Genomic DNA, 56,281 nt, shown 5'->3' with positions numbered 1-56,281 from the left:
TGCCATGCTCATTTGGGGGAAAAAAATTAGAAAAGTAATGATGCTGCTGCTCTCTTTTTGCCTGTCCATCTCTTCTGCTGCCCCCGTCACCCCTGATGGCACCTTCTCACCGTAGCCCTTGGGGTCCCTCGAGTTTCGGCACCTGCTCGGGACTGGTCGTTGTACTGTAACAAACTGATGTGTTTAACCTCAGTGTCCTGCCACGTTCCACATGGCAGTGCAAAGGGGGCCTTCTAGCTGTTAATGCCTTTCCAGTTACTTTATCAAAAGGAGAAAAAAAAAAAAAGAAAAAAGAAAACTGTAAATGTAGCAAGCTGTGTTTGCAATGCTTATTGTCTCCTGTCTCCTCTGAGGCTGGTTATGTCACTTGTCACTGTTTGAAATGAATGCTGGGTTCTTCTTGAGAGGGTTGCTACACTTGATGTTAAATGCCTCACTGACTTTTTAAAGTTTCCAATACAGGTAACAGATAAAAGATTTTCTTTCATTTTGTTTTTCTAAGCAAATGTTCATCTCGGTGGCGTGGAGCGGGTGGCTGGAGGGCAGCATTTCCAGGAGTAGTTTACAGTTTCACTTTCTGCAGACACTTGAACATAGGACCGATGTATCTGTGACAAGCACATCCCTTTGGTGGGAAGCACCAGAGGAGCAGGGAGTGCCCTGGGTGCCAGCTGGCCCCTGTGGAGCGTGCTGGGTTCCCTCCAGCTCCCCAGCTGTCCTCCTGCTCTCTCCCCAGGTGTCAGCCCTGCACCGGGGTGGCTCTACCAGTGGTGCCCCTCGTGGGAGGGGGTGCTTGGCACCACTTGGTCCCTCAAGCCCCCCTGGTGCAGCCCTGCTGCCCATCTTTCCCCCCAGCCTGTCCTGGTCCCACTGGGGTTGGAAACCTTTGGATCTGTGGCTCTGAGACACCCACTGAGCTGCACCCAGCGAGTGCAGCCTTCTGCTTACTCGCCTGGAGCTAAAGGGGTGATGGTTCGATGTGCTGGCCCTTCTCAAACCCTGTGTCCAACCTCAGCCTTCTGTTTCCCAAAACTAGAGAGTGTGTGCAACCTTCTTCAGCTGCATTTATAGTAGAGACAAACTTAAAATGACTCATCACAGACCATGTATCCACTTGGGAGGAAAATCTTGTTAATACGGCCCGCTGTACATGATCCATCTCTGTTGATAGTACATAATCTTTGACCCATGTGCTAGGATCATCATCACGTATAAAAGGAAAAGAGAAAAATGTAAAATACTTGAATGAAAGCTTGTATTATAACATTAATATTATTCAGAGTATCTGCTTTCTAGGCTGATGTGATTCATTATTCTAGTAATGCTTTAGTCCTTTGTAATTTGTGGTAATTATGCTTTTTCCTTTTTAATACAAAAAAAATGTATAAAAATAAAAAGTTCAAAAGACAGTGGTGCCTGGGTTTTCTGTTCTGCTGACTTGCCCTCCCCAGGGAACTGTGGGTGGGTGACTGGGCTGGGTTTGTCCTGGTGCAGCTGTGGGGACCAGAGAGGAGCAGAGGAAGTGACCTTGGTTCCACAGGTAGAGCTGGGCTGACCAGTGGTCAGTGCAGCACAGCTCAAACCTGTGTGCCTGTTCCTCGAGGGGCTGCTCTACTGGGGAGAAATGAGGTGGTTTTGTTCCAGGCCCCCAGCCAGGACTGAGACTTGGGAAGATCCTTGAGAGGATTCACAGTACGTCTTGGATGGTCTGTGGGTACTTGGGAATGTGCACATTGTTCTGGGGGCTGCTTGCTTGGGTCCTTTCTTAGAGGGGTTCCTTAATCTCAGCACGGCTCAGGACAGCAGGGACTCTGCTTTCCTTGGAAAATCTCTGTAATTTATCAGAATTTTGGTTGTCTCGCAGCAAGGGGAGGCTCAGCAGGAGGTGATGCCATGAAGCACATCAGCTCCCAGCTCTGCTTTCCTGTCCCACAAGGGGAAACTCCCCTTGTCTGCAGCTGTCTGTGGAGCAGTGCTGAGGCTGTGGCAGCCCCAGTTCAGCACTGTACCCCCCTCCTGTGCGTAACAACTGCAACTGAACAAGAACTCAGGCCCTTGTTGCATGTGCAGGGGAGTGTTTCTAAAGCTGTGGCCCCAGTGATGTTCCACAGGGTTGCAGCCTGTGTCCCAGGTGCTCTGCACACATAGATGGAGTGACTGATGTTTCTTTAGAGTGAGTGCTGACAAGAGAGGCCAAATCCTCACCTGCAGAGTCTGGTGCTAAAACCTTAATAGTGAGAACCCTGAGTCGTGTGGCCCAGAATACACCTGGCTCATACACAGGCAACTGGAACCAAGGGACAGTGCAGGTAACAGAGAAATAAACCATTGAATCTTAAAAATAGACTTCTAGAGCAGTTTTTTTGTGAGTGTCTTAGATAGAAAACAGTGGCAGCAAAAGTGCAGTCATTTCAAGCAGCATATTTAACTTCAGTTTTATGTTTTATGTGTGCACAAGAACTTGTTTCCTGATTAAAATACTATTTGGCATAAATCATTGTCTCTGTCTGCTCATCAGCAGGCTGGGCAAGAGGTGCTGGGCTGGTTCACTCAACTTTCTTGGGTGGCTCAGGGATGCTTTCAGAGAGCGGCGTGAGGCCGAGTAGGATCTTGTGTCTCTCAAAGGCTTTGGTTTGTCTGAATATTTTGTCTGTGCCATGCAGAAAATCCAGCACTCCCAGCACTCCATAGCACTGGTTGAACCTGCGAACCAAACAGAGATAAACGTCACTGGAAGTTACTGAGGTTACCTTGCTCTTCCTCTTTCCATTCCTTTCTGAGCCCTGATAATCTGTCCATGGGATTTCTGCCCCTGCACCAGTCTCCTTGGCAGCTCTGTTGAAGCCTGGGTGAACCTTGTGCAACTTCTCTGTGGTGCCATCATTGCCCAGAAATGGTGGCACTGAGCAGCAGCTGTTCCTCCTGGGCAGCTCAGAGCTGTGGGAGCACTGGACACCCGCATTACCGTGCCCCGTGTGCTCTCAAGACCTGGCTGTCCTGGGATGTGGAGCAGATGTGCTTCCAGCTGGCACAGCTTTCCACCCAGAGTGTCCTGGCATGTGGTGACTGAACTGTCCCCTGGGCTGGTTCTGTAGCAGGGGCAGACATTTCTGGGGTGTATGTCTGAATGTAGTGCCCACTGGGAGATGGGAATGTTTCTCCAGTGCTTGGGTCTGTATCCTTGAACAGTCTGCTGCAGCTCTCCAGCACAGGAGGCTGAGAATCTCTGTCAGGAAGGGTTAATGCTGATTGTCTGGGCAAAGTGTAATCTGATCAGTGTTACTAATCCTAGTGTGTGGGAGAGGGACAGACAGGCAGGCTCACTTATTTCACCTGTGTGATTTGCCCTTGCTCTGTCTAGATCACACGAAGAGTATTCTGAACTTCTAGGAAGAACCTTGCAGAGGGCTGGAATGCCTTGAAATCCCTGTTTAACTGCTCTAAGAACTGGCAGCACTCAGCCTGCTCTCAGGTGAACTGGAGAGCTGCTCTGCTGGTGCATGAGTTAGGCAAACACACTTGACCCTCAGAAAGGAGCTTTCCCTGTCAGTAATACCAGGGCACAGGCAGGAGAGGCAGGAGAATGGGAAGCTGAGCAGTGCCCAGACATACTTGAGGTGGTGGAAGTCGTGGAACTCTGGAGATGGCAGGAGGGGCAGGTGGTAGCCACAGTGAGAAATGCTTGTTGTTACAAGAGCAATGGAAAACCATGCTGAAACGGAAACAATATGAGATCCCATGATCATCGGGCCAGTCATGACAGGCAGAGTGTTGGAGACCTGGAAATGAGAAGAAACCACCTCATTAATGGGTCCACAATTCCTCTAGGAGCTGAATTGTCACCTGGTGATCCATCACACTGGTCTGTTTTGTGTAAACAGTGTAAAGGGAAGATCCCTCTGCAAACACCTTACTAAAGTGTAAGTGCATAATCATCCAAAAAGTAATAACAGAGATAAGAGAGTTCTACTACTGTACAACATTGCCATAGCCCAAGCTCCCTTAGCCTGCAGTAGAAGTTAGACATGACATCAAACCATGGGTGAGGACAGCATGATTCCAGTAAATTACCCTGGAGTCCGAGGTGTGAATTTCAGCTTCACCTTGGAATAATGCTGAAGCTGCTCCTGGGAAACCTCGCTGTCAAAGGGCATGGCCTGCAGACACACACAGCAGTGTGACAAACCCAGCTGCACTTCAGTGTGTCCTGCCTGTGGCACAAATGGCTCTGGCTCCCCAGACCCAGCTGCATGCACCAGCACAGCTCAGCTGGGCTCCTCAATCATTGTGCTGTCCAGAGTGTCAGCTGGGGACAGCCTCAGAGCTGGTGCTGCAGCCCAGGACTATTGGTAACAGGAGACAGAATTTTTAAGTGGAAGCTTTTGAAGGTGGGATGTGTTTTCCTGAGAAGTCTCAGCTAGAGGAGTACTGGGATACACTCCTTGCAAACACTGATCCCAGCAACCACCACAAAAATCCTGACAGATTCCCAAGTCCACACAATCACTCAGGCTGTGTGTCACATCTCTTGCTGAAAGCACTATCTGTGTTCCCAGTCCTCTTGGGGCTCATAGGAAGCCCTGTCCAGTCAGTTCCTTATCTACTGGAGGATCTGTGCTCTGAAAGCTACTGGAGTCCAGTATAAACAATTACTGCAACTCCCCTAGAGCCCAGCTTCTTGGCAACACAGCTCAGCTTCCTCTTCCTAAGAAAGAAGCCTCTAAGGACATATTTGCTTCTCTTTTCTTACCATTCCACCTCATCCCATTGAAATCACACTCCACACAGCAACTGGAGAGTGACCATGGGAGAATCCACTTACTATGTGTTCTATTGGGTGAGCATAAATGGAGACCAAACCGATGGGGGCTGTCCACTCGTGGTGCTTCTTGTGAATGTGCTTATACAGCACTGGGTGGTGACCAAGCCTAGGGAGAGTAAACAGAGAAAGGCAGGTTTTGAGCTCTGCAAAAAAGGAGTAACAACACAGAATTTCTGCAGGGGACTTGCTTGTGTCTCCTCTAACATAAAGATTTCAGAGCAGCTGGCAGCAAGAGTGTAGGACTCCTTGCTTCCTTTGCTCTCTTTGTATTGAACCCTTATTCAATTAATGTGTCTGCTGGCTGATGTTACTCATTCCAGATAAATCCCATAAATCAAAGTCACTGAATTACTTATTTACTCAAATCTAGGAGTACTACTTAGGGGAAGACTCTACCTTTTCACTGTTTTGGCTTTTTCTACCGGCAACTATCAAAGAATCAGAATTTTCAATTTTGTGAGTCCTTTGTAAAAAATGGCTTTTACATTTTTTTTGTGCATTTGTCCTAAAGGGAATCCTATAGATTTCTGAAAGTACTGTGCTTGCTTCTGCTTCTTTTGTTTTCCTTGCTTTATTTCTGTCCTTTAATGTTGGTGTCAGTGCTTGGAAATCCTGCAGTGTTGGGTGTCAGGCCCTAATTTGTAGGTGCTGCACAAGGGAACAGACATCAGTCACTGACTCTTGAGATTTCTGTCTTTCAGAATAATCAGTCTTCTTTTTTCAAAGAATGCTGGGTTACAATTTCTGTGCAAAACTGCCTGTTTTGTTTCCTCCTTAGCTTTTAAGCTGGTCCACCTTTAAAATTCTACCCATTTTTGTTTCCTACAGTTACTGGCAGCACCAAGGCCTCATGTTGTGAGGGTGGATTTCAGGACCTGTAAAATTTTCCATATAAATACAAGACTGGTGGAACAGAGGGACAAGGATTATTGCTGTTGTAGGATATGAGTATAAGCTTAAAGGAAGAAAATCAAGAGTCCTGTTCTTATGCTCAGCTCACCTGTGTGTATAATAGAAGAGAATTTCCTCTACTACAGTAAAAATGCTTAGCTCCACAAGAAACCACTGGAAGGTTGGTAACTCCTTGCTGAAGGTGTTGTCCCACCATTTCATGACGTAGAACATGGGCACAAGCATGGGAAAGGAGATAAAGAACTGATTACCCAGCACTGTGTAGATGGCTTTGAACAGTTTCTTTGTGTCCACCTGCAAAAGAGAAGTCAGGACTTGAGGCTATGAAAGAAGCAAGGCAGTTTTAGTTGGAAGGATGAAAAGCTGTAAGATTTCTTGTCAGTTAGTTTCAGGATCAGCTCTTAAACAATGCAGATCTGATCAGTAGCCTCATAACAGGATCTGCCTTCCTCCCTACAGTGGGTATACAAGATTTGGCTTGATCCTCCTGGAATCCTACCTGGTTGCAAGAGAAAAGCAAAACAGGTTCTTCTCCCTATTCCTGGCCTAAGAGACTGCAGGAAGTGTTTAGCCAGCAGAAAAGGCAGAGTGAGAAGTACTTACAGGATCATTCTTGCCCAGCTGAATGCGATAGCGAGTAATAAAAGTTGGCTTTCCTGTTATATCAGCCACCAGAAGGATTCCATTGAAGCCCCAGAAAGCAAGTGCAGGCACCAATGCAGCCCCTGTGGCATGAGGAAAGGGCAGAGATGTGTGAATGAATTGGGAACTATGGCTAAATCAGAAACAAAATACACTGGCATAGTATCCAGAGGACCTTGCTGGGATCCAGATGTGTCAAGTGTCCTCTGCCCCAAGATGCTTTAAAATGGAATATGGGTAAGTTCTGACATCCAGATAAGACTGAAGAATGAAAAGGAGGTTAGAGCAGACAAATGTCTCAGAGGTTGAAACTTGACATAACTGAAGCTAAGAGAAAGCTTTTCTAGGTGGCTGGGAGGTGTCTGCTGTTTTTAAATCAAAGTAGGATAAGGCTGAGTTGATCTCTAGAACCTTGCAAGGTCCCTACTAGTTCTGTTCACCAGCTGCTAATCACAGAAAAGTTTTTTAAGTACTATAGCAAGAGCAGAATTCACTAAATTTACTTACATTTTTAGTAATTAGTTCTACTGAGTCATTCAGTTCACACAGGAGCAAAGTGTCTTCACAGGGAAGCCACTTTGGTAGCAGCAAAAAGATCAGATTTTTAATCTGTACAGGGTTCTGATGGTAACCCCATCCAAAAGCAGAACAGCTGCACCACATCAGTTGTGGGTACCTTCCAAGCCAGTGCTTGTCAGTAGGAGGATTAATGAGTTTGGGAAGCTTGTCCATGTCTCCCTTTTATTTGTAATACACAGATGGTTTCTCCTGAAGAGCATTGTTAGAACTCACCAATGAGGAAGATTGTCCACTCATCTCCCTCCATATAGTCGTAGAACTCCAACCATACTGTTTGCCAGAAATTGCCTAAATTTATATTCTGCATAAACCTGTGGGAATAACAGTGCTTGGTTGCCCATCTATTCATCCACTTTCCCCCCTTTCCACAGAAAAGTTTCTCCTCAAGCTGCTTTGCTTGAACATTCTTACCAAGAGCAAGAGTTCACTAAGGCAGTGAACATGAGCAGGCCTGTACTGAAGACGTAGGCACTGATCCTCAAGGCATCTGAGAGCTTCTTTCCCTGTGAGAAGCAACAAGAGTAAGCACGTGCTGCTGTGTGCTGCCCTGGCATTTTTGGTATTTGAAATGATGAAGGCAGTCCTGTGATGGCCTGTTTTGCTTCACACACACTCTGAAGAACATAATAACAAAGCTGTTGTGGGATATTGTGTGTAATCATCCATCTGTCATGCTTACACAGACCTGGTGCATGACTGATGTGGAATTTCTTTGGAATAACCAAAGAGAGAGAAAGGACCACTGATTTTTTTCCCTCTTTGTTTTCATTTGGCATGCTGCTCAGTACCTGGAGGGCTATAACTCCAGGGGCTCCTGGATAACTCAGAGCAGTAGGAAAGGAACACTGGGCAATAAGGAATGGTGCTTCATCTCTGCACCTCCCTCCCTCAGTATTTTCTCCCTCCCACGATGCAGTGTTTTCTCCCCACAGCAGTCAAAAACTGCTGTGCTCAGATGACCTGGTTAACAGGAATAAGTATATTCAAAAAGCAGTATTCAATACATTTGAATATCCAAAACAAAGTTGTTTAGCAAATATATAACAAATTTATAATTAATGATCTGTCTTTTAGAGTAGTCCAAGTTGGAATTGGTTCTGGAGTGCAATTAATTTGGTTTTCGTGAGTGAATACGAATTATATCTATCTGCAATGTAAATGTTTTTTAAAAAATCAATGCAATAGTATAATAACCAGCTACTGTCTTCTTCATTCCCCTGTCCTTCCTGTTTTTTAAGTGTGATGTTGTGCTGCACAAACAGACTGGAGTGAAAACAATGTGATTCATAGCTGCTTACCTCCCGTCAGAGAGGACAAACAAGAGAGACAGCTCTGAGAAATGCCAAATGCAGGTGCTTCAGGGTAATGCAATATAAAGGAATCCTCTTTACATGGCTTTTAGATTCTGTAAGAGCTACAGAACATTAAATGTGGCCCAGGACTTATAAGCAATATTTATTTGTCCCAGGAAAGAACTTTGCTCATTAGCATTGAACCATTCACTATTAAAACAAACACCAAACCATTTCCTCCTATCACCTCCTTTTTTTTTTTTTTTTAATTGAAAAAGCAGATAGGGAGGAAGAAACTGACAGGACTCTTGCCCTACAGTTTGATATTTGTGAACCCTATGGGTTTATGTGAGAGCAGTGCAATCAGCTGCCACTGTTATCACTGGGGGTACCGAAGGGCAAATGCCAGGCTGGCAAAAGCCTCTCCTCCAGCATCAGATAGTGCCTGCTGGATCCTGGACCAGAGATTTGCTCTCTTAGCAGTTTCATACTTCCAGCTGTATCCATCTTATGGCCAATGTATGCTGATGTAAGACTTTCTTAATCTTTAGACCTTGGACCATCACTTACATATTCTTTAGAAAAAAAAGGTTACAGAAGCTATAGGAAGCTTTAAGCTTTTTAACAGACTCGTATCCTAAAAATCCTTTTTCTCCTGGGATGAAGAGCATACCAAACAAAAATTCTGTCTTACAAGTGTCAGAATTTCCAGTTAGCCCAAATAAGGTTTCAGTTGCTTTAATATCCTCCAGCTCAAGAATTTCAAACCTTAGTAACTCCCAATATTCACAGACACTGTGCATGTCCTGCTTTGAGACAGGAAAGAGAGGAGCTAAAGTTCAGCACTTCAGCTATTTTAACAGCCCTCTGGCTAGAAACTGTCTTGTTTTGAGGCTGTGTTTTTATTGCATATGATGAAGTGATTACATGAATCCCACACAATATAATTACATGAGATGTAGAAGTAAAGAAGTTTACATAGAAAAAAAAAATCTTGCTCATCGAGTGCAAGTGCTTAATACCCTGTTTCTCCTCATGCCAACAGCTACAGCACAGTAGTTTCCAAACTAATTAATGGATTGCTTGAGTTCTTGCTCTTAAAGTGCTTGTAGAAGCTGGCAAACTCTTTTAAGTGCAGCAACAGTTGTTGCTGGCCAGGTAAAGAGACTGGGGCATATCAGCTGGCAATAAGAGTTTAGCAGGACCACTCTGAGGACCCGGCCCAGTGAGGTGGCACAGCCTCTGCTTATGGGGGACTGTGGTGGGTTCTTGCCATGCAAGCAAAGATAACAGCTCCTTCCCCACTTGCTGCTGTAGCTGCAGTCCACTGGAAGGGAAAAATGCTGGGGAAGTGTTGCTTTAGTGATAAGAGATGAGCTCCTAATTATGCTAAAATGTTTGGAATGAGGATGTGTCTGTCACTTCTCTTAGAAGGTGATTCAACACGTTCAGCCTTCCAAAGCACCTGCATGAGGCTTCCTTTAAATGATGAGCTTGAGCCTTTACCTGCTTCTGCAGCTCAGCAGTGGAGGAATATCCAGAATCTGTTTCCATCTGAAATAAAAGGTGATCTAAGTAAGTGAATCTTGTCCAGCTGGAGAGTGGCAGAATATAGTGCTCACAACAGCAAATCCCCTCCACTTGCAGTTCGATAGTAAAAGTGTAAAATATTTACTCTCTGTGCCATGTCCTGCTCCATCCTTCATGTGTTGGCCATCGAGCAAAGCTGAGCTCTTGAGAAGGAAAATGCCCTTATTTCCTGAGGAGTTAGTAGTGTCCCAGATTAACAGGGATGCAAGGATAACGAAGAAAAATAGGAGAAGAGCCAAAACCAAAGCTTTTGATTGTGTCACTGGTGTGTTGTGGTAAGACTTCCACCCTTGATCCAGCCCAGGAATACATTGCAGCACCCAGTACCTACCCCAGCCCTTCCCAGGCTGTAAGTAAATGATAATGTGAGATATATGTTCTTCCATAATGACAACATGCAATTAAACAAACAGGGATAAAAACAAAGTGAGTTTGTGCCATGGAGAATTAACACAATAAAGCCCCTCTCTCAAACTTCACTCAAACTCTGATTTACAGCTTAAGAACATGGTAAGTAAGAAAATCATCTTTGCTTCAAGTCCTGCTATGGTCACTTAGAGGGTTAAAGTTCTAAACGGGCACGTGGTCATCTCATAATAAATCTCTCTGTGTTTAGCTCTGGCTTGACCATTTGTTGATGGTTTTGTTAAAAGAAATTTAAAAAGTAAATCCAACCCAAGGTTTGAGTAGCTGCTGGGGTATCATGGCTGGCCATGGCCATGAAGGGTTCTGTATTTTAGGCTATGTTCTGGCTGTCCTAGGGATTATTGCTTAGCTGTTTTTATATTTCTGCAGTCTTATCATAAAATATGATTAGCAAAAGTTAACAAAATATTTCTTAATGTTTTCTTGGTTTCACATGGTCTTTAAGAACAAACACACAACTTCTAATAATACGACAGTCAGATTACTGAGGATTGCAGAATTTAATCCATTTTGCCTTTCCTACTCAGCAGAATATTCAAGCACAGGCAAACTGCTACCTCAAGTACAAAGGCAAGCACAGAGAAGGTTCAAAGGTCCCTGTTTAGGGTAGAAACAGTTGGAAAATTACTTATTAGGAAGATGATATTCTATTACCTTGATGACAGAGGGAAGCCTCTTGGGAGTACTCTTCTTGCAGCGTTTCAGAAAGGTGGAATAAACTGTCAGAAAGAAACCCTGTATTAGTCAGGAGGTTTAGATTTGAAATTATAGCCTTCTGGGTATGTTCTTACAAATACAACTGTGTTTATTTGCAGGTGTTCCCAGCTCTGTTACATTACATATTAGTATGCAGGTGAAAGGGCATGACACAGAAAAATTAGACACCTTCTTCCTGCTTACAGACACAAAAGAGCAAGGTCAGCCCACCACACCACACACTTTAGTGGAAGAAACTGATGTTAGACAGTTCTGAGAAGGAAAAAAGAAAAATAAGGCAAAAAGGGATTTGAAACTTTAAACCCTGATGCCAACTCCCAAGCCCATATTTTAACACTAGGGTTTGACATACTCCTATGGGAAATGCTAAGTTTTGGTAGCAGTCTTAAAAAAGAAACCAAATCCAAGTTCACTTTGTCTCCCTTGGCCAAAGAAGGTAGAGTGAGGTGCCCTAGGGTGCTAGTGCTTAAAATGAGAATGTGTTGGGGAACCTGCAGTGTCCCAGGGATTCTTGTCCTTCCCCAGACACAGAGCTCCTCACTACTGCACTTGGTGAGCTACTACAGCCAGTCTGTGGGACTTTCTTTTCCTCTCGTACATTGTTTGCCAACCACATCTTAATTGATAAAATACAGTTGAACTCTTAATATAGCCGATGAAGAATACCCATAAGAAACAACCAAAAATAACCTGCTAGCCTGAAGAGAACAGCATAAATAACATGCCACAGGCCAAATTTAAATGGATCTTGTCTTAATTTTTAAAAGATCTCCTAATTACATGCATTACATAACATCCACTATGTGCACATCTTGTCACACAGGTTCTCTCAGGGCAGGTGTGCCCACTGCCTCCAAGAAAACACTACTAAAGCTTGAAATATGTCAGGCTTGAATAATCCATTCCTTTGAGGCTTTGCTCCATTCCAGCTTTCTTAACAGGTTGTTCAGAGGCTTGAACAGTTGAGTGTCTGCACAGAGAGAGATTTCACAGCTTCTCTGGGAAATCAGTTCCGGTTTGACAGCCTTCACTGTAATTTTCTGCCACTTGGATTTTTTTTGGTTATAACTCCTATTATTTGCTTTTAGGCTGTGTACATCCCTATCTGCACAGCCACCTAGTAGGGAGCTGAAAAGACCAATATCCAATTATTCTGCTGGGACAGTAAAGTAAATAGTGCTGGCCATAGTTTTCTGTGGTTAAAGAGATTATTCTGCTCTCATGACTTGGTAGCAGACAACATTAGGAGAGGCAGGTGTGAAAGGAGAATCTCACTGAGCTGGAAGGCTGATGCTCCAGAGGTTCCTCCATCCTGCAGTGCTGACTCAAACCTGCTGAACCTTTGCATGTGAAGAGCTCCAGAGAGAGCACTGTAGAAAATGTGACTCTGCTTTGAGTTTTTAGAAAGAGGAAGATCTATTACTTGACTGAGTCACATATTCTGTACATTTAGGAAAGAGTTAAAATTACAATCACATGTCTAGTATTCTTAAAATAATCAATTTATGACAGAAGGCTGGCTTGGGCAAAAATTTCTAGTTCAAAGCAGAGCTGCTACATCTGCTTACCCTCTGTTTCAGAGCACTACCTTTATTAAGCCACTTTTCAGGATAAAATTTTACTTTATTTACATTAAACCCAGAAAAACTTGGATAGAGTAGGTTTTCCCCAACATCTCACTACCTACTCTTTTTTTATTGTGTAATGTCTCTCCTGGTTCAGAATACACCAAATACATGAAAAAAACATTCATGTAACCATTGCTGTTTCAGCAAACAAAAAAGCCATTCAGCTGCTTGGCACTGCTCTCATGTTGGTGTATTTTACAGCCTCAAATCAACCACTGAAGCTCTCAGCTGCCTGCAGTTATTTCCAAATATCAGGAAGAACTAGTAGTGCTTAAAAAAAAAAAGTTCCTTTCCAATTATTTGGAATTAGTTAACACAAAATTTGATCCAAAGCAAATTCTCAACCCTAGAGTAAAAGTAATTGCTTTTCCAATCAGTCTCGACATTAAAGGGAAAACATACACTAGTCAAACAAGAATTTTAATACATTTTTATATTATTATTTCCATGTATAACTTCATTTGCCCAACAACTGTTCATTAACTGTTCATTCTTATTTTCAATAAATTTTCCTAAAAAAGCTAGTTTGTCTAAGTCATGTTTTAAAACGCTCAATATAATCTGAGTATAATCTGCAAAAAAACCTGCTGTATGTTTTATGTTTTTTTGTGAATTATTATTTATGTTCCATGCCTGTTGTATTTCTGGTGCCCAAACAGTCCCAAGCTGAGGCAGCACAGGTGCCCTTTCCCTGTACTGCACCCACTGCACTGCATCCTTCTGCCAGCAGCCACAGACCTGCATGGTGCAGCTCAGAACAGCTCCATCTGCTGTGATGGACTGGCTGCCCACCCCAGCTCCTTGGGATTCCTTGTGCCTTCCTGCCTGAAGCTTCTGCTTCTCCTCCTTATAAAGGTTGAAATCAACCTTTATATGGGACAGACAGCGGAAAACCGCTCCTGGGAGAACAAAGGCTGTGACTACCCATGAAAATACAGAACATACAGAACAGAAAACCACAGGACCACTTACCTGGTCACCTGAACAGCTGCATATCAGCCACTCTCCATGTGAACAGACACAGGACCAGACGTGGTGTTTGATGTCCTACCAAGCACTGCACAGTTTCAGGGGAAGCCCTGTTCCTAGAAAAGCTGACAGTGGACTTCACACAGACACAATATTGCCTTTTAAAGATTTCCTCAAAGTCTCTATCGTATCTTTTCAAGCTACTACACCCTTGAACTCTGGCTGCCCGTTCTTTGCTCACCTCCTGCTGATGGTAGCTTAGGAGAGGTCCTTTGTGTCTATTCAGAGCCCAGAGTTCAACTCCTCACTTTTCACTACTGCTGTTGAAACTTTATGAGGGTTTAGGCCGGGCAACAGGGGTGTTTCCAAGCAGGAGCTGCCTGTCCCCTCCCAGACAAGTCATGTGAAGCCAGTGCCATGTCACTGTTAGTGCTGGCAGTGTTCCCCATGTGAATGTGCATGCTGTTACTCAGTTAAGCACGTGGAATACATCTCTGCAGGTAAGTTTTTTCATTGCTGTACCTGAGAACAGAAAAGCCACCAACACCCTAAAGATAAGTAGTTTTTATAATTCACTAACTCATAGTTGGAGCACAAACTAGCTACTGCCAGTGCAACTGAATGGGTCAAAGGTGTATTTGTTAAAAGCAATAAGGGTTACTGTGGAATTTGGCAAAAAAACAGCAGTCCAGTTTCCATGCTGTTGTACTAAGTCTAAAAATGACTCCAACTGTTGCTACACAGTGCCCTCAACCAGTTACAGGCTTTGCTTCCATGGGTAAGGTGAAGATACACATAGGTTAGCATGTGCTTGGACTCAGTTGTCTTTAAACATGATGTTTACAGACCATAAAGTGTGTAATTATGGTATTGCAGAGAGCAAGATGTAATTTACAGCAGCACCGGTCTTTCTTATGCAAATGTGGCCCCAATCTGTTACTTAGCCCATAAATAGTGCCCTATTACGAACTAAGCTCTGAGAAATGAGGGTATTCCTATCATAACCTTCCAGATCTATTTTTCCACAGGAGGAGAAACAGGGAATATCATCTCTGCCTCACAGCCTTGTTTGCCCTTCACAGGTGAAGCAACACACACTCTTCCTCAGCAACACCTCATGCCAGCAGAGCTGGAACTGCAGAGAGCTCTGCAATGATGAACAGCATTTAACACTTATTGTTTCCATCATCACTTTCTCTTGCCTAATTCCAGCTATTCCATGGTAGGGACAGAAGTTGTAATTCTTAGCTGTTGCTGCTAATTGGCATTTATCACACGGAGCAGACTAAACAGAGAGGAATGTGATACCTTCAAACTATTTACTCACGTGCAGAGGAAGTGGAAATGAGCATCTCAAGAGAGGGGTGCTGTAAAGATAATGTCCTCAGCTGATCTTTGGATCTGAGCTTGCAGGGGGGGAGGGCTGTTCATCCAACAGCCAATAGTAGGTGTAAGAGTGAATTTCAAACGTCAGAGTTCCTTTCGAACCACTGTTCAATTCCAACATGGGTGATCTCTGAAATATTCATACCCATAGGGACAGCTCAGCACATTAGTCATAGGGCTGTAAATGCCATTTATCTCCTGCTGCAATTTTGTGTCTAGCACAGGTTGTCACCAATCAAATGGCTGCTGGCTTTCATGTGCCCTGTGCTGATGTCTCCACCACAGACACTCCAATGCTGCTGTAATCTTTGCTGAGCCATGCAAGAAGTCTGATTTCTTCTCAGCAAAAAAATCTTTTTGCTCAGACACTTAAAAGAACACCTTTGTTCCCTCCCCAAAGTTTTTGTAATAGTCATTGGTTGTTTCAGTGTTTGAAAGGAACATCAGGGGGAAAAATCTATGAAGTATCTTTAAGGGGACTGTACAAGCCTGTACTGATAGTTCCTCTAAGGCTGAAGAGGAATCTGGACTTGGCACACATCACCCACTGCTTCATTCCCTGCACTCTGAACCAGATTTCTCACCCTCTTCCAGGGCATGTGTGCCACCACCTAGCATTGCAGTGGTTGCTTTGGGAGCACCTGCAGAACAGAAGGGTGAGGAAAACGTAAATTCACCTTTTAAGATTCCCACAAGTAGGTTTTCTTGTGGTGCTGTGACTAAGCTCTAAAGAAAAGGCACAACAGGACATGGAGCTCAAGCTGCCCAGTGTGAAAAATTTGAGCTAAAGACCTTTATTCCACCTCATAGTGCAGCTCTACATTCATGTGTAGATGTAAAAACTCTTCAAGACCTGCTTTGGAGTGCTGGAGCTGAAGGCAGCCTTGGTAACCCCCAAATACAGAAATGATGGGACTTTTTAAAGAGCAGGGTGCCTTTTCCAGCTATTCTGAATCTTTATTAGCCATGTCATGCTCTAAAAAAATTCTGATCTCATCAAGCAAAACGTGTCTCCAGCTCTTGCTTGCGAACATCCTTGAACAGCTTTTTTTACACATAAATTTTACACACTACAAATGTAATTTATCACAGGTGATTATTGCCTACAACACATTTTTATTACAGTACCAAGGCAGATATTTACAGTGGCCTGAGGAGGTGCATCCTCCCTTTTCCCCTGAATTCAACAACCCCTCAAGTGCTGGGTTTATGAGCAAGAAAAATTACTCTGAACTCTTTTGGGAAATAAAAATTTAACCTTGTATTTACAGGGTGCTGTAACCCAGCCTGCTGAATTTACCTGCTAACAACACAGATTTCCTTGTACTAAAGCCAGATTCAACTGACCACGGGAAGAAAGGTGATTACTTTCTGGAAGTGTAGCATATTGCATGTTGCATAAATTACACAATGCCAGAGACTGCAGAGCTAAGTCAAAACGGTAACTATCATCGCTGAAGATAAAACTCTGAATCAAAATAATACCCAATAAAAAGAATGTAATAAGATGCTGACAGCAGCAAGGTCACTCAACACAGCAGCATTTGAAAAACCCTCTTACTTTCTAAATGTAACATTTCTGCTGAGGCACGAACACTAAACCTGAGACACTGAATGGTGTCTGACACGTGAAAGATACCAATATCTGATTTTCCAGATACTTTGATCAAAATGCTGGGCAAGTAGCTGAGATTCAGGGAAAGATTCCCATATGGTGGGCAGATAATCCAGTGTATATATATATATATATATATAGGCACATACATATTTTACAACAGATGCAACCCTGTCCAGAAGGAAGGCAGTCTAAAAGAAAGGAAATCCTATCTAAACTTAATTAGTAGTCAAGCTTCCAGATGAACTGCCTATCTGCCGTCAGCATCAGCCAGCAAAGCAAGTGCTGGAAGCCGTGTTACACAAGCAGTAGCTGCTGTACCAGCTACAACCTTCTGTTGCTAACATAATTTAAATTCCATTCCTGGAACAGGAGAAGCCAGACTAAAAGTCTGCAGGTGTAGTAGGAATTTAAATGACTTCTAAGCCCCTCCAGGAAGAAGCAGAACTTGTTCAATTCATGAGCTTGATACGCACTACGCCGTAGGAGAAACGCGTGCCAGGACAGCAGTGGTTTTCTCTCTGGGCCTCAGGAAATCCCCCTTGGAAAACAAACCCTCATCCCACTCCCACCCTGCGCGCCCGTGGCCTGGGAGCCCGGGGGGGCTCGGGCCTAACCCCGACCCGGGGACCCCCTCACCTCCCCTTGGTGAGGGAGGGGCGGCCGCTGCTTCTTTCGGGGACGCTCAGCCAGGGGGCGGTGCAGCCCGTGTCCCAAGGGATTGGGGTGCTGGGGGCTCTCCATGCTGGGAGCCCACCCCAGCCCCGGTGGGCGCTATGGCGCTTCTTCCCTCAAGGCGCACAAGCACCTAGCTCCGTCACCCCTTCCCCCCACCAGCGGAGTTTGGACTCGCCCGCCGTCTGTAGCGCGGGGAGCCCGGGCGAGCCCATTAGCTGCACTGCGGGGGGGCAGGAGGAGGAGAACCACGAGCCGGACGGGGATGAGCGCATGCGCAGTGCGGGCACCGCGGCCCCGCGCACTAACGTACCCGCCCCCTCCCCAACCCTGCCGCGCGCGCCGTCGGCTCCGCCATGTCTCGCTCTCTCTCGCGAGAGCCAAAGCGGCGCGAGACCCGGAAGCGCCGCTCCTCGCGGCGGGGGGGACTCGGAGCCATCGCGGCTGCGCGGGGCGAGAGCGGCGCGTCCCGGCCGCGGCTGCCGGGAGGTACCGGGGAGCGGGACGGGCGGGCAGGCAGCGGGACCGGCAGCGGGAGCGGCACTGGGGGTGCAGGGCTGGGGCTGGGGTTGAGAGGGCAGCGGCGCGGACAGCGGCCCTCCCGCTTCCCGGCCGCGATGAGCCGCGTCCGGCCGCCCCTGGGTTGTGAGGGGGGCCCTGAGGTGACCCCGGGCCGGGCCGGGCTGTGACGGTGCCAGGTAACTGGTGGCGCAGGGCCCGGCCGTGGGCTGAGCCCGAGCCTCTTTGCAGAGGCCTGGGAGCGGTTCGCCGGTGTTGTTGAGGGAAAGGGGCACCAGCCGGTGGCTTACCCGAGCTGTAGCACTGCTGGCACCGCCGGTGCTTCCAGCCGAAACACCCCGCTGCAGTGTGTCCCGAGTTCCACCAGAGAAGGACAGAATCCCAGAATGGGTCCGGTTAGAAGAGACCACAGGGAGTCACCTGGCTCAACCTCCCTGCTCAAGCAGGGTCATCCCAGAGCATGTGGCACAGGATTGTGTCCAGACGGTTCTGGAATATCTTCATTCAGTCAGACTCCAAAACCTCTCGGGGTAATCTGTTCCTGTGCCCGGTCCCTGCAGTTTTTGCTCATGTTCTTCCTGATGTTCAGGTCAAACTGACTGTGCATCACTTTCTGCCCACTGTCTCTTGTCCTATCTAGGCATCACCAAGATAAGCCTGGCTCCATCTTCTTAGCATCCTCCTTTAGATTGTCACACCCGTTGAAATTCGTGTCACTTACTGTTTTCTCTAATGCTGGAGATTGTGTTTAAACAATTGTCTTCATCATAGAATCACAGAGGGGTTTGGATTAGAAAGGACCTTCAAGATCCTCTCTAACAGATCCTGCTGTGGGAAGGGACACATTTCACTCGACTAGGTTGCTCAGAGCTCCATCCAGCCTGGCCCCGAACACTTCCAGGGATGGGGAAATAGCTGAGGATTAAAGATGAGGATTCACTGCCTGTACATCTTGTGCCTAAAGTGTCAAAGCTTTTGCCAGGAAAAGGAATATAGGCTAATGATTCTTTACATAAAGAACTGGACTGTTGATTGTGCATCTGTTCTTATATTGTGAACAGATGCTCTAGATTTCATTCAGCATGTTTACAGAAAGTGATAAAGCAAGAAACAACTTGGTATAAACTTCAAATGGATTATTTGAAGGTGAAAATGGAAGTGTGACTGACTCCTACAGAGCATCTATTTACATGTTACTCTTCCTTCACTTAAGGCATTATTTATTTATCTCTTTAATGCAGCACACTAATAAGATTGCACAGCTTGTGATTCTACATTGTCATTTGAGTTCAGCATCAGCTGCCTTTTCTGGTCCCTGCAAGATGCCAGCAGCCCTTGCAGAGAACAGCCAGGTTATCTGTGAAGTATGGGCCAACAACCTGGAGGAAGAGATGAGGAAAATTCGGGAGATTGTTCTGAGTTACAGCTACATTGCTATGGTAAATGTTTTATACTTGACCTAATTGCCTTAGTTAAGGGATTTTTTTGGGTTATGGACTAAGGTGATTCTTGAGTGAGAAATTATTTCTCCCTACCTCCAGTCAAACTGAACTAGAAGGGGTGACAAAATAAAAAGCTGTTCAGCAGCTTTCCAGAATTTATACAAGCAGTGCTGAATATGGATTGATTGAAATAAGGGGAAGAAGGAGACCTACTTAAATACGTGAATTTATTTAATATTTAGCGATTCGTAGTGTATTAGTTTGTGCAATAGGAAAATGCAACAAGTCACAATTGGGTTTAAGTCCATATTTTTCCATCAGTGTGTTTGTCCTTTGAATGTTTTTCTCCATTTGATTATAGGAGATGCCATGGGACTGGAGGTCAAAAGGCCTGCAAGTGACTGCTAGCCAGCTGGGCTGCCTCCTTTCTAGTGAGGGCAGATGTTGATTCTTAGGGAAGAAAAATATTCTGTCTGTAGATAAGACAATATGTTCAGAAAGCTTTGTTTAAGAAGAGCATAATCTCCCCCAGGTGGGAGGAATCTCCTCCTGCTCTTACAAGTCTGTATCTGCTTGGCAGCATCCCAGCGTGTGTTAGATAAAGAACTGGTTTTAGCTGTGATCCTGTAAGTTCTGCCAGCTTTGCTTAGGAGCACTGAACCTCAAGATATGAGAAGACCTCATTAAAAGTTTGGCAAAAGTCAGGTGCCTCTGCAGAGTGTGTGGGATTTTGGTGTCAAGTTCAGCTGAGGAAGTGAATATGGATTTTTTGTTAACATTTGTCAATGGGAAATTAACTTTTTGCTTCTTTTTGGTCTCACTGAAAGTGTTCTTAGGGTCTGTTTTAGTGACTGTGCTGTAAGAGTAGACAGATAAACCTCTTGTGTCAGGTGCACAGCTCTGGGCTCGTTGTGAAAGATTTTGTGTATAGTCAGTAGAAGCTCAGTGACCCAATCTGAGGGTAAAAACAGTATGGCAGTTTGGTGTTCAGCAAAGAGCACACAGTATAAGGAAGAGGTGTTTCATCTAATAGCTGGCTGCTGCTGCTGTTGTTGAGGTGTGTTTTGACTGACAGTAGTTTTTGTTAATGTAGGCATTGACTGCTCCTCAGAAGCAGTGCAGGTTTTCACTGTCTGGACTGTCCTCCTAACAGAGTGGTAATAATGACTCCTAAGAGAATCCATGGTGACACTCAATTTTCCCTTCTCTCCCAGGACACGGAGTTCCCCGGAGTTGTTGTCAGGCCAATCGGTGAATTCCGCAGCTCCATAGATTATCAGTACCAGCTCCTTCGCTGTAACGTTGACCTGCTGAAAATTATCCAGCTGGGCCTGACTTTCACAAATGAGAAGGGGGAATATCCTTCTGGCATCAACACCTGGCAGTTCAACTTCAAATTCAACCTTACGTGAGTGTTGTGGTTTTAAAGCATTAGCTAAAAAATCACTAGAAAACTTACTCATTTCTTGCTGTGAGATATGGATTAGAAGAAGAGCAAAACAGGCTTAAAACTTAAAAGGAATAAAGCCCCACAGGCCCCATCTCCCGGCCGAGAGCCATGGCAGGCCCAGCCCAGCCCCTGCCTGGGCCACATGGTCTGGGCAGGGGATGGGGGCCAGCTGGAGCTCTGTTACCCTTCACAGCAAGAAATTCCCGGGCTTACGTCCTAAGGTGGTGTTCACAGGTTGATTTCACTTTTCAGTGGTCAAAACTACTGTCAGTTCTCAGAAATGGCAAGTTATTGGCCAGGAGAAAAACTCCCATCAGCCTCCAGCAGCGTTAACTTACTTAGGTGTTTCTCTTTGTTTTCTTAAATGCCAATCTATCACAGTGAGTCTTTGGGCTTGGCAATAATTTCCTCTTCCCTTCTGCTGGAGTGATGCTTTCCATTGGCAAATACGGGTGTCCACGCATCATTGCTGACTGGTTTGAGCCATAAGGATTCAGATTCCAGTACAGACTATGTGGGAACCTGTTTTGGAGTGCCAGGAGTCAACAGTGTATCTGGAAATCAAATCCATGCTAAAATTCTATCCTTGTTACCCATTCTCTTGATAATTTGGTGTGCCATTTTTTTCTGGAACAATGTTTGAAACTTCATATAGATATATATGTGTGTGTGTAAAACTACATTTCTTTCTGCTAAAAATAAATGGATGTGCTGGTCTCATCAAAAAGAAAAATAACTCTTTACAGATCCATGCTTAAGTATAAGCTGGGATCTAAAAACATGTTGCTGTAATCATCACATCTGTTCAGGAGAATGAATCTTGTTAAATGGAGTGTGGCAGTTCTTGTCTCCTCCATGCTGTAATATCCTGGGTTGCAGCTGAAACAAGTTTCATTATCCCTTCCCCTGTAATTATAAACTCAGCATAATTACCACTAGAACAGTCTAGAGATAAAGAAAGGGTTTATCTGGCAAAACCACATACGTAGAGGAAATCAACTATTTTTATGAAACTGTCATTGGAAAGCATTACAAAAATTTGTAGCTACTGTGTGCAGATCATCTAGTTCTTGACTCCAAAAGCTGCACTATTTACTCCACAAATTTGTAAGCCTCTTAAAAGTATTGAAATCAGTGTGAAGTGTTTTTTATTGTGTGATCACTCCATTTAAATGAGGTATCATATTGATAGAACTTGGCTCTGTGTGTTTCCTCCCCCCTCAAATGACACAGTAAAGAAGTCAGGTTGTTGCTCAGATCTCCACCAAGCACATCATTGTTGTCCTCCTTCCTGAGTCAGGGATGATGCAATTCTGTTTACTCCCAGAGATGGAAGTAGAGGTGCTGATAAGGTGGTACATGCTGTGGAGTGAAAAGGAAAAATGTAGACAGGAATGATGGTCAGTGCTTTAGAGTTGCACATCTTCCTGTTTGGGAAAATTACCCTTTCCTGTGGGCCCTCATCTGTGGTGCTTCCCTTCACCTTGCAGGAGGGACATTGTTCAAAACTGTCAGTTTCAGTCCTATGGAGGTGGAATCTGGAATTTGTATTAGCAGTGGAAGTGTTAACTAGTTATGATCAAAGAACAGCTTGTTAGAGATGTAGGAGGCTTGCAGTAGTGGTATTGAAACTGAGTCAGTTGGAATTTTCTAGAGAGACAAATTGGAACCCAGAAGTATCCTACTTGTTAGTCCAATTCTTGATATAGTGTGGGGAGAATTTTTCTAAAATGAGCTTGTCTTGGCAGCACCTGAGTGCAAACCTTTTGTTTTTTTTCCTTCAGGGAAGACATGTACTCTCAGGATTCCATAGACCTCCTTGCCAGCTCTGGGCTGCAGTTCCAGAAGCATGAAGAAGAAGGGATTGATACCCTGCATTTTGCTGAGCTGCTGATGACATCTGGGGTCGTCCTCAGTGACAGCGTGAAATGGCTGTCCTTCCACAGGTGTGTCCAGGATGTTGACTGACCCTGTTAAATCTCCTCTTAATTCTCTGCATTTTCCATGGAGATTGAGAGATTTTAAGGAGAAAAATTATAAGTCACGCAGTTCTAAAATAAGCTTCAAGATACAAAGGCCAAGTTGAAGAAGTAAGGACACCTCATGATCTGACTCCCTGACTGCTTGTCAGTTCTTTTGCTGTTACAATCTCCCTCTCTTGAAGAAATACTAACAAGTTGCTTCTTCAAGAATGTGAATCTTCTTCAAGAAGTGTGATCTCTAACACTTAGTAAATACCTTGTAAATGATTTTATTTCTTCATCCTTAAAATGTTGCTGGTGCTCTGAACTTCCATCTGTGTGGTTAAGACATCTTTCTTGTAGCATTTCAACTAACCTGATTAGGAAGCCTCGGGTCGACCATGGTATGACAAATGAAAAGACTTGACACCACCTCCTTCTGCCTCAAGGATTACTTGTGGGTTTCCTGCTTTTCTGTATTGCCCTTAGCTATGGGAATGCACAGAGCTGGGAAGAAATGTGTATTCTTCCCAGTGGCTTAGCTCTTCCACCAAAGGCTAGTGAAAGCACTTGGGGAACATCTTGAAGTCCTACGATGACATAGAAAATCAGGATGAGTTCTGGCTGAGATCTAGAGTTTTATGAATATCAGAAAATGTTAAGGCTTGAAAGACACAGCAAGTAAAATTCTGTGGAAAAAGGAGGTACTAGTACCTTGGATTATAGGTACTGTCTGCTTACCTGGTTTCTCTGTGGTTTTGTTTTCAGTGGTTATGACTTCGGCTACATGGTGAAGTTGTTGACAGATTCCAGGTTACCAGAAGAGGAACATGAATTTTTCCACATCTTAAACCTTTTCTTCCCATCTATCTATGATGTGAAGTACTTAATGAAGAGCTGCAAAAACCTAAAGGTACTTTTATCTCCCCAGAAAGCAGGTGATGGGCATCAACACTGTACATGTACAGGAATACAAGTGGCAGAACTGCTCCCTATGTTGTCTTAAAACAGGAATGTGTATAAAAGTCAGTAGTGACACAGAAGCACCTGAGACACAGTTTGTGTCTAATGGGCACTTCCCTCACAAGTTTCAGACTTGCCAATGTGTTTATTATAAAGGGGACATTGCCACAGCCTTGTGGTTTGTGTACCAGAGGCTAATTATAATTCAGCATATTTATGTTTCCAATGCAAGGGTATTTCTTTTACATGAAATACTCCATGACTTGATTAACTGGTAAGAATGTTGAAGATAATTTATCTACTGAATCACAGCCTTGACTGAAGGGAGGGAAAGGCCCAGCATGTGTAACCTATGAATGTACTCACAAGTTATCTCAAGTATCTGCAACAGGAAAAGAAGGCATCTAAATTTGAGAAGAGTTATTTATGCACTCTTGAACACCGTTCCCCACTGTGTTTCACTCACAGCTGGAGTGTGTGTACTGCTGGGATCTGCATTGGTTCATCATACCCTGTTTGCCCTCATGTTTTGGAGAAATGTGGCAGTTTTGGCAAGAGATGGATCTTCCAAAACAAAATCTCTTCTCTTTGCAGGGTGGCCTTCAGGAAGTGGCAGATCAGCTGGATTTGCAGCGAATTGGACGACAACACCAGGCAGGATCAGACTCTCTTCTCACAGGAATGGCCTTTTTCAGAATGAAAGAGGTACTGCAGTGTCCTTCCTTCTCCACTTCCTGTCCATAAATGTCAACAAGTACCCGATGTTTGTTTTGGTTTTGGATTTTTGAGCCTTGTGGCCATCGCACTTCAAACTGTCAGGAACAGGAATTGCTGATATTGGCACAGACTTGTTCTGTTTACTTGTCTTTCATGTGCTTATTTTAATTTGTACACTCCATCTTGGAGTTGGCTGATTTCAAATAAACTGTTAATTAACACTGGATGTTTTCTGATTTAGAGGCACAATTAAACAATACCTGTTCCTCTTTTTTTTCTTTTTTAATCTGCAGTTATTTTTCGAGGATACAATTGATGATGCAAAGTATTGCGGACGACTGTATGGCCTTGGCACAGGAGTGGCTCAGAAACAAAACGAAGATGTGGACTCAGCCCAAGAGAAAATGAGCATTTTGGCCATTATCAACAACATGCAGCCCTGATGAGTGGTGCCCCTCAGCAGAACATGTTTACCATATTGGCAGCTGCTGTCCTCAACCATTTTCCCTAAACAGTGTATCGAACAAAAAGCATCTCCAGTACACAGGCTGCACCAAGCCTTGCAGTTTTGCTGAAGAGCTGCATTTTCCTTTGAAACCCAGAAGAGTTGACTGAATTCCTAATGCCAGCCTTTGTGGTTTGCCATATTTTTAATACCAAGGGCGAAGGACAGAACCTACTGTGTATACCTCTGTTTTTTTCCTCTTTATACTGTACAGAATCTGCAAGGAAGATTTACCAGTAGAATATTGGGTAGAGCTAAGGGTTTGGAAATGCAGTGAAAATGGACACAGACACGCCCGCAAATTTGCAATTTGTGTTTTATAAAGCTTATTTTAAAACTTCTGCATGTTGTGAGGGTGACAGCTTCACCTCATGTGTTGCTTATTTTATCTCTGTGGAAATTGCTCCCTTTGATCACTGCAGAGGTTTGGGAATGGATGACATTAAAAATGATCCTTGCAGCTAAAAATATTCAGAGATTTGCTTTAACAACAGAGGGAATGGAGATTAATGGAGCTTATTTGATCAGCACTCCTTAGTTTCTAATTCTCTGTTACTGCTTTGACCCATACTAAGCCTCAGCTTTGTTCTTACGGGTATTAAGGAAATGTTTTGGAAATTCAGAGGCCCAAAAGTTCACCTTTGACAGGGGACTGGACCAATACTCTGACTTCAGTTTTCTTCAACTTAAACCTACAAATTTTATTCTTCTCCCGCAACACAACTCGGCCAGCATGGACAAATATTTGTTCCTCTTCTCCCCCCTGTTTCTCCAGCCCCTAATTTTATAATATGCTTAAAAGGTAAAAGAGTTTCTGTTTTTTCCCTGAGTTTCTGTTTTTTTTGTTATTATAAACACCTGAAAAGTACTTAAGAGGATGAAGAACTTGGGATTCTGACTTTGAAAAACATTCTACAGCATTTTTCTTTCAACAGCTCTGTAATGACATTTCTTAAAAGAACCAACCCTTTTGGACATGTCCAACTTAAAAATTTTTACGACTGGCATTTTGAACAAGCTTAATCCAATATTAAAAGAGTTGAGGTTTAGAGCTAGTATTTGAAATGTTTGTAAAGACTAGTTTTTATTTTTTGTAAAATAAATTTTTTCAAACCAGGCTTTGTTTCGGATTTTCCATCAAGCACTAGAATTTCCACAGTTGAGGCTTTGGAATCTGAATTTGGGAGATACATGCCTGAAGATGCTCAAGAGTTTGTTTCCTTTACCATTTATGATGTGCTCCTGGGGTAGTTCTTAGTAAAATGTCTTTTGAGCTTATTGTCCAGTAGCTGAGGAAAGCTGAGCTGAAGAGCTCTGGCAGAGTTGTATTCTCTCCCTGCTGCTCTCAGCACATCTCACAGTCTGTGCAGTATTCCTGCACTGCAGAGTGGCCACTTGAAGGGACAAACTTGTGTGTGAAGTTTTCAGCTCCATCTAAACTCCAGTGGTTCCTGCTGCATGTGCAGAAGGCAGTTTGGTTAAGCACTGGCTCCCCCGCCTGGTTTTCAGGTGCTTTGTACAGAATTTTGCAAATTCAAATTGGTGGCAGCACTTCACAGATTAAACACATCTACAACAGGATCTTGTCTCAGTCTAACCCCTGGCTTTCACCTGCTGCTCTTGAAGTTGTTCTGAGGCTTTATTCAGCTTGAACCAGGAAATCTGTCAGGATTAAGTCTGCATTTTGGCTGGAACAGCTTTTGATCTAAAAAATCCATCACTACTACTTTTAATTTTTAATAATCTTTACTGTAGTTGAAACTTTCTAAATTCATGGTGCATGCTTTCCCCCATGATCTTTTTTTGCTGCATTTAAAATCTTGCTCCTAAAAATGACTAAGACAGGTGCTGTGTCCACTAAGGCTTATGCACCCTTGTACTTTTCATAGGAGAATTTACTTTTTCTAACAAGACAGACAGTGCCTTTAAGCTGCAAGACTGGTCAAAATCCTGCATGTTCAAGACTGCAAAATCCAGGATTGGTTTTGGCACTTTCTAGAATAGCACCATTCTAGAGAACTTATTTCTATACATCAAATTAAATACCAATTAATGGTGGTAGAAGACTTTATTTAAAGGAGAGAAAATGAACTCACAATGCTTTTAAGAACAATACTGGCCTAAGGCTCAGTTTGCTTACAGAAACCATTGATTTTCCTGAGGGCAGCTTCTCTTCCTCCTCTGTTGAAAGACTACACAGCTGCTCAAAACTTTCTCTTGCATGTAAACAGCAAGAGCTTTCATCAGCCTAGTGTCCAACAAATGAAAAACTACAAAAATCCATTATAACAGTTCAAGCCCACGCTCTACTGCTTTTCAGTTTTCTAACAGTCTCCTTAAATAAGTATCAGTGGATCAGCACAAGTGGATGTGGATAAACCTGACATTTTGTATCAGTAACAGCCACAGCCATCAAAAGAATTCTTCACTTGCAGAAAGAGCAGCCTTAGTGTTAAGCAGCTGGAGGCAGCTCAAGGAAGACAGCTTGGTCTCCAAATGTCATGTCAGGAAGCTCCTGCCAGCCTTTTTGTAAACACCAGCACTACCCTGTTTCCTAAGGAGAGCCAGAGCCTTTTCCTGCAGCTCAGGAGGACACTGGGATCCAAGGTGAAGGAGCACGAGGCAGCACTCCAGCACGTCAGGGAATGGGAAGACCTGCAAAAAAAGGAACACAAAGTGATGTGTGATAGTTTATATTACAGTTGTTCAACATAATCAGGCAGCTCTCTAAAGACACTGCTTTGTACCATTCTCAGAACAGTCAGCCAGGAGTCAGATGCATTTTCTCTTCACATTTATGCAGGTTTGCCCCTTCTTACCCAATCACCATGGTTACATGTTTTCAAATCTGTGATGTGTACTTTCTACAGATCCTAATCTATAAAGGCCATTTTATAGCTTAAATTTTTTATTTCAATGTTTATAAATTTATTTTTTCATACATAAGTAGCAAGGGATTACTCTTAAAATGCATGGGATGATTCATACAGGGTATCTTACTGAGTTCTCCCACACAGGAGCTTTAGCTATGCTTTCCAACTGCATGGGGAAAATTATACTCGAAAGAAAAATACCACCCTGATGCCATGTGTCAGTTCATTCTCAAAACTGCCACAGGATCACAAGGAACATCCCTGTTCCTTTCTGTATGAAAGGGATTGTCTGGTGAGGCTGCCCTTACAGAATGACTTTTTTCAGAACTGCAGTGGCTCTTCTGAAAATTTACCTTTAAATTGTCTGGGAATTCAGCTAGTTTCTGCTTCGCTTTCAGAAGCTGCTTTGTGAGCTCAGGAAGTGTAACCGGTTGCTTTGCTTCATCGTTGCTGTCAAGAGAAGAGATGGTGTAGTGAGTAACTGTTTTGTGACTGTGTAGCCTCCTGGACATGGAGCACAGGAGAAAACTGCCATGTGTTTTATGCTCTGGCTCGTTCTTGCCAAAGTCCCAAACCAATGCTCAACAAAGAACTCTTAGCTCATGCTTAGCCTTTTCATTATCCTCCCTTTTTCAAGCTGCCCCGTTTATTCACTGTAACAGCACCTCATGCATCACAAAACTATTCAGCTGCACTGAGTTTATGCACGTGGTGGCTCAGCCCAGGGGAAATGCAAGATTTCTGAGCTGTATATTCAAATGTTCCTGGGTGATGAGATGGAGATTAAAGGCAGTCTAGGCAAAACCAAAAAATTTGCTGCACAAACACACAAAAAAAGCAACACTTTTCAATCCATTCATTCATGTGCTGAATCTTACCAATTCATCTGGTTGCTGTCAGAGCACGGTTTGTCTAATTCAGTCTGTGAACTCTGTTCCAAGTTGCTTCCCTGGGTGTTTCCATTTGTGTTTTCCTGGAGATTGTTCCTCTGCTGCTGATGCTGGCGGATCATTTCTGCTAAAGTCTCCTGGACCTCAGCTATGTCCCTCTGGGTGTTCTGCAAGGCAGCCATCTCTTCTGAAAGGAGTACTTGGCAACCCTTCAGTTTTGACTGTCTGTCTACCAAATCAACAGAGTCAGTTCTTGAGTTGTTCTGTGTCTCACACTTAGGGACTTCAGTTGTACTGCAGAGGTTTTCACCCATCTCAGCTGCATTTTGAACCGTTTCCTCAGGGGATGGGTCACCTGAAATACAGCTCTCCTCAAGAGCTGTCTGCTCACTGGGACACAGCACAGGATCCAACACAGCCTTCTGCAGGCCAAGGGAGTCTCTGGGTGGGTTCCACCACAGGTCATAGAGCAGTCTGTAAGCCACAAAGCCCTCCAGACTCCTGCAGGCATCCATGCTCTGAGAGTTTGTGCTGTCCAGTTTGTCTCTCAGGTCATCACAGCCTAGTAATGAGAAAAGGATTACAAATAGTTCATCAAACTTTCCAAAGACAACGAGCAGATCTGGTAAATGAACCAGGAAACCCTGGAAACCCAAATCAGGGATTTACTCAGATGCTGGCAGAGCAGTACACGAACTATGAAAGCAAAAACATCTTTGGCATCTTTGTGAACACAATACTCTATTCTGGCTAAAATGTTCTCATCAGCTACAGCAAATTCTTTGGTTCCAAGCTGCAAAACATAAGAGTTACATAATCAAGAGCCACAAACTAAATGCATTGCATAGTCTAAAAGAGAATGGGGCACAAGTTGGAGCATGTGTTGCTATGAAATGAACACAGCATTCTAATGTCCCCTGTCTCCCTAACCTAAGAGAATTCACTCCATTTCCTACATCACTCACACCAGGTGACACAGCTGAGCTTCCTTCCACAGTCAGGAATTTTCATTGCCCAGTGGCCTTTGCACTAGTCAAATTTCACAAGTTTCCACAGATATGGCTATGTCTTAGTGCTTCCAAACATTATTTAGCCTAGGAACATTAATGGACACAGCTGTGCTGGCAGGAAAGAGCCCTGTCAGTGCCAGAAGAGACACAAGGAGAGACTTACCCTTTGGAAGGATGATAGTGCAAATCTCCTGCATCAGAGTGAAATTCCCAGCATCAAAACTGCGGGTCACAGCCCCAAGAATACTTTTCACTGCCTCATCCCACATACCCAAGTGACAGCTCAGGGCTGCAAGGGCCAGGTCATGGGAGATATGGAAAAGCACCTACAGGAAGCACCAGAGAGCACAGTTAATAGTTTCATTGCAAAGTGAGCTGATGACAACTGTGGAAGAGACCAGAAGCACATGACTTGACCAAAAGCAATTTTAGTGACAGTGCAATTTACACAGTCTCCTTCATGCAGGAGACAAAGCATTTCTACATCACTTGGAGCTGTAAAATCAGCCACTGTGTTTGCCTGTGTCTCAGTAAACAGATGAGAAGTGGGAGCAGTGACTGACTGTGGTCACAGAGAAGAGCAGCAGGAGCTCCAGTCTATGGACAGACCTTCCAAAGTATTTTGACAACAAGCAGCCCTACCACCCCTAACAGTCAAACACAAACCCCTGCCTAAGTGCTGAGACTACTCAGCTCTGTCAATCACTCCCAGCCAGCACACCTCAGTGGCCCCAGTGCTGACCCCTAACACCCTATGTCAGCTCTTACCCTGCACAGAAACCAACGCAGAAACAAACTGGTGGCTACACAAAGCTGTCCCAGCTGCTGATCATCTCTCTCCCACACTAAAAACCCATCCTGCAGCACGGTGCAGACATCAGTTCTCTGGGAATGGCTGCTGCAACACCACAGAGTGGCTGGGTTTACTGCCTAGCGCCAAGTAAGGATTTGTGCCTGCACAGATCAAAATCCATTTACCTGCTTTGGGTGTGTGTTGCTGGTTGAAGGAGGATGCTCAGTCCTGCAAAGCTGCTCCTGTGCACATGTGGCTTGTTCAGTGGTGTCCATGCCCAGCACGTTCTGCCACACTTCTGTCACCATGTCAAAAAATGAGGCCTCTCTGTTCAGCTCCCAGCTGTGGTAACAGGGGGGCACGGGGCTCTTTCGCTCACAGGGGTTCCTTTCACTGAGGCACCTGCAGAGCACTTCATTCAGGCAGAAAACAAGTCTTTGTCCCTTTAACAAGGAGCAAAAAAAAAAAGCACTGAGCTGTTGCAACAAGAAAAACAATCCCTTGCAGGTAGAGTGACTAAAGAGCATCATGCCTGGTAGCAGCTTCTTAGTGACAGAACCTAAGGGAAGTCAGAAGGAAACCTCAAAGCAAGCCAAGGCAGCCACCTGCTTCTCAGTGCACAGTAAGATTTCAAATTTAAGCCTCCAGCAGCTGGACTTCCACTTGACTCCTTGCTGTCTGACTTGTTCCTTTAATGTAAACAGCAAGCACTTCACTTCTTTCTTCTCATGATCAATATTACACTTAGAAAAAGAATCCCACTTTGCTCTACAACCTCTCACATAACAATCACAGAGTCTACACGCCTCCCCACCAGGACCATTCCATAGGGTCATTCCAATACACTCCTAGAAAAATATTTTGAGGCAAAACCAGCCCAAAGGACCACTTGTGGACTATTAACATATGGGAAGTGGTGCCAAATTATGTCAGTCTGGAGAGAGACAACTGAAGAAGGTGGAAAGGAAAGAACCAGACTCACAAATAAAGTTTTATGCTGCTGAAGGACTTCCTGAGCTCCCACCCAGTTCCTGGATAACAGCAGGTCTTGGGCACATCTCAAAGACAAAGTTGCTGACAACTCCTCCTCCCCAGATACCAGAGCAAGCTCAGCAGCAGTTTTAAGAGATGTCACATCCCCCTTTTTTGACAACACTTTAACCGCATCATAGGGTGAGGAAGCTCCCAAATAACTGAAAAAGATAAAAGTAAATCAAGTTGATAGGTACTAAAATAGTTTTTAAATTGTATTCCAACACAGTAGCACAAATATGCAAATGAAGATGACCCTGGATTTTCCACAGGTTCTCAGAGCTCTCGTCACTTTTTCTTATCAAAGTTTACTACAGACATATAGACTAACAGACATTTCTTATCAAAGTTTACAATTGAACAATCTGATGCAAAGCCACAAAGGGGCAGTCACACAGCCTTAAAGTGAGGACTTAAATCTCTGGTGGTCTGCATACTACACATGGCTTGGATGAGCAATAAAACTAAACAGATTCAGAAAATAAAGGTTATATTCAGCTGTTTGTCCCTACTGCATTTCTCTGGGTTTCAGGCAAATCCTCTCCCAAGTGTGATACCCACAACAATGCCAGAACTGAAATCAGCATCAACGAGAGGACACTACTCTGGCCAAAATATTTCAAGGGGTATTAGTAATTTTGGTAATCACAAAGTTAACACACTCCAGTTGGAGCAGGATAACCCAATGACCAGGATATTAGCTAAGGCTTCAAGAAACACAAGATGAACTGCTGCATTGCATGCTTCCAATGGAGAGACTGGAAATCTCAAATCTTTTTGCAGACAGCCTAACCTTAGTCTTGCTAGACTAGTTTTCAGAAACTTCCAGTAATGTCTGTGGAAAGAGATGTCTCTACTGTAATATGGCATTTGGGCTTTCTGCTCTGAACTGCTCTCTAAAGCTTCTTTTCCCACCTACATTAGAGGAAATTAGTGAGACAGGCTCAGAATGCACCTTAGACAACCAGTGACCAGACCAGTTAACAGATTTCAACTGATACAAAACCAATAACCTTCTTTGTTTTAGGCATGGAACCAATTCTGCCTTCTCCCCAGTAACACTCACCATTTGGCAGCCATGGAATAATGACCATCCTTCTCCAGCAGAGCTGCCCAGCTGGTGTAGAGATCCTTCAGAACTGGATCTTCTGGACGTAGCCTGGCCTTAGCCATTACAATTGCTTCCCTAATGCACATAAGGGAAACCAGACAGAAAAGTTCATCTGTGTGCAAAGAGTGAGCCAAAATGCTCAACCTACCCCGCCAAAAAACCCCAAGATAAAGTTCTAAACATAAATATACAGCAACCTGTAATAATTGTTCACTTTCAGGAGCTCAATAGCCTCATAGACTTTGTGGATGGACAGGAGATGGGAGGCAGCCTTCACATATTGCTCCTGAAAACACAGCTGCTTGGCAAAGGCTTCCACTGTCCAAACCCAGGCCTGGTACCCAACTGCAAAAGAGAAGGCAACACCATTGGAGGCAGTTTTATAACTGGAAGAATTCCTGTGTGATACCATCACTGGTTTCCTCATTATTAGTACCTCTTCTCTGCCCCACGTTAGTTTCTATTTCTTAACCATCCTAACACAAGTCAATGAAGTGGGGCAAAACCAGGTCTTGTAAGGACTGCTAATCATATCACAAAGAACTAATTCCTGAGTTTCTGCCCAGAACCTCCAGAATGAGGGGACCCTTGGCAGCCAATTCCACCAGTTTATGTGGTGCTAGAGCAAACTTACCCATGGGTGACATGGCTACGAGCTGGTCTGTCAGCTCCCCCCTCTCAGCAGCTGCCTGGAGGACACCCTTCATGTCTCCTTTCCACAGCATGAGCTGCTGGAAGAGCTCTGCGTGCCCATTCTCCAAGTGGTGCTTTCCTGTTGGAAGCAAACACACTTCCCATCAGCATGAGTACAACAGCATCATTTGTCACAGTAAAATAGCTTGGCAAAAGGGAAATCATTCAAGCTTAAGATAAAGCAGGTTTGCATCTGAAAGATGTAAAAACTATCACAGGGAAAAAGATGTATATTCTTCTCACACAGAGCTGCATCCTTAATCCTAGACTTAGATCCACAGTAAAGAAAACTCAAGTGTTTTTCCCAATTTGTTTTCTACTTGAATAGAACAGTTACAGTGGACATATTCTTTATGCCACTTACCTTCCATATCAATCATCTTGTGCAGAGAATCCCTGTCTGTGAACAGCCCCAGGTGGATGCAATCCTTGAGGTCAGGGGACACATCTTCATTATTATCTAAACCAGAGAAGAATGAATATTTAGGATTTAACATAGAACTGGGAATTGGAAGGTGCCAAGTCACTGTACCACTCAACTGTTGGCATATATTTCTGTCTTCTACTTTCTTTCCTGTACAGAAGATGTAATAATTTGATGGTCAACACTCAGATCTAAGTTTGGTATCACACCAAGTCACACTCTGATAAAGGTGAGGATTTGAAAAAATAATGTCCTGTGGTTGAAGTCCCTGGACACTTGATTTTGAGTACTTGGGAGCACCTACCCTCTAAGTATTTTAAATTTTATACCGATACCTTTAGTTTTCAGACATGCAGCCAGCCTCAAGCAGTCCTGATATAATTCCTCCTTTGTTCTGTGATCCATTAATGTGCTGAAGGGCAGAATAGAACGAGGCTTCCTCTTCTTCAGAGAGGCATCAAGAGCTGAAAAATCAGACAAATTTTAGTCACTGCTGCTGCAGTTACAGCAGAACTCCTCAGTTTATTTCAAAAGCACCCTTTCCTTTCTCTACCACTTATTTGGTGTCACATTAGGAAGGGAATCTGCAGCCAAACAAGCCCAGCATGAGGAACTGTGCCTTGACCCAGGACTGTTAAAAAGCCCTGAAACATATACTAACCTGGTTTATCTTTAGGTGGATCCTTTTTCACAGGAGCAGCTTTCTGGGTCACAAAAGGCTTTGGCAAGCTGAACGAAGAATAATCACATGCAGATGAAGATGTATCCCTGGACACTGTGGAGTCAAGTGATTCAAAAAAAGGAAAAGCAATGAATGGGAATGCACACAGAATAATTCACCTACTCACATTCTGTTACGGTAATTTTGAAATAGACAGAAACCAAGCTTTACTTTGCCATAGAACTTAACAGCTTTTTAGGGAAAGGAAATATCAAGAAAACAGAGAACTGTCAGAAGGCTAAATGAGATGTCAAGAGACACCAATGAAGATCCACCAGTATTATAAAGATTATCAGTGCTGATCAAAAATGACAGTTTCAAGCCAAACACAGTAACTCTCTTCATGAGGCCAGAATCTTGTTATCTAAAGACAATTAGTCCCAAATTAGTTTAGAAAATTATAAAAGGCATTCCAGAGCCTTTTCATTTCAAGTGGACAATTTCAACAAAACCATACAATGAGAAAATCTGCATGAAAATGAAACTTGGTGATGCTGAGGGCTGAGCAGTCTGGGAAACACTGAACTAAGATGATTTGATTATTACCAGTCACAGAGACTTTATCAGCCAACTCTGCCTCCTGAATTTCTTTTTCTTCTTCATGGTCTGACACTCCATTTTCCTCCAGCAGCATTTCCTTCATGCTGTCATCTCCATTCATGGCATCATTTGCATCCTGCTTGCCTGGACTCTTGCCTACAGGCTTTTTCTTCTTCTTGGCTTTGACTTTTGGCTGTATACTTCTTTTCTTCTCTAATTCTATACTCTTTTTGCCTGTAAAAGGTGTAAATTTTAGTGTATTTACTGCCCCTATCTCAGGATCAACACTTAATTTCCAATTAAGGACACTCAATTTAAACCTAGACACAGTTTATTCCTGAAGAGGAAGAGGCAGATTTGGAATACAGCACAAAAACTTGCATCATTTCAACATTGCAAGTTTCCATTTCTCAGCTCCAACATCACCTTCAGGAAAGATCTTCTGTTTGAATACACTCACCCTGAGGAGGCCGTGTGTGCTCCTGCTTGGAGATGTGCCATTTGTGAACAGAAAAATCATCTGCTCCTGTATAAACACAATCTGAATCCACTGGTGACCACTGGACACTCAGCAGGCGGCCCTGGTGCCCTCGGTAGTTGCAGAGTGGCTCTTCCTTCATCACATCCCACACCTTGGCAACAAGAAACAAATCAAATTACTCAGAAAGTCACTTCTTCACCTAATACTCTGTATTTTCTTGTGAATTGCACAGGTAGGAACTTCTCTTTTGGGATTTTGCAGGGGTATTTCAAACACCAACATGCAAATGGAGAAAATGCAGGCCTTCCTTTGTTTGCATTGATACAGCTGCACAACATCTTTCTTTTCTCAGGACCCAAAAGTGCTAATATGAAAACCTTAATGACTGGACTTACAAATCAATTCACAAATCACAACATAATCTGCATATCAGGTATCCAGAACCAGCAGATGGTTACCAAAGGTAAACTTGCAGTACTTCAGTAATTTATCTCACGGTACTTCAATAATTTATCTCACAAAAACAAGTTTTGTTCTTTGATCAGCTGTGGAATGGATGATTTGAAATACAATTCTGAGGTGCTTGGGACAATACCTGTGCAGTGCCATCATAACAAGCAGACACTAATCTTCCCTCGTGGTGGGGGCTCCAAGAAAGACTTGTGATTTTAGCTGTGTGCCCAGACAGAGTTCGAAAAGGCTCTGTTATCATCAAAGGATTTTCTGAAGAGTTCTCTGAAAGAAAAAAGAAAAATTATTGAGTATGGCCAGAAGGAACAAACAGAAATAAACAAAAAAAAAAGATGCCAAGATTTGGAATATAATCTGCAAACTGTTACCTACAACATTCTTCAGATTATGCACATAAATGGTGGCATTGATGGAGCCTGAAGCTATCAAGTAACTCAGCTCTGGCTGGCTGCCATGATCATGGTGCCAACGAATGGCATTGATCAGCTTGTGATGCTGTTGGACGGTGCAGAGCAGCTTCAAGTTGGGTGCCTGAAATATTTCAATTGAGCTGAAATGTAAGAACAACAGTGTAAGAATTTCAGTAGTTGGTGGAAGTGGAAACTTCTTTGTTATCTGGCATGAGCAGAATTAAAGGACATGAATTAGAGCAACTGCATTTGTGCTTTTTGGATTCAACTCAAACCCTGGTTTCACTGATCAGCAAAAGTACATTTCAACCATGAGTGGATCCTTGAAACAGAATTTTATGTGATAATGAGGATCCTCCATGCCAAGAGCAGCTACAAGAAATAACAGCAGGGAATGCTTTATTATCATGATTCAAATACATCAGCAGTGAAAGAATGGAGACAAACCAGGGCAACAGAAAGTACTTTTGCTTCACCAGTGACTGCAGTCAGGATCAGCACAGACACCACCTTAACCCACAAGTGAGACATACCCATCCTCATTGCCAAGAGCCAGGAGTTTGCCATCTGGTTTCCAGCTGACCTCTGTACGTGCAGGCAGCTTGTGCTGCAGAAAGAAGACAATTATTGCCAAAAACTCTTAAATCTCTCTCACATACATTCAACAGAGCAACTGGAAATTTTCTATTTTAGACAGCCACACACAGTTTTAAACCTAAACTCTATCCCCCCTTTCCCTTTCCCAAGTAAATCACAGTGTAGAAAATTAAGCAACTGATGCCAGAAAAAGACATTGCCATGTTGACACTAGGAGAAAAAAAATACCAACCACCCCCTTCAGACACAAACATATAAACTCTTTAAATAGTCTGAGTCAGTTAGTGTCACTGAAGTTCACCTGTGGAGACTGAGGAGTTCAAGTTTTTTGTTACAGATACATCAAAAAGGCAAAATCAGAAACTTACAATTATAAGACTATGGAAACTCTGGTGTGGTTACTATGAATTCATAAAACTCCCTCAAATTCATACTCACTTTGATTGAATTGGTGTCTCTGATGACTTTGTTGATGTCATTTGCTTCTCCATTAAGCTTCCAGGGATTGTGTTGGAAAACAATTCCTTCTCCAGCACAACTATATAAAGTTACAGAGGGCTGTTCACTTTCTTCTCCTATCCAACAGAGAAAAAGAGCTAATTACACTCTGTTCCTCATCAGTCTTCACAGAACTAATCTCTCCCACTATAAATCAAAGCATTATTTCAAAAAGCAATACACATCCTTCAATTGCCTGTGGTCCAGCAGCAGGAAATTCTCACAGCACAACCCTATTAAAGGGTTTCTATCATTTCTACCAACAGATTTCTCATCGCACAATCACTGCAAACAGTAAAATTCCCTTTAAATTTTAGTCCTTAAAAGAAAAAAATCCAAGTTGTGTAAGAAGGATTAAGTTCAAATGGCAGGAGCTCTGGAACCTGTGAAGTTCCTGGTCTGTAACACCCTGAAGCAAGTCCAGAGGTGTGGGGCTCTACTCAAACCTATTTCCTGAACGGACCAGAATTCACAAACTACAAGAGCTTGGACCCTTGCAAAACTGTTAACAGCTCCTCAAGCAGAGCACATTCTCAGCTGCTCCAAAGCAAATGGGGCTCCCCTTCTCCTAAGAAGGGAGGGAACAGCAGCTTCATGGAATCTGTGTGCTCTGAATGGACATTCTACTTTGTCACAAGGTGCTGGAAGACTCACCAGCAATCAGAGGAGGAGTTGCAGGACCCCAGGCTAAGGTGTACACTGTCTTCTTGTGGTAGGTGCTGGAGATCTGAGGTGGCTTATTCTTAGCACTGGGCAGGAAGATAAGGAAGCAGGGGCAGTCAGATTTCAGCAAATGGAAATTAAAAGAAGATAAAATCAAAGCAACATCCTAAAGCCATGGCTTAACCATGGCTCAACAGTTTACAAGCTTTCTTTGCCATCTGCTGTAGGATACTACTACAACTGTAACATAATTGCCCTGGTGACCTTCCCCTCCTTGCTGCTCCTCCTTCCCTGAGAATGTCTTTCTGGGTAAAGTCTTCCTGAACTGATGTCTTCCCACAGGTGATCTCTGGTTACGCAATTTTAAGTTTACCTTAAAGCAAGATCACCTTAGAAGCTCACAGACATAACAGAAATTAAAAAATGCCCTGAAAAATCTGACTGCTTAACTAATTTTAATTTAATCTCACTCATCTAACAGCAAAGGTATCCCTCAGAAAAGACCACACCACCCCTGAGTGGTAATACACCAGCAGGATCTGTCACTAATGAATTTGAAAGCTACTTTTATACCTGCTGGACAAGGTGTCAAAAATGCCAACTTTTCCATCATCTGTTCCAAAGGCCAAGGAGCCTTCCTTGGTTGGATGCCAGCATAACTGCAAGAAAAACATAAAGTGACACAAAATGACCTAAGTTACAAACACTTTATTGCTAAATAATAAAAGGAAAATGCTGGAAGTGGTGAGCAAGGACCTGATACCCACCCTTCCAACCACAGCCACTTGATTTGATCACTCTGCTCTGAGTGTCAAAGGCTTTTCCCCTTCCAGTTATGATGGGATAAGATGCAAGGGACTAAAATCATTAAAATGCTATTTGATAGCTACATTACAAAAAAAATAGCTGCCAGCTATTTTACCAGGCAGTAGCTTTTGACCAATCTGTGGTTAAACCCCAACTGAACACAACTGTGTTGGTTGGATCAGTTTTCTGTATCTGTTGAAGTTCCCTGGAGAGCAAGGGCAGCCATGAACGAAGCAAGGACGAATCATGAAGAAGGATAAAAGTGAAAAAGTAACATAACAGCCAGCTGGACTTCAGCTTACTTCCACTAAATGTAAATGCAAGCTTCTAGGATTGTAAATAGGTCTAAAAACTCGCTGCCAGATTCTAAAATGTATTGTATACAGAAAGAATTGAGTATAAAGTGAATAACTTGGCTTTATTTCATTTTAGTTGGGACAAACCTTCAGAGTGAAAGAGAGAGAGAAAAACATACTTGAAAAAAACGGAGTGAAAAGAGATGGGAGAGGGAAAAAAAGGAATCCAAAGCACACTTACTGCTGTAACCTTGGACTTTATACTTTGCCAGAAGGTTTTAACATCATAAATGTTGTTCATGGACAAAGTATTCCACACTCGGATCATGCTGTCCCCAACCCCGATGGCGAGGCAGCCAGTGTCCACAGGGGAGAAGGCAAGGCTGTAGACAAATCCTCCAAGGGAGGGCATGGTCCAGCTGCAATCCAGAGTTGACAGATCCCAGCATTTCACCTGAAGAATATTTAAGGAACAAGGAATGGTTAAATACAGAGTGACAGATAAGGCAAGAAAAAAACAAAGTAGAAGTGAAATTAAGAATCAAAGGGTCAAATTCAAGGCTTGACAGGATGTGATCTGAACCCAGAGGATTCCATGTCACAGATAGGGCTGCAGTAGCTGCAAGACTGGAATGGACACAATGAATATATTTTACTAAATTTCTCTTCCAATTTCAAAGCAGGAAACACTCTGCCACCTATAAAAGGCCAAGGATTGAAAAGAAAACCCAATTAAAAAACAGATGCATTAGTTTGTACAATTAAATGATTTTAAGAAGGCAAACCAGGCCTTTTAAAACTGTTAGAGGAAAAGAAGTGGAAAACACCTTTCATTAAATGCTTACTATTCAAGTCCAGAATGTCATAAGCATTCACTCCACCGTGGTAAGAGGTTGAGCTCATAAATAACAGAAACATACACAACCTGTGCTCAGAACAAATGTTAGGAAGTGATGTTATAAAATGCTAAAATAAACCCACTGCAAGAGAAAAACTGTGGCCACTCAGTCAAACTGTATTGTAGAAGCATTCCTATGCTAATTTTTAAATGGTTCTTACATCTCTGTCCATTGAAATGGAAAAAAGGAACTCTCTGTCTTGGTGCTTCACAGAACTGAGATTGAACACAATTCGGGAGTGGTTTTGTCCTTCTGAAGATCCCAGAAGAGTCCACTTGCGTTTCCCAGGCTGGGTCAAATTCCAAAGGAGCAGTTCTCCTCTGCAAAATTGGAATTTATTTAAATTTTTCAATTCAGAAGAACAGAGGCTCTATACAGACCATATCACAAATAAGCTGCAAGTCATGAGTAACAGAGTTCTTCAGACATCCAATGCCTGTACAAAGCTACACATACAAACACCACCAGAAAACTGACCATTTTTCCCAGTAGATGGGCAAACCCACAATTAGTGCTATTAGCAGTCAACATCCAGTTGCTTACAAGACAAATTACAGAACAAACAGTAATTTTCTCAACACCTGAACTCTAACTCTTGGCCCATTTTCTTCTGTTACAGTGGAAAGGAAGGGAGAAGGGGGTGTGTTTTCTCTTCAGCACTTCCTTCAGTAGGAACAAATGAATCTGCAGCTGCTGCTGAGTGCCCCACTTACCCAAAGGCACTGGACACAATCTCTGTGGGGCGGGCAGCAGGCCAGTGCACCGTCAGCCAGATGCGCTCCTTGACCGCCGGATCCACGGCTCCACCTCTTCTCTTGGTGGGTGGCAGCCTCAGAGTCATCACACCTGCAAAACCAGGAGGCATCACTGGACCTCACACATGGAAATTCTCAAACAGATAGAGGAGTCCTGTGAATCTGCAGCTTTAATGATATTCCCCATGCTTTCAGCACCCAAAGGCTGCAGTTCAAGAGCTATCCCACACCTTGTGACTGCTTATCTCTTACTTACTCCTGCCTCTGGTACAGCTCCATATTCGTATGGTTTGATCCTTGCTTCCTGAAGCCAGGTAACAACCTTTCTTCGTGGCTGTGTCCTGTATCAGCTCCCCATTTGGAACCTTGCCTTCCTCTGAAGGAGCTGCTGAATACCACAGAAGTCATGTTATTATGCTTTAAAATTCAAAGCTTCATAAAAAAGCTGAAAATCATATTGATTTGTATCAGAACATACTTTATTGAACTTATCAGTTGCTTGGCTAGTTACTAACCTTCTGTAGAAAGTTCAGTCCTCTAGAAGGACATTTACATGAACTAAAAATTACTCCACAAACTGTTAATCATACATACCCTGGAGCTCATCCTGCCAAGCAGGTAACCTTTCTTCCCCAGGCACAGGGCACCAGGCCAGACAATGGATCTCATCCTCGTGGCCTCTCAGCCGGTGCACGACTTCTCTCTTCCTGCTGATATCAATTATCACCACCATGCCATCCTTGTAGCTGAAAGCAGAGTTTTAAATTAATGAAAAGATTATTGGATGCTTGTGGAATAGTACCCAAGGTGATTTACAGGCTCCTTCCAGGGTCACTATCACCCTATTACAGAGAAGCCAGCCTGGACCATTACACTTTTACAGATTTTTTTGCCTTTGCAGGTTTACCAAATCTAAATGTTATTTCTAATTTGTTTTACTCCAAAAACTGAAAGAACAGCCACCAAGACCTCTTAAAATTTAACTTTCAACTGTGTAGCAAAACCTCACAATTAAATTCTTGCAGAAGAAGAGTGACAAACAAACCATAAGGAATATTAATTAGTGAGCATTTACCCAATGGCCACCAGATTTTCATGATGAGGAGAACAGGTGAGGCAGAAAACCGTTCGGGGCTCTGGGAAGAACTGCTGGCTGTCACTTCTGTTGTGCCAGTAACAAACAATGACACCTTTCTCATCACCAGACACAATCAGATCTTTCACAAGAGGTGACCAGTGCAGCGCTGAGATCGCGTTCTGCAGGAAGAACAGCATTGGAACCGTTTAAAGCTATTTTACTGCAATCTAACAGAGAATATCAGGCAGGAAATAATCTGTGAGCACTGCCCAGCATCACTCTGGTTTGTCCCTGAGGGTCTCAGTGCTTCCAGGCTTTAGAGGAGGGATGTAGTTGCTGATAGGGATTCCTAAGCCACAGTAATTCCTCCAAATATACATTTAGTCTGTCCTGCGGGCCACAGCAACTTGCTGAGATCATTTTAGGCGAGCAGCAGCTAATTACAGCACGGAACAGCGCCGCAGGCTACGAACAAAGAGCCGGCTAGGAGCGTCCAACGAGTTCAATTCCACCGGCTTTCAAAATCATTTTTGGGCGAAGCAGCCTGAGCGTGCTTTGTGTGCGAGCCCTAAATCACCGGCGGGCAGCCCGCGCGTCCCGGTGTCCCCTGCCCGTGTGGCCGGCTCCCACCTGGTGCAGGCTGTACTCCAGCACTGGCGACAGAGTCCCGCTGTCCCAGATTCTGACGCTTCCATCGTCCGAGCTGCTGGCGCAGAGCCTGCCCTGCCCGGGGCAGTGGCAAAAGGCGAACCCCGAGATCCTGTCCGTGTGCCCGATGAGCTCCCCTGCCACGACAGCGAGAAATCCTCACGGGGAGCCTTCCGAAACCCCCGGCATCCCAGAACCCCCGCCTCCCCCGTGCCCTCCCTGGGCTCCCGGGGCGGGGAGGCCTCGCGTCCCCCCGCGCAGCGCGGGGCCCGGGGAAGCTCTTGTGACCGTACCGTAAAACGCGGGCGCGGCGGCGGCGGCCACATCCAGCAGGCAGACGCGGTGTCTCGCCGCGAAGCCGAAGAGGCGGCCGTCGCTGCTGGCGTCGCTGCAGCGGCTGCTGTACCAGTTGGGGGAGGCGGGCAGCGCCCGCACCGCCATCCCCGGGCCCGTCTCCGCCGCCATCGCCCCGCGCGCCCCGGGCCCTGCCGCCGAGCGACGCGCACGCCGCCGCAAACTGTCGCAAACCGCTCCCTTGCCCGTGCGCCCGCCCAGGGCGATGCCGCAAAGCGAGGCCGGGAAGATGGCGGCGCGCTGGGCGCTGGGCGCGGGTGAGGCTGAGGGGACGCGGCGCTGCTTTGGGAGGTTCCGCTTGAGAGGAGGACACCGGGGTGGAGGAGTTCTCGTATGAGGAAAGGCTGGGAGAATTGTGATTGTTCAGCCTGGAGAAGAGAGGCTTCGGGGTGACCAAGTTGCAGCCTTCCAGTGTCTGAAGGGAGCGTCTAGGAATGATGGAGCGAGAGTATTTCCAAGCGCCCGGAGTGACAGGATAAGGGGGAGAGCTTCAAACTGCCAGCGAGTAGGTTTAGATTAGATAGTATGAAAATATAATATGAAACGTATTATGAAAACACCTGCGAGGCTGGTGAGGCCCTGGTGCCCAGAGGAGCTGTGGCTGCCCCTGGATCCCTGCAAGTGTCCAGGACCAGGCTGGATGGGGCTTGGAGCAGCCTGGGACAGTGGAGGGTGTCCAGGGGTGACTGGACCAACCGAGGTGACTGGGGGTTGGACTGGATGGTCTTCAAGGTCCCTTCCAACCCAAACCATTCTGTGATTTTGTGATTCTGCTCATGCCTCACTTTCCCTTCAGGTGCTGCCTGGGCGCGGGGTCTCCTCAGCTGGGCACGGCCAGAGAGGTGAGTGTGGCTCTGTCACCCATGTCCTGGTGCCCTGGGCACTGCCCTGCTGGGGTACCTGGGGCTGGGGCCATCTCACCCAGCCCTGCAGCTGTGGGGAACACGTCACTCTCTGCCCCTGTGGTGTCTTTCTGTGCATTCAGAACTTGTGCCGTGATGGGAGTGACTCTCTGCTCCCTTCTTTCTGTTGGACATCCATATTTTCTCTGACTTCCTAGTTCAGGTCACAGTAATGTGGTATCTGTGCTGTCCCCAGTCACTGCTTCCCTTAGCTACTCAAGTTTCCCCTCATTCTGGAGGAATCCCGTAGTTGTGCTGTAGGAGCACTGGTACTGCCAGCTGTAATCCTGCAAATATCTGAATATTCCATGACATTGAAATGCGTGTGTTATGCTAATCTCTGCTCATAGGATGTGAACAGTGGTCTGCAATGCCCTTTTGAAGCTGATCAGCATGCTCTGTTTGCCTGGCGTCTTTAAGACGCTTTGCACGGGTTGGCCACACACACAAAGATGTTCAAGGCTCAGTAAAACTCGGTGTTTGGTCTTAAACTCATCTGTTTCTTGTAGTCTCGAGTGGCTGCCCACTGCTGCTTTATCCAGGCAGCAGGGGGAAAAACATAGCTTGGTTTCTCAGAACCTGAGGTGAGCAAACTGCCTGAAAACTAATTTTATTACTATTGACTGTCTGATTTTTGTATTGACTTGATTGTGTTTGTGAAGTAGTTTAGAACACTTCTCTTTTCAAATTTCACAGTGTTTATAAACCTCTAATGCTCTGAGATACTTATCCCCTTGAAAAACTAGAAACTTTCACTGCTAAATATGTTGTTGGTTAAAAAATAAGTATGGAAAGTACCTTGGGAAAGGTACAAATGGTTTGTGTGAGTCCTGAACCCCACAGGAAGATCAGAGGAGGGGTGACTGTGACGCTGTGTGACAATCTGAGGACACTTAATGTGGAATCTCATAGCAATATTCATGGTTTGCTTTAAGAAGTTTGAGTCTTCTCGCTGAATTAAAAAGCCCTTTCAGCATAAACTATAAATTACTTTATTAGTTTGGTTTTTTGAGTACACAAATGTGCTGGATCTCTTTTTCAAGACAGCAAGTTCACAATTTTCCAGATAAACTGGGCAAGGAGGAAGAACTCTTGTGCTCAGCAGCTGAGGCTGTGGTCTTGTCTTGCAGGTGGCTGGTGTCTGGTAGCCTTTTTCCTCTCTCATGCATCCACACAAGCACATCTCTGCAGAAAATTGGGAAGTGGGAGAAGAAGAACAGGATTGTTTACCCTCCCCAGCTGCCTGGAGAGCCTCGCAGACCAGCTGTAAGGATGCACCTGTGAATGTCCTTACCTGAGAATGTTCAGCAATTTCTGGACAGATTTCTGTCACTGTCTGCACAGGATGACTGCACAAGGCACTAGTTTGAAAGCTTGTTTGCTCATTATTTAGGAATTTATTCAGTTTGGCTGTGTTGTAGAAGTTAATATCACTTGGAATGCTTCCCATCTCTAAATGATATTTGAGCCTCGAGTTACTTGGAGCTGATCACCTACTCAATGTGTGATTCAAGATGTAAGGGGCCCATCCTCTGTAGAAGTTTCTGAACTACAAGGAGGCAGAAGTTTTACTGTCAAGAGCTGATATTCTGGAATTCCATTGCTATAATTTTTCTTCATTGGAAATTGATGTGTTCTGGCTTCTGCTAGACACACTGCTCAGTATAGTGGAAGTATTTACATTTCAAAGGAAAAGGGATTTTGTGGGCCATGAGCATTTTTACTGTTTGTTCCTGTGAACGTTATGGCCTAGGACATAGAAATCCCTGCTGTGGACTGTGCTGACTGATGCAGGGTGTGTGAAAATGCAACTATTGACAGGTTAATTTATTAAATGAGTGTTTTACCTGTTTATCAAGAGTGCCATCTCTTTCAAATGTGTATTGATGTTAGATTCTACCAGCTGGCCCCTGTTAGCAATAATGTTAAATGGGTCTGTGGAGACAGCTCTTCATGCCAATCAAACTTGAAACCCTCTTCACTTCTGGAGGGCTAATTAAGTTCATTCTGGTAATATTGTTTATTTGCTGGCCCAGTAAGCTGAGTTGACAGCAGAGTTTTTATTTATTCAGCCTTTATTTTTAAGGCTGAATGGGTATGTCAATCGTTGCTTCTAAAGGTGGAGAGGATGAGAGGAAAAGATGGTGATAAACCTTCTGATTATCCTTTTCAGGGACTTCTGCTTATAAACTAAGTGTCATAAGATTGTATTAAAATTTCCTGTGTGCCAGCAACTTTTTCTAAGGCTTTCAGTTTCAAACGTCAAAGCTGTGCCTGATGTGCTGTTCTCATAAAAAGCAGAGCCATTCTTATTTTATTCCTAGTAGGGACATAGATTGTGGAGTAGGCATGGATGCTTCATTCCTGTTTTTCCAGCAAAATTACTCATCCTTTAACTTTTTTTTTTTGCCCCTAGGAAGTATATCACTGTCGGAGGGAAATAAAATACAGCAAAGATAAGATGTGGTATCTGGCAAAACTGGTAAGCAAAGAGTTCTTTGTACTGTGCTTGAGAGAATGCAAAATTTAAATGGTGTATTTGTCTTAACAGCCTCATTCAATCACAGTTTAATCAGCATCTTTATAGCAGAGTCCTGGGGATGAGCATGGATCTGGACAGGGAATGGCTGTAGTTTGGTTTAGCTATAATGTATTGCATTGAAGAAATAGTAATTAAGGAAACTAGAGTATTTTTGTTTTTATAATAGCAGTATAATTTAAGTAATGTCTTCTGAATAAGAGAAAGGAGATATTTGTAAATGGAGAAGTTAATTTTAACACTTTGATTGCAGATAAAAGGAATGTCCATTGATCAGGCTCTCGCTCAGTTGGAATTCAGTGACAAAAAGGGAGCAAAGGTGATCAGAGAGGTAAATAGCAATATTCTTTAACACTCCTTGTTTCCAGAAAATTTTAAAATCAATTCCTCTCACCAGAAGTTTGGAGATGTTTCTACTTCTGTGGGTTTTTGTGTTTCAAGTAAGCCTGTTGGGAGCATGTTCTAACTACATGTTTTTGTTGCAGTCATATAATGTTGTGACTTATGAATATGTTTGGGTCACTTGTGCTGGCTGTTCTTACTTGACATAGTGATAAATTCCATGTGGGTGAACTCTCTAGCAGTGCTTGGTGTTAAGTTCATGGTAAAAGGTGCAGAATCCTGGTCACTAATTGTGTGCTTTGGCTCTTAAACTGTAAGAGATGAAGGATATTATTAAGGAGAGGACTGAGTTCTGTAAAGGCACAAAAGCTTTGAATACACTGTAGTTGTTTGGATTCTCAAATTACTCATTTTCTTGTCTGAAGCATTGATTTCTGGTATAATTATGTCAAAGAAATGTCCTGTATTAGCTGAAAGTATTGATTGGACCAGGTCCATTTTTCCCACCTTGGAATTTATTTCTAGTTGCATGTCTAATTACACAAAGATCCATGGATGGAAAGCTGACAAATGCTGGTAAAAACCATCTTTTCCACTCCCTTTCCTCCCCAAAAATGTAATAGAATTGTCCTGAGGCTTTTTCATTTTATGCAAGGAACATCCTTATGTAAAAGATGCTTGTCTTTTAACAGTTTTTATCTCTATAAAATACTTTTTCTATAACTGATTTAAACTTGCAATTTCTTTCATGTTCTCTAGAGATAAGAAATAGCATTGCTTAAATTCCTCCTCAGTATTTCCATTTCTTTTCCTTTTGTTACAGGTTCTGTTAGAAGCACAGGAAATGGCTGTAAAAAAGCACAATGTGGAATTCAAATCAAATTTACACATAGGTACATGTTTTAAATTTAGTGCATTAGAAAAATGTCATCTATCTATCTACTCTATCCTACCTATGAAATGTGTTATATTTAATAAGATTTTGATGTTTGAAATCATCATAAGTGAATAGAGGACAGTTTCTGCTAAACTTAACTTTACCAAAACATGAAAGGCACATGTTTGCAGCATTTTTAAGAGGGATGTAGCCATCTGAGAGTGGAATTTCTGCTCCTTATTGAATAGAAGGTCCTGAAGAGGAAGATGCTTGATACAAATATGAAAGATTGGACAACAAGAAGCAAACCCTTTCTTTTTTTGTTTTTAATGTTGCCAGTCAGAGATGGTGGAGGCTTTGTGGCTGGTACAACTTGATCTGCAGGATCAAAGTTAAACTTCCATCAGACACAGTATAAAAGTAAATGGGTAATGACAGTAAATTTCTTAACAAAAAGATTTGTCAGTAGATGATTTGCAAGATAAGCTTGTAATAACTAAATTGCTTTTTAGCCTAGAAAAATGTTAGGTGAATGTTTACCCTTAGGTGTTTCGAGGCCCAAAGGAAAAAAATACCCATTTTGTCTAATACAGGATAAATTTTACTAAAGTGACCTCATAAGCTTAAAGTCATCTGGACTGTAGAGAGATTTAATTAGAATTCTTTGGAGCCTTCCAGGCCTCTGCCACAAGAAGGCTCAGCTGTAGTGCAGGACTGGATGTGCAGATAATGAAAATAACTGTGATGAATGCAATAAAGGGAGAAAAGAGGGAGAATGAAGTCAGTAAAACTACAAGAATTCATGAGACAAACTACTGAAAGGTGGTGAAACAAATGCCACCTTCAGAAGAGCTGTATAATCTAGTAAGTGCTCAGTGTGATTTGTCCTTCACCACATATTTGTCTTCATGTGCCTGCTTTCTAAATTCACCTTTTTGGTGCTCCTGAGGAGCGTTAATGCAGCTCACGAGTTCCTCTGTAGCAGGGATCTGCTACATGTAACAGAAGAAAGATGGAGGGGAGAATCCCGAGTAGAATTAACTTTCTAGAAGCAGCCATGAAAAATACCCTGGCAAGACAGGTGTTTTATTGCAGCTGCAGCAGTTTGTTCTTGACTGAATAATCTTCTCTCCCCTCTCCTTTTTCCTTCAGCGGAGTCGCAGACGGGCAGGGGCCGTTACGTGAAGCGGATGCGGTACCACGGCAAGGGCATGTTTGGCACGATGAAAATCAGCAGGTGCCACTACTTTGTGAAGCTGGTGGAAGGTCCTCCTCCTCCCCCCGAGCCACCAAGGACTGGCTTTGACCAAGCAAAGGAATATGTGCAGCAGCTGCGAAACAGAACCCTTGTTCACACACTTTAGAGGCTGTGTAGGTGTCTCTTGTTAGGCAATGTAACTATATAAAGGAATAATTAAAGTCATGGTTTAGTTATATCTTTGGTGCTGCTGGAGCTGGATGATGTGAGAAAAATCATGGGTTTTTTTTATTTGTCAAGTCACGGGTATGGAAAAATCTTGGAGCAGCAGGATGTTACTTTTTCTGAGTTGCTTGGACCACAGCATTTAAACTCAACCCTGGACTGTCAAATCTAGAAGATATGGTGCTGATAGAAAGCTTGGTGTCTCTGTTAGGTATGGTGGGCTATTTATTGTATGACAATTCTTGACAGTCATGTTGCAAGATCAAGCCTCAAACTAAAATTAGACATTTTGAAGTATTTACAACATTGGAAAAAAAACAAGTAACAGTGGACAAAACCAAGTAACAATAATATTTCAGAGTATCAGACATCAATTTTTGGTTTATTTGGGCTGTAACAGCCTTCGTTGTGTGTCTTGGGCATTGTGTCTGGGAGTGGGGAATAAAAAAATCCTTGGAAGTTCAGGCTTTGGCAGTCAGTAGGTGGCAATATTTAGTTTGTCAGAGAGGAAGTGGTAGTGAAAACTTCCAGAATAGTCAAACTGGTTTGGGTTTTGCCCATGGCTTTAATAATCTGATACAGGCATGGAGTTCAGGCTGTTCTCTGGAAATTCATTGTGGGGAATAGGCAAAATATGGAGAAAAGCTTTTTTTTTTTGATGAAGAGTGCACTAATTCTGCATTGTCTGGAAACAAAGTGCTTTTGTAACATTGAGGAAAGTGAAACATTCCATGGATTTAATATGGAATGGCTTGTTGCCTATACAAATCAGGCTTTGAGGTCTCTGAAAAGAATCCCATTTTTATCATTAATCCTTTGAAGAGAAAAAGACTGAGATTGATAGGAGGAATCTCATTTCATTCAGTCAAATTTTCGAATCAAGATGGCCAGAGTCAATTACCACCAGCATAAAAACAGAATGAGCAGCTGCTTTTACATGCAAATGTCTGATTTTAGACCTTTCTTTTCCATTCTGGGAACACAAGAGTGGAAGACAGATTGCTTACCTCATCTGGGTCTTTTTACCTCAACAACTCATGGTAGCTTTTCTTGCATGTGTTTACTTTGATCAGTACTTGGATGATGGCAAAGGGACAGTTCCTGTAAGGGAGCAAATTATTTTTACTGTCTTAACAAATGTTGGTACAGAGTGATTTCTTCTGGCTACCAAAGAAAGGGTCTCATGATGCTAAAGAATATTAGGGGATGGTGAAGTTACACAAGAAGCACATTGAGAGCTCAGTGCCATTATTGGGGGCTTATTTGCTGTCTGTCTGCAGTGCACTTTCAAACACATTTCTTGCTGTAAAGCCACGATTTAGTAACTTGCCTGAAAGGTGTGTTCTGATAAAACTCTCTATCTCTGCAGTCCCTGATGTGTGTTTGAAGAACTGTTTCTGTTGTACTGTGATAAACAGCTGTGCTGGGTTCTGCCAGCTGCCCTTAAACTCCTCTGTCAGAGTCAATCTCTTACAAGTTGTAGCAAACTTGAATTGTTTATAATATTTTTGGGGATCACTGATCTGGGAGAAGACTAAAGAATCACAAAATAATCCAAGTTTAAGAAGCACTTACATATATTATACTCTAGACACATTTAAATATCTAAAACCTGGCTTCTAGGAATTTTATTCCAGTACCTATTTCTCCTGCATGCTGTAGATTTTGCTTCAGATCCTTTCTGGACCTCCAGAGAAGGCTGTATCCTTAGAGATATCATTACTCTGGCTATGAATCCACAGACAGAGAGAGAAGTGAGAATGTGACTGATGTATTTTCCAGCTTCTTTATGATTTGCAGGTGGCCCTGAAAGTCCTTTAAACAAACAGACCTGGGCTTTAAATTTTTTTCAGTTAAAAAGCAAGGCTGTTGCTTGTTTTCTTCCTCAAGACAGTAAGTGGGAAAACTAATTTTTGGCATGTTTTTAGTATTCTCTTCCTTGGTAGCATTTTCTGCTGTCTTAAACATGTATAACCCAGAGCTGATCTTTATGGTGCTGGCCAAGGAAGCTGTGTCTGTGATGGGAGTGATGGGAGATGGGGTGAGGTGAGGGACTAGCTTGGTCCCTGCCTTTCCCTGGTAGGATGGTAAAAATGTCTACAGTGGTTTCTGTGATAGGTCCATCAGAATGCTGGGAACCTGAACCTTTTCCAGTTCAGTAACATCTAGTGACACAGCTTTATATTGGCAAGTTCTATATGTAATTGTATATTTATAAATTCTAGAGGTTTGATTCTACTGTGCTTTCATGGTAATTAGTGCATCTGCAGCTCAAGTTAGGTGTTTGGTACAGATTCAGAAGCAAAATTCCATGCTAACTACAATAAACCATTAGGAGATCATTTATTATAAAGTAATGTTTTAAAATGAACTGTCTCCAGAAGGGATGGAGAGGCAGTGAGCCTCTACTTGGTGCTGATTTCATGAGTAACGTCTGGGGGCACTGTGAACTCACCACTGGTGTGTGTTTGTGCTGGTGCTACAGAAACAGGAGAAGGAACAAGTACATGTGAAGGTGTAGTGAGGCTTCAGGGAAATCTGAAGAGAGCAGAACTGTGAGCTCTGCTCAGCAGTGTGAGATTTAACTGAGGAGAAACTTGTAAACCTGTTGTTGGACTTGTTCATAAACATTTTGAAGTATCCAGTGAGAAAGTAGAAGTACTTTAGTCAGGCAGCCTGGTATCTTTATGGATTGTTGTGGTTGTTTGTTTGCTTTTTACTTTTTAAGATTTCTGGGCAGTTATTAATGAGGTGGTTCATCAAAGGTAGAGTAAGAAAGGCTCATGGTTGTAGTTACAAAATGATCCTTATCCTTTTTTAAACTTGGAAGATACGTGGGAGTGTGAGAGTCAGTGACTGGACAGTTGGGTACCGCTGGTTCTGGCCAGGTCTGAACTGGGAGCTGCTGTGCTGAGGTGGGTTGTGTTAGGGCTCAGTGGTACCTGGGCACTGACAGGTGTGTCCTGCCCAGTGCTTCAGCTGTGTTGCTGTACCTGGTGTGAGCTTGGCTCCACCAAGGTCGTGCAGTGCAAATGCTGTGATTCCCTGTTGGCACAAACAGGAGCTGTGTGACAGTCCTGTCTCCTCTGCGCTGCGCTGTCACTTGGGAAATCCCTCAGTCACTGCAGTAAAGGAAAATAGGAATCACTGCTTCCTGCCAGTCCCTATGAAAATCCACTGCTGGGATGCTGGAAAGTAATTTGCAAACACAATTCTGCTTTGAATAGAAATAAGGTTGCTCCTAATGTCCTCAGTGAACCACAGAAACAGAGTGTGACATTCCCCAGCATATGAGCTACAGTCCTGCTGAAAAGGCCCCTAGTTCAGGCTCTTCAAATAACAAGCCTTTATTGCTGAATGACATCTATCCAGCAGCACTTCAGCCATGTAATTTAAAATAATTAAAAGCTGAACAAAGTAAGAGACTGTGATGGCAGAAATAATCACACAAGTTGCTGTTTGCTGGAGCCTTACATGGAGAAAATGTCTTGAGAAGAAAGATTCAGGGACTGACTTTTGAATGCTTAGACTGAGGTAAGGAGCAAGATGTCTCTTGGGAATAGTCAGTGAATGCAGAGCTCATTTTGTATTTACTCTGTAACATCAACACTCTGTGCTTGTTTCAAGGAAGCTGTACATTAGTACAGAGGGCAGGCTGCCATTGCAGGGAACGAGCCAAGGAGAGCCTAACTCTCCTGGACAAATTAGACATTCACCTCAAGAGTATTAGCTGAGGAAATTAACCTAAAAGTCTGGGTAATACACTTGAAAACAATAACAAAATGTGGGGTAGAGCATCTGAATAGCTGCTGCATCTGTGGGTGGTGCACAGCAGTGCAGCCATCAAGCTTTGTGTGTTCAAGGACCTGTGGCACCCGTGCTCCAGCTCTCAGTGCTTTTCTGTTTACACTAATGAGGACTCCTTTACTGCTGGGAATTTGTCTGCTATGTCTTCTAATAGAAAAGTTGCAAACCAGTCTTTTGTCTTCTGTTATTAATCAAACTCGGATGCCAGCTAAGAGTAAAGGCATTTGTACATGCTGTTGTGGGAAACTCCATCCATGTGTGCAGCTAATAAGCTGGGAAATGTGTCTACAACTCTCCTATTGATTATCACCTTCAGAGCAAGACAAACATGGGTCCTTACTGTATGTGGCTGTGTAAATTAAATCTTTATTTAAATGAAAGCAGAGTGAGATGCACTGCACTGGGCCAGTACAGGATTGCTGTTTGGAACCAGCTCCTCTAGATGCCCAATTCCTTGCCTTCTTTTTTCCCCACTTAAGATTCCCAACAGTGCATTAAGATGAACTCAGTAGTTAGTAAATTTTCCCCTGTGTAGTTTACAAGCTCAAGGTTATGGGCTAGAACGAGTAGTGTCATGCTATAAGTCAGGTGTTATGGAACAGCTTGGGAGAGTGCACAGGAGTCCTTCCCCTCACACTGTGTTTGTCCAAAAACTCTGAAGGTAGAGCTGGCATGAGCCCAGAAACCCCCACAAGTGGCTGATTAAATAATTAATAATAAGCCTTGTGCTGCTACCCTCTCTTGACAGGTGAATGAGGCAAGACAGTTTTCATCTTCTAGACCAAGGTGTGTCTAGAGAAATTTGAGTGTGAAAAAACCAGAACTGAGGTGCCCTTAGGAAAGGAAGGTGGATTCCAGAGTCAGCAGAGGGAAGGGGCAAAATTATATGAAACTTGGATTTACTATGGGCTAACTGGAGTCAAGAGCAAGAATCAGAAGTCTGGTGCAGTTACACCTCTCTTAGCTCCAAAAGTCAGTGAAAATTTCTGAGATCAAGGCAATACCAACTGAACTATTGGCTGAGTAGCCAGAAGTGTTTGCATTTGTCTCTAGCATGTCACACTTCAAAGCAGAAATTCCCAGCTGTTCTCATCAAGTCTGAGGTGTTTCAGAGATACTCTTCATTTTTCTTTTGCTCTTATTATCTGTCTCTTTAGGGGGCCAGTACTCACTGCTTTTGTGGGGATGGATGCTTGGAAAGCAATTATTGTTCATCTTCTCCATCTGTTCTGATGCTGGATATGCCTGTCTTTTTGAAGGCTTTCAGAGTCTGTGCTGGGAATGCATTTCTCTTCCTAGTGTTGAGAGATTTGTATTTTTAATGGGTATTTGTTTTATCTATCACATTCTAGATTTATTCACTTGATAATCTCTCAGCAACACAGGCAATCTTCTCATGTCCTGCTCCAGGATGCAGGGATTTTACTCATTTAACAGTTTGGCTTTGGGCTGAGATAGCCATGAGAGGTAAATCCTGCCATGTGCTCACCACCCCCAGAGCAGCAGGAACTTGCAGGGAGCTGCAGCTGCTCTCAGCATTGTGCTCTTAGAAGCTTTCTTTACACATGGAAGATATGAATGTTACTGTGTGCTGCATGTCTTTCCCTCTCAGACCTTCTCAGCCCATGTCCTTCTTTAATATGATTTCTTGCTGATAAGTGAGGCTTCTTGATGGATTTTTTGCAATGACTGCCTGTGCTCTGTTAACCACTTTTGGGTATCTTAGGAATTCTTTTTTTACATCTATCTGCTCTGATACAAAACAAAGGCATCCTTCATTCTTCAAGTTGTGTTTTGTTGAAGTTAGTTGGAAAATGAGGTAGAAAAGCAAGCAAAACTGCTTCAATAAAGTGACATTTCTGCCCCACTCCAGCACAGCTCTGGAATAAACTCAGTATCGTTTTGCCTGAATGTAAGATATTAACATTTCTTTCTATCTACAGCAGGGAAAAACAACAGGTCTTTTGTTCTCTGACACAGAAGCTTCCAACTTATTACTCACTTGAAAAAAAACCTCTACAAACTTAATTCAGATCCTTTATCACACAGCATCCTATATTTATTTTTCAGAGATATTTTCAGATGTTATGTTTGTTCCTGATAGCAATCGCAGGGGCCAAAATCCTAGGTTTCAGAAGGAGGCTGATAATAAATCTTTCTGATATGGTTCCTGGGAAAGCAGAGCAATGGGGTGATGACCCAGGGCTGCTCCAAATACCCACAAGGTGAAAAGCAGCAGCAGCCCCTGTGGTTGACAGTTCCTTGGCACAACTGTGACTTGGCAAGTCAACACCCTCATGGCACTGACAGCATAAACATTTTGTGGCAACTGTGCAAAGCAGGCAGCCAGTTATTTCACTAATGATTTCTTCTTTCTGCTCTCCTCCTCCTCCATCTGCCCTAGAGAGAAAAACATTCTCCCCTGTACTTTGCCCTCATGGCTAATGGCAATAATATTTGCTTTCAGTAAAAATGTGGTGTTAGTACCGCAGTAGCCTGTGCTGTGTGGGACTTGGCTGTGTGATTACAGTCCTCCTCTAAAATCCTCCCCATTTTCCAGACATTTCTAGATCCTGTGGGAGCTGTAGCAGGGATAGTCTGAGTTTATGTCCCCGGTGACTCTTCTCTGAGCTCCATCCTGCAGGTACCAGATTTCTCAGTCTCTGAGCTACCTGGGGTAAAGGGAGGGGAAGCATTCAGCAGTGAAAAGGTAACTTCAGATACTCCTTCTCCATCGGTTTTAAAGGAGAGGGATGCAGCTTCCCAGTTGAAGACTGTCCTCTGCCTCACCACTCCTGTCAGCTGTGGAATCCAGTACAGCACGTTTGTCTGGAGACAGTGATGAAGTGATTATTAAATGCAATAGAAATCATTCAGGTCCCTTTTGATTAAAAGTTTCACTCTTATCTCTCTGACTTGCTATGTTTTTTGGAAAGAGCTCAGCAGAGATACAGAGCCAGGGAGGGAAACCCTTCCCTGCTTTGTTGTTTTTGAGGGGATGGGGCTTTCAAGCACACAAAGGTAGTCTTTGCCTCTAAAACAAATGTTTGATATATTAATATATAAATCTTAACCTTGAGAGACTGGGGACCCTTTCCTACCCAGCCTGGACATTTGAGCAGTGATCCAAGTGCATTAAACTGTGTGGAAATGTCATCTTCTGGGTACTCATCATGGAATAAAGCACTAAAAATTTAAGAAATAACCATTACTTTGCATATAACACATGCCAGAGAAAGAGTGTGAAAAAAAAAGGCAGCACCCTTCTATCAGCCAGCTCTTTTGAATAAAAACATAAAATATTAATTTAAATCAACTGAAAGGCATTAAAAACTTGATGTTCTCCTTGCCCCAGAAGTACTCTGCTGATAAGAAACAAATTAAAAATGCAGAGTTTTCAAATAGCAAAAATGCTGCATATTTTAAATGAAGTTGGTCTTTTTATGTATAGCATTTTGGACTAAAAAATAATATTAAATGCACATAAAAATGATTACTGTAAATGGTGAAGACATCAAAGTTTGGCATCAAAGTTAA

The 56,281-nt window shown here is 43.4% G+C and overlaps 4 protein-coding genes across 12 annotated transcripts; 2 read left to right on the top strand and 2 right to left on the bottom strand.

Annotated features, from left to right (window-relative positions):
• Positions 1-1,563: 1,563 nt before the first annotated feature.
• Positions 1,564-17,422, bottom strand: FAXDC2 (fatty acid hydroxylase domain containing 2). Of its 7 annotated transcripts, none has more exons than XM_058848317.1 (11): positions 17,218-17,422; positions 13,581-13,713; positions 10,918-10,982; positions 9,754-9,801; positions 7,367-7,458; positions 7,169-7,266; positions 6,338-6,459; positions 5,823-6,028; positions 4,823-4,928; positions 3,613-3,779; positions 1,564-2,703 (listed from the first exon to the last, which is right to left on the bottom strand). In XM_058848317.1, exons 4-11 carry the CDS (start codon positions 9,799-9,801, stop codon positions 2,547-2,549), a joined length of 996 nt encoding a protein of 331 aa, XP_058704300.1. In that variant the 5' UTR covers positions 10,918-10,982; positions 13,581-13,713; positions 17,218-17,422; the 3' UTR covers positions 1,564-2,546. The 7 variants fall into 7 exon arrangements, with proteins under 7 accessions (XP_058704300.1, XP_058704297.1, XP_058704302.1 ...); XM_058848314.1 differs by having other exon boundaries at positions 13,581-13,702; XM_058848319.1 differs by having other exon boundaries at positions 13,581-13,693.
• A 205-nt stretch (positions 17,423-17,627) lies between these two features.
• On the top strand, positions 17,628-25,151 carry CNOT8 (CCR4-NOT transcription complex subunit 8). 2 transcript variants are annotated; one of them, XM_058848377.1, is made up of 7 exons: positions 17,628-17,742; positions 19,014-19,211; positions 20,429-20,622; positions 22,449-22,610; positions 23,394-23,538; positions 24,183-24,293; positions 24,599-25,151. In XM_058848377.1, exons 2-7 carry the CDS (start codon positions 19,095-19,097, stop codon positions 24,746-24,748), a joined length of 879 nt encoding a protein of 292 aa, XP_058704360.1. In that variant the 5' UTR covers positions 17,628-17,742; positions 19,014-19,094; the 3' UTR covers positions 24,749-25,151. The 2 variants fall into 2 exon arrangements, with proteins under 2 accessions (XP_058704360.1, XP_058704359.1); XM_058848376.1 differs by lacking the exon at positions 17,628-17,742 and adding an exon at positions 17,765-18,361.
• A 1,708-nt stretch (positions 25,152-26,859) lies between these two features.
• On the bottom strand, positions 26,860-43,007 carry GEMIN5 (gem nuclear organelle associated protein 5). Of its 2 annotated transcripts, none has more exons than XM_058848374.1 (28): positions 42,794-43,007; positions 42,483-42,637; positions 41,850-42,031; positions 41,369-41,520; positions 41,031-41,162; positions 40,733-40,865; positions 40,180-40,339; positions 39,362-39,574; positions 38,591-38,676; positions 38,009-38,103; positions 37,295-37,431; positions 36,793-36,866; positions 36,218-36,399; positions 35,974-36,113; positions 35,358-35,529; positions 34,904-35,131; positions 34,298-34,411; positions 33,972-34,100; positions 33,577-33,672; positions 33,154-33,291; positions 32,717-32,864; positions 32,475-32,594; positions 31,359-31,569; positions 30,562-30,819; positions 29,747-29,909; positions 28,562-29,135; positions 28,037-28,133; positions 26,860-27,465 (listed from the first exon to the last, which is right to left on the bottom strand). In XM_058848374.1, exons 1-28 carry the CDS (start codon positions 42,963-42,965, stop codon positions 27,310-27,312), a joined length of 4,617 nt encoding a protein of 1,538 aa, XP_058704357.1. In that variant the 5' UTR covers positions 42,966-43,007; the 3' UTR covers positions 26,860-27,309. The 2 variants fall into 2 exon arrangements, with proteins under 2 accessions (XP_058704357.1, XP_058704358.1); XM_058848375.1 differs by having other exon boundaries at positions 41,031-41,159.
• A 26-nt stretch (positions 43,008-43,033) lies between these two features.
• MRPL22 (mitochondrial ribosomal protein L22) lies at positions 43,034-48,948 on the top strand. The gene is made up of 7 exons (XM_058848372.1): positions 43,034-43,111; positions 43,651-43,696; positions 44,887-45,022; positions 46,173-46,238; positions 46,549-46,626; positions 47,461-47,530; positions 48,667-48,948. The coding sequence occupies exons 1-7, from the start codon at positions 43,060-43,062 to the stop codon at positions 48,876-48,878; spliced, it is 660 nt and encodes a 219-aa protein (XP_058704355.1). The 5' UTR covers positions 43,034-43,059; the 3' UTR covers positions 48,879-48,948.
• Positions 48,949-56,281: the final 7,333 nt, after the last annotated feature.

This window comes from Poecile atricapillus, chromosome 13 (assembly GCF_030490865.1).
Source record: "Poecile atricapillus isolate bPoeAtr1 chromosome 13, bPoeAtr1.hap1, whole genome shotgun sequence".
NCBI classification, from domain to species: domain Eukaryota; kingdom Metazoa; phylum Chordata; class Aves; order Passeriformes; family Paridae; genus Poecile; species Poecile atricapillus.
Note: the sequence above shows the minus strand (reverse complement) of the source record. Positions and strands in the feature narration are given on the sequence as shown.

Excerpts from the sequence above, each read along its gene's own strand:
- FAXDC2 (XM_058848313.1), bottom strand. The coding sequence starts at position 7,617 with ATGATTACACACAATATCCCACAACAGCTTTGTTATTATGTTCTTCAG. Across the intron at positions 7,267-7,366 it reads TTAGTGAACTCTTGCTCTTG|GTTTATGCAGAATATAAATT; the intron begins GTAAGAATGTTC and ends TTATTCCCACAG. Across the intron at positions 6,460-7,168 it reads GTGGACAATCTTCCTCATTG|GGGCTGCATTGGTGCCTGCA; the intron begins GTGAGTTCTAAC and ends CTCATGCCACAG.
- MRPL22 (XM_058848372.1), top strand. The coding sequence starts at position 43,060 with ATGCCGCAAAGCGAGGCCGGGAAGATGGCGGCGCGCTGGGCGCTGGGC. Across the intron at positions 43,697-44,886 it reads AGCTGGGCACGGCCAGAGAG|GTGGCTGGTGTCTGGTAGCC; the intron begins GTGAGTGTGGCT and ends CTTGTCTTGCAG. Across the intron at positions 47,531-48,666 it reads CAAATCAAATTTACACATAG|CGGAGTCGCAGACGGGCAGG; the intron begins GTACATGTTTTA and ends TTTTTCCTTCAG.
- GEMIN5 (XM_058848374.1), bottom strand. The coding sequence starts at position 42,965 with ATGGCGGCGGAGACGGGCCCGGGGATGGCGGTGCGGGCGCTGCCCGCC. Across the intron at positions 42,638-42,793 it reads CGCCGCGCCCGCGTTTTACG|GGGAGCTCATCGGGCACACG; the intron begins GTACGGTCACAA and ends CTGTCGTGGCAG. Across the intron at positions 38,677-39,361 it reads TAAAGTCCAAGGTTACAGCA|TTATGCTGGCATCCAACCAA; the intron begins GTAAGTGTGCTT and ends TTTTTCTTGCAG.
- CNOT8 (XM_058848376.1), top strand. The coding sequence starts at position 18,233 with ATGTGGCACAGGATTGTGTCCAGACGGTTCTGGAATATCTTCATTCAG. Across the intron at positions 22,611-23,393 it reads AAATGGCTGTCCTTCCACAG|TGGTTATGACTTCGGCTACA; the intron begins GTGTGTCCAGGA and ends TTTTGTTTTCAG. Across the intron at positions 23,539-24,182 it reads AGAGCTGCAAAAACCTAAAG|GGTGGCCTTCAGGAAGTGGC; the intron begins GTACTTTTATCT and ends TTCTCTTTGCAG.